This window comes from Erythrolamprus reginae, chromosome 1, assembly GCF_031021105.1.
Source record: "Erythrolamprus reginae isolate rEryReg1 chromosome 1, rEryReg1.hap1, whole genome shotgun sequence".
In the NCBI taxonomy this organism is placed as follows: Eukaryota; Metazoa; Chordata; class Lepidosauria; order Squamata; family Dipsadidae; genus Erythrolamprus; species Erythrolamprus reginae.
Genome location: NC_091950.1, coordinates 68,272,980 through 68,345,068, shown reverse-complemented (window position 1 = coordinate 68,345,068; position 72,089 = coordinate 68,272,980). Strand labels below are relative to the sequence as shown.

Genomic DNA, 72,089 nt, shown 5'->3' with positions numbered 1-72,089 from the left:
CTCAAAATGATGGGGGAAATGCCACAATGCCTCTAGGTGGGGGATGTCTTCCAGTCCCTGAGCGGGTGGCGAGGGAGAATCACACTGGAGGAGTCTGGAGAGCTCAAAGAGAAGGTTCTCCCAGTTCCTGAGGATCCCTAAATGACTCTCAAACTGCAAATTTCAGGCCTGAGCACAGATGAGTTGATGGGGGCTTTTCTCTGAGGAAAGGCTGCATAGTTTCTGGGGCCATTGTGACTCACACCAGGCACCCACACATGATGCTGGAAATGCCACAGCGCCCCCAACTTCAGAAGGTCATCCAGTCCCTGAGCGGGCGGTGTGGGTGAATCACACTGGAAGGGTCCAGAACGCTCAGAGACAAGACTCTCCCAGGTCCTGAGGATCCCTAAATGACTCCCAAACTGGAATGGAATCTTTTTGGGTCACCTCCCACATGGCCAGTGATGACCGTTCGCAGTGCAGTCTGTGAAACAAGTGAGTCAAAGGAGATGCACTACCCCTGATTCCATCTGTGCTCAAAGCAGACATCCACGCATGATGGTGGAAATGCCACAGCGCCTCCCGGTGGAGGAAGTCTTCCAATCCCTGAGTGGGCAGTTGAGGGCAAATCATACTGGAAGGGTCCAGAACGTTCAGAGTGAAGGCTCTCCCAGTCCCTGAGGATCCCCAAAGAGTCTCAAACTGGAATGGAATCCTTTTGGGTCGCCTCCCACATGGCCAGTGATGACCGTTTGCAATGCAGTCTGTGAAACAAGTGAGTCAAAGGAGATGTGCTACCCCTGATACCATCTGTGCTCAAAATGATGGGGGAAATGCCACAATGCCTCTAGGTGGGGGATGTCTTCCAGTCCCTGAGCGGGTGGCGAGGGAGAATCACACTGGAGGAGTCTGGAGAGCTCAAAGAGAAGGTTCTCCCAGTTCCTGAGGATCCCTAAATGATTCTCAAACTGGAAATTTCAGGCCTGAGCACAGATGAGTTGATGGGGGCTTTTCTCTGGGGAAAGGCTGCATAGTTTCTGGGGCCATTGTGACTCACACCAGGCACCCACACATGATGGTGGAAATGCCACAGCGCCTCCAACTTCAGAAAGTCATCCAGTCCCTGAGCGGGCGGTGTGGGTGAATCACACTGGAAGGGTCCAGAACGCTCAGAGACAAGACTCTCCCAGGCCCTGAGGATCTCTAAATGACTCTCAAACTGGAAGGGAATCCTTTTGGATCACCTCCCGCATGGCCAGTCATGACCATCTGCAGTGCAGTCTGTGAGTCGAAGGAGATGCGCTACTCCTGATTCCATCTGTGCTCAAAATGATGGTGGAAATGCCACGGCGCCTCCTGGTGGGAGGAGGTCTTCCAGTCCCTGAGCGGGCGGTGAGGGTGAATCACACTGGAAGAGCCCAGAGCGCCCAGATAGAAGGCTCTCCCAGTCCCTGAGGATCCCCAAAGAGTCTCAAACTGGAATCCTTTTGGCTCACCAGTCCTCCTGCCTACATTGAAGCGTGAGCGCAGATGAGTTGATGGGGGCGTTTCTCAGGGGAAAGGCTGCACTGTTTCCAAGGCCATCCATGTTCATAACAGACATCCATGCATCATGGTGGAAATGCCACGGCGCCTCCTGGTGAGAGGAGGTCTTCCAGTCCCTGAGCGGGCGGTGAGGGTGAATCACACTGGAAGAGCCCAGAGCGCCCAGATAGAAGGCTCTCCCAGTCCCTGAGGATCCCCAAAGAGTCTCAAACTGGAATCCTTTTGGCTCACCAGTCCTCCTGCCTACATTGATGCGTGAGCACAGATGAGTTGATGGGGGCGTATCTCAGGGGAAAGGCTGCACTGTTTCCAAGGCTATTGTGACTCACACCAGACATCCACGCATGATGGTGGAAATGCCACCACGCCTTCTGGTGGAGGAGGTTTTTTAGTTCCTGAGTAGATCCTCTGTAAGACTCACATTGGATGTCTCTCTGGAGTTCCATTGGGTGACCTTTCCAGTCCCTGAGCATGTGGTGAGGGCGAATCACACTGGAGGAGTCCAGAGCGCCCAGATAGAAGACTCTCCCAGTCCCTGAGGGTCCCCATTAAGCCTCAAACTGGAATGGAATCTTTTTGGCTCACCAGCCCTCCTTCCCATTCTTAGGAATAATGTTAGTAGCAGCCAGATGTTACAGTAGAACCAAAAGTAAATCTGGTGACGCACTTTAATACGAGCCATTGCCATTTCAATAAATTAATATCCCCACTTTTGCTAGGGTGAGACTTTAGGTCCTCGAAATAGAAAATCAATATGTGCCACCCTTTTTAATTCGAGATGTGGCCATTGAAATCCTGAGTAGATTTCTTGCCTGGGTCAATTTAGGCACTTTGTTGGTTCTTAGAACCAGAAAACAATGGCCCCTTTTAATGTTAAGTGTGCCGGTGATTTATAATAGATTTTATAGTTTTCTGCCTCCCTAGGCTCATAGAAAGGCTCTGAAGCCAGGGGAGAGTTAAAAACAGGTGTACCATTACATGCCGGGAGCAGGGGGGGGCATGAGTGCATGTGGGGGGGGGACATGGGTTTATTTATTTGTTTGTTTGTTTGTTTATTTGTTTGTTTATTTATTTATTTGGATTTGTATGCAGCCCCTCTCTGAGGACTTGGGGCAGCTCACAGCATATATACCATAGTAGACATAACGATACAACAAATACAAATACAATTAATACTATTTTTAAAAAATTAAAATTCTAAAACATTTTTAAAAACATTCATTAACATTCAACCAAAAATTGGAGGCTTGGGGATTTGGAATCCCCCGAAGTCGGATCCTCTCCTAGCGGCATGACGGGCAGCGAGACTGCATTCTTCTCCCCCATATGTTCGGCGGCCGGCTACGAGCCGCGCGGGGGGGAGACGCCGCTGTGAAGGGAAGCCTTCCATATGGTCTGCGGCCGGCGGCGAGCCGCTGGGGAAAGCCGCAGCCGCGTCAGCGAGGGAAAGTGAGAGGAAGCCTTCCATATGATCGGCGGCCGGCTGCAAGCCGCTGAGAGCCGCCTTAGCCGCTTAGCGCTGAGGGGAAGTGTCTTCTTCATCGGAATCTCCCTCGAACGTTGGCGAAGGCTAGGTAGCCGCAAATAACGCCAAGCTGTTGGTTTATACACATATGGCTGGCGGCCGCCTCTCCATAGAGGCTTGATATTAGCCACCATGACAAGCCGTTTGGCACCGCGCCCGCCATTTTTGGGCGGTTGGCGGGAAGAGCTCCCTCCCTTCCCCCCCGTTGTTAGCGCCATATAAAACGGGCGCGAAGGGGGGTCTATATGGCGGGGCGACGCATGCGCAGTCCTTGACAGCCACGGGAGCCATTTTATGTGTATTCCGAGTTTGACAGAAACTGTGGTCTTTGCCTTTTCTCGCTGTTCCCTGCTTTAAAATTCCTCTCAACTGTGAGTAAAATGGAATCGACTGTCGGAAGTGAGCAAGCTGCTCCTTCTACCCCAGTTGCCAAGTCTAAGGATAAGGGGAAGACAAAGCCCAAGTCTTCACAAGGCTCCTCTTCCTTAGCCCTCAAAGAGGCTGAGAGGAGAATCCAGGCCCTGGAACAAAAGCTAGAGGCAGTCATGTGTGCGACCCCCCCAATCCAAACAGGACCAGTACTAGACCATCCTGCTGGACCAGTGGTTCCAGGGATCCCTGGGGACACAAGATCTGAGAGGGTTTGGTCCCCAGATCGCCACATGCTACCTTTGTTGCCTACTGCCAGAAGTAGACCAGGCTCAGCAGCCCAGGAGAGGCCTGTGTGGGGTATTTCCCCTCAACCCAAGGTAGTTCCAACAGCTACCTTCACCCCTACAGCTGCTGGACTCAGGGCTCAGCCAGAAGCCTGGCAAGACATGTCACCAGCCCTTCAGGACTTAATAACAAACGCCTACTCACAGGGCATAGCAGTTGGGGTGCAACAGGGCACACAACAACCAAGGCAAACCACACACCGGGATCTTTGGTCTGCACCGCCCCTTTCAGGTCTGGAGTCCACAACAGAAGAGCCAGTAGTAATGGAGGACAGTGACAAGGAGTATGACCTGTCTGATGATGAGACTCCTCCAGAACAACCAGTAACGGCAGGTCTCTTCAAGCAATCTTCGTTTAGGACACTGCTGTATAAGGCTAAGCAGACAATGGAGCTGAAGGACCCTGCACAGCCTTCAAGAACTGTGACACCCAGATCCACCACTCTGTTAAAGGAACCCAAGCCTGAAACAGACCATGTCCCGGCATCAGAAATCTTTATCCAAAGCATAAAAAGACCAGGCAATACCCGGCGGCTGCCCAAGGTCCATTGGTGATAGAAAGGAAATTCTACACCTTTGACGACGAGGTAGAGGCTTTGCTTCAGTTCCCTCCTATAGACTCCCCAGTGGTTACACTGGTTTCCAATGCTCTGGTTCTGGCTCAGATGGGGGACAATTTAAAACCTGAGGACAAGAAGGCCGAAGTCCTTCTGCGGAAGTCACACATGATGTCCAGCTGGGGGTTTCACGCAGCGGCGGCTGCGTCTTTCTTTAATCGAGCCTCCATAGTTTGGATTGAGGATATGTTATCCCGCCTGGGACCAGAGGAAGGAAGACTGCGGCAGGATCTTAGTAAGTTGTTGGTGGCTGCGGAGTTTTCAGCTGATGCCACCTTACATGCCGCCAAATTTTCAGGAAGAGGGATGTCAGCCGCCCTGGCATCACGAAGGCTACTGTGGCTGCGCAGCTGGCAGGCAGACACTAAGTCGAAGTGGCGCCTGGCCTCTTCGCCTTTCCAGGGCTCTCAACTTTTTGGAGACATTTTGGAGAAAGTCCTCATAGAGGACAAGGACAAACGGAAAATACTTCCGAGATCCAAAAGGGGACAAGATCGTCGCCAGAACCCCTACAACCGGCGTCAGTCCTTTCGCTGGGACACTTCGCGGTCAAGCCAAGCATTTCGGCCCTTTTCTCAAGGCAATTTTTCCCAAAATGCCTATAGGGGCGACCGAGCGCCCTTTCAAGACCGCACGAGGGGATATCAACAAACTAGACGCCCATTTCGAGGTTCCAGCCAGAGGGGTTTTAAACGCCCCAAATGACTTTGTCATGTCGCAACCAGTAGGAGGGAAACTCCACCTGTACAGTACCTCCTGGCGTGCCACATCCTCAGACAAATGGGCACTATCTACAGTAACACAGGGACTGCGGTTGGAGTTCGTTCAGCCCCCACCCAGCCGTTTCCTGCATTGCCCAAGATCACGAACCCCTATCAAACGGAAGGAGCTACTCCAAGAAGTAAGTCATCTCCTGGAAATCCAGGCCATAGAGCCCGTGCCGAAACACGCAGAGGGCACGGGGTTTTACTCTATGGTGTTCATAGTCCCCAAGGCTTCAGGGGGGTGTCGCTTAATTCTAAATCTGAAGCAATTGAATCAATATTCTTTACCGGAGATTCAGAATGCACACCCTGCATACTATCCTAGCGGCAGTGCGCCCTCAGGACTTCCTTACCTCCTTAGACCTGAAGGAGGCTTATCTGCATGTGCCGATATTTCCACCACATCGCAAATATCTACGATTCTGTGTAGAGGGGACACATTATCAGTACAGGGCCATGCCATTCGGCCTCTCATCGGCCCCTCGGACTTTCACCAAATTACTGGATGTGTTAACAACACATCTGCGTGCGCACTCTGTCCGCCTGATGGCTTACTTGGACGATATAATTATTTTGTCCAAGTCCCAGGCAGGGGCGCACCAAGACCTCCACCTTACTATGAAGGTTCTGGAAGAACACGGCTTTACAATCAATGTTCCCAAGAGCCAACTGGAACCGTCTACAAGGCTCCTACATCTGGGCTCGATAATAGACACAACTACGAGCATAGTGTCACTTTCACCGGACAGGCAGGACAACATCATCGCCTTGATAACCTCCGTCCAGAGACAACAGAAAGTCTCCCTAGCCTCATTGTCCAGGCTGCTGGGGACCATGGTCTCGTGTATAGGGATAGTGCCGTGGGCCAGGCATCACATCCGCCCGTTGCAAGGATTTCTGCTTCCGGCACAGCGTGCAAAACTGGGCCAGTCGTGCAATCAAATCAGGCTCCCACAGAGAGTCAAGAAGTCCTTGGCCTGGTGGACTTCACCAGCCCTGTTTCAGGGGTGTTCGTTCCAGACTCACGACCAGGTCGTCATGACCACAGACACCAGTTTGTCGGGTTGGGGCGCGCACATAGACCTCCAGGTGGCACAAGGACTTTGGACCAAGGAGGACCTCAGCCCGGTAAACATCAACCTGCTGGAGCTCAGGGCTGTGTTCTTAGCGCTCCAACACTTTGTGGCTTTGGTTCAAGGGAAACACGTGTTAGTCTTAACGGACAATGTGGCAACGAAGGCCTACCTCAACCACCAGGGAGGCACGAGATCACCACGCCTCATGAGGGAGACCATGGGTCTCTTCAATTGGGCCGAATGCAACTTGGCCTCTCTATCAGCGGAGCACATAGCAGGCGTCAACAATGTCCAGGCCGACTGGCTAAGCCGCACCACCTTGGACCCCACGGAGTGGAGACTGGATCCACAGTTGTTCCACAAGATCACTCTTCGTTTCGGGACACCGCTGGTGGACTTGTTCGCCTCTCACACCAATGCACAGCTCCCCAGGTTCTATACTCGGTTCCATTCGCCCACGGCGGAGAGAACCAATGCCCTGAGGTCGAGCTGGCCACGCGGCCTCTTATACGCCTTCCCTCCAACAAATTTGATTCAGAAGGTGATAGACAAAATCCTACTGGAGGAAGCGGAAGTGTTGCTTGTCGCACCACATTGGCCACGGCGCCCGTGGTTCTCGGACTTAGTAGCTCTGTCGATCTCCCCACCTTGGAGGATACCGGACAAGATAATCTCACTCTGCCAAGGGTCAGTCTTCCACCCAGACCCGCAATGGTTTCAATTAGCCGTGTGGCATTTGAGAGGAACAAGCTGAGGGAGCAATGCTTACTGGACGATATCATTGCCACAATGCAGACGGCCCGCCGGCCATCCACGTCCAGGATTTATCAGGCAACGTGGTCGGCCTTTTGTAAGTTCTGCACCGAAAAGGGTATGGAACCGGAAAGGGCTCAAGTACGGTACTAGAATTTTTGCAATTGGGCCTCGAAAAAGGACTCACTCCAAACACCTTGAGGAGGCAGGTGGCGGCATTGGCAACTGTCATTCGGTTACCAGAATACCACTCTTTGGCTATTCACCCTTGGATACGGGACTTTCTCAGGGGTGCTATGAACAAGTACCCTCCACCACTGCATAGATTCCCAACGTGGGACTTATCCCTAGTGTTGAAGGCTCTGACTGGTCCACCCTTTGAGCCTTTGAGATCCATCCAGCTCAAGTTTCTTTCCATCAAGACGGCCTTTCTAGTAGCCATCACATCGGCCAGACGTGTATCGGATTTGTCGGCGTTATCCACCAGACCTGACCTTTGCATCTTTTATCCGGACCGGGTGGTCCTACGTTTGGACCCGACATTTCTTCCTAAGGTCAATTCGTTGTTCCACAGGAAGCAAGAGCTGATCTTGCCGGACTTTTGCTCGCACGGAAGCCACCCTACAGAACTTAGGTGGCACAAACTAGATGTTAGGCGAGCGGTCAAAATCTACCTTAGAAGAACCGAGTCCTTTAGGAAGTCTGAGTCGTTGTTTGTCTCATTTGCAGAACCGAAAATGGGCCTGGGCGTTTCTCCCAGTTCAATCAGTCGATGGATCCGGGACTGCATTGGGGAAGCGTATAAGGCTAGAGGTCAGAATCCCCCTCAAGGGGTCACAGCGCACTCTACGCGCAGTGCAGCCACGTCAGCAGCTTGGAGGACTCAAGCCTCTATCGAGGACATATGCCGGGCTGCTACTTGGACGGCACCTTCTACGTTCACTAGACATTATAGACTGGATGCCTATGCTTCAGCTGAGGAATCTTTTGAGAGAAGGGTATTACAGAGGGTGTGTTCCTCTCCAGCTGCCCTGACTTAACAATCTCCCTCCCATTTAAATTGGAACTTGGGTATATCCCATATTGGACTCTCCTTCCAGATGCAATGGAGAAGAACCGTTGTACCTACCTGAACGGTCTTCTCAGTGCACTGGAAGGAGAGTCCAAACCCACCCGGCATTGGATTGTTTCAGGGAAGCTGAGCCCACTGGGGGCAGGCAAGGGGCGGTGCCTAACATGTTAATTTTAAACTCAGTCTCGACCAATAGGATTGAGAATAACCCATATTGGACTCTCCTTCCAGTGCACTGAGAAGACCGTTCAGGTAGGTACAACGGTTCTTCTAGTGTATGTTGTATGAACTCGAACAATATTGAGATTTCTCTTTCATATTATTTTTCATGTTGTTTTCTGAAGTTGCCGGAAACAGATTTACTATCATGAAGTCGTAAGAATGTTCAAACCTCCCAAAGAAATTGTGTTCTTTTTCCTATGATTAAATCAAACATGCAGATGCATTAACTTATTCTGAAATGATTAATGTGTTTTCCAGAAAGGTATATTTCAGCAGAGCTTCCTTTTTCTTCTATGTTTGTACAGCCAATGACTCAGGAACCAAAAAGTGATATGTAATCCCCTTATCAATTATCTGATATGTAGCTGTTTTTCTTCAAGATACACTATTATATAAATGAAAGGTGGTATTACCAGTATTCTTTGTTCAAGCCTAATTATGTATCATTCAATTCCAAATGAATGTTATTGATGTGTTCTGTCGAGCTCTCTGGTAGAATCCTCCCAAAAAATGCTCAGATACAATTTCAGACACACACACGTTTGAAAATTCAAAACAATGTTCTTTATACCGAAAATGCAAATAAACAGAGCACTCTTTTGGTATAGCAAAGAGCACTTGTCTCCAAACAAACTGGTAATTTGTACAAGTCCCTTATCAGTTCTGAGATACTTAGCTTGCAGCTGTGAGGCAATTCACAGTCCTTCTTCTTTCACAAACTGAAACACACTTTGCTCTGAGTTAGTTTCCAAGCAGGGGAAAATCGGCACACAAAGATCAAAGTCAGTAAAGCAGTCACGAAACACAACGATCAGATAATCCTCCATAATGGCCAAACCCAAATAAATAGCAGCCTCACTAATTACCATAGCCCCACCCAACCACAGGTGGCCTCATTTTCTTTGATAATAATCTCTCAGTTGTTGCTGCCTATGCATCGCTCTCCTCACGCCTGGCTGTATCATTAACTCTTGTTCTGAATCCAAGGAGGAGCTAGATAATTGATCTCCTGAGCTTTCTGCCACACTCTCCTCCCTGTCACTCATGTCTTCTTGGTCAGAGGAGCCTTCATCAGCAGATTCCACCGGGGGCAAAACAGGCCTGCAGCATGTGGATGTATCCCCCACATCCACAGTCCTTGGGGCAGGAGCAGGGCCAGAGCTAACCACAACATTGACGTATGCTACTCATCTCGATCAGTGTTGTATAATTTATGTTCTTGATATAAGCAGTCTTCAATTAATAATGATCATTGGGATTGAAGTTTTCCACTACTAAGCAATGTGGTTGCAGAGCATGGTGTAATGCAATATTTCTTAGTAATGGCATCCCATCAGAGGTGGGCTGCTAAGATGGAATGGTGACGTGTGCTCGACCCCGTGGCTCTGAGTGCTAGCGGAGTCCAGGGCAATTCTGCTACTGCACCTGGGCAGGTAGCGAAATCGCACATGGACATGCAGTGGCGCCATGGTGCGATTTCACTACCTGCCCAGGTGCAATAGCAGAATTGCCCTGGACTCCGCTAGCACTCAGAGCTACGGGGTCGAACACACGTCACCATTCCACCTTAGCAGCCCACCTCTGCATCCCATACTCCCTGTTGCTGTATAACAAGGATCACATGTTGTAGTAAGTCCCAGGCAGCTTGCCGGCAAGTTGCTGCTGCTGAGCAGGAGAAGATACACAGGTGGCTGGCATAGGAAAGCAAGACTCTGGGTGGTGGCTCCTGAGCAGAAGTGGGGGTGTCTGTTGCTGGGGTGTGGGACGTAACCTGCATGGTGCAGTATGAGCACATCAGGGAAAGAGAGCTGCTGCTGGATGAGGGAGAGTGCAAGTGACTTACTAGATGACATACGGTGAAGGGCTACCAAAACTTTTACCACCACACTCTGGGTGTGGCTTATGCAGGATGCCCTGCATTTTCTTTCAACATCTTTCAGTGCAAATTGAGAGCTCTGGGGTGGAGCTCCATTTTCGCTACCCCACTGCGTTCCCCCACTCCCCGGTCCGGCCAGCAGCCCACCCCTGATGACTTATGAAGCCAGTGAAAATCACAAATTGCAATCAGACTAACATAGGGTTGCTGGGATGGCTGGAATTTGAGGACCTGTTGTAAATACCATTGAGTTAGCCTTGTCATAAATTCAAAGTCATCGCAGCATGAATGGTTGTTAAATGAGCGCAATCTGTAATCATAATGACAAGTTAAAGGACTAAAAGGTCTAATCAACATAATACACACAGAAAAATGATTGGTTTTGAAGTGCTGTAAGATGTTCATATCTTACAGTAGAATTCCTAAAAAGCAACGCAGTACCCATTACTGAAAATATTTTTTTAAAAACCGCAGTAGCAGGAGGAAGATAGCCACTAACTCTGAAAACGTGGACCATGTCTGATCCTGATAAATGTAGAATCAAGCAACCTCAAACATGTTTCCCTTCAATTTCTATTATTATTATTATTATTATTATTATTATTATTATTATTATTATTATTATTAATTAGATTTGTATGCCGCCCCTCTCCGAAGACTCGGGGCGGCTCACAACAGTAATAAGAAACAGTGTAACAATGGGACAAATCTAATAATAAAAACATATAAAAACCCCAACAATTAAAAACCATACAGCACATACATACCAAACATGAAATATAAGAAAGCCTGGGGGAGATGTCTTAATTCCCCATGCCTGGCGATACAGGTGGGTCTTGAGTAACTTGTGAAAGACAAGGAGGGTGGGGGCTGTTCTAATCTCCAGAGGGAGTTGGTTCCAGAGGGCCGGGGCCGCCACAGAGAAGGCTCTTCCCTTGGGGCCCACCAAACGACATCGTTTGGTCGACGGGACCCGGAGAAGGCCAACTCTGTGGGACCTTATCAGCCACTGGGATTCGTGCGGTAGAAGGCGGTTCCGGAGGTATTCTGGTCCAATGCCATGTAGGGCTTTAAAGGTCATTACCAACACTTTGAATTGTGACAGGAAACTGATCGGTAGCCAGTGCAGACCACGGAGTGTTGTAGAAATGAGGGCAAATCTGGGAAGCCCCACGATAGCTCTCGCAGATCAAATTAGAATTAGAAACAATTGAGTGTCAAAATTTATTTAAACAGAAAACATCAAACCATTCCACTACTGCATTTTAGAAAAACAGATTACAACAAAACGTTGAATTTCAATATAATAGTTCGACAGCAATGCTAGTCAGTAACCATCATCTAAAAACTAGCATTGCTGAAAAAGGGAGAACGGAAATGGACTTCTCAAAGGCACTTTGACTTTTCCCTTCATCCTTTAAATGGGACAAAATCTTTGCTTTGGTTGCATAGCAGGGCTGGGGCATATATCTGGATCTGTAATAGGCACAACCTGGACAGTGTTATGTTTAAAGGCATACATGTATTGATGAGTGACCACCACTCAGTACATTGAGTAAGTACTCCATTCAATTGTACAGCACTGAAAAATAAAAACTGCTCTGCAAAATAGTGATTCTCATCTGCTCCATGATTTTTTAAACTAGATTTAGCCCCGACATAATTGTTTTTTTTAATAAAAAAGACAACCTCTGTTGATGAAACAGTATTTTCATATGTGATGAAAAAAACCTTCAGTAATCTTTGGAGGACAAGAATTCAACCAAATGACACAATGATCTATTAAATATTTTAACAGACCAAATTTTGGTTTAACACTCTTCCCCTTCTCTTTTTCTCAGTCTGGTAAAATTACAGAACACGTTAGAGATGTTGTTGGAGATATATGAGAAGTTGGGATTAAAATCAATGGTCTACCAAATAAAATGGACACAAGCATACAAAGGAACGTATTCTAAAAGTTATAGCTACGCTGTAATAAAACCCCATACTACTTTAAAGAGAAGTGCAGAAATAGTTCTTAGAAATTATGTCTATGACAAAGGAGTAAGATAAAGTAATCCAATTAACAAAAATATCAATTTCATTTTTAAATGTGAAAAATAAAGCAACATACCTTCAAAAAAATTCCATGCATAGTAATACTTTAGTAATACTAAAGAAGTTCTGAAGTGATGTATGATAATTGTGACCACTATATTTGATGCACATACTTCGTTAAAAACAATATTTAAGTCCAGTTTCATTAGGTATTGAAAGGAAGCAAAAATACTGATTTAGAGATTTTCCATAGTTCTTATTGGAATTCAGGCCAATAACTGAATGAGTCAAGTCTGATTTCAAATTCCAATCACTATTTGCCTGACATCAAAAGCAATGCTTGTTGAGTTCTAGAGATTTAGAGTATCTGAAAGAGTTCAGCCAATTATTTTGTGTTTGAACAATGTTGAATGGCAATGAAAAAAAAGGGGTGCTTGATGTCCTTCTCCAACATCCCTAAAACTATAAATAAGTTATCTGCAGAATCATGTATATATGTTTAGAATTGAATATAAATAGCAACTTTGCTTTTTCTGTTGGGATGCTTTCATCCACTTTTTAAAAATATTTTCGCCTTCTTCAAACTTCATTTTTAGAAGCTAAGATGCTTCTCCTTTAACTTTATCAGCTAAAAGTAACTCAGAGCATTCGATTTTACTGTCAATGTAGGCGTTTCCTGGCTTTCTCTTTTCAATAATTGTTCATCTTTGAATGACTTGAAGATGAAGTGAATATTGTTGCAGATTCAATGCTGTTCTTTGAAAGTTAGGAAATAAACGAAGTGCTGCTGCTGCTGGAACCATTCTTGGGAACGGTGTTACTGACTCAACAATAGACTGAGAGAACTCACCGTTGTCATACCTACACAGACTTGGTTTGAATTTTAAGTGTTCACACTCTCTCTAAATTCCCTCCTAGTTTCATATCTTAAGGCAGTGCTTCCTCTCTTGCATACATGGAGGATATGGAGACTTTTGACCATTGTTCACAAGGGACCTGAATCTAGGAACGCTGTTCTCTCATGCAGTTAATGTTGTGTGAAAATGAATAGGTTCCAGGATATAAAGACTACAGGCTAAAGCGGCATGAGTCAGTTCCAAGGAGACACCAGGACTCAGAATCCAAGTCAGGCTTTGGATCTGATTCCATCTCTTCTTTGGATGTTTGTGTAGCTGTGGAATGAGATTCCAGCTGTTCAGATTAAAAAGAAAACATATTCACAATTGAAACAAAATCCACAGGTAGTAGTACTCAACTGGATATTTTGTTTAATCACAATTGCTTTCTAATATCTTGTTATTCCATGTAAGTACTAAGGATAAATGGTCATGGAATGCCTAACAGCTGTTTGCTAAGACTGTCAAGGAAATACTGCTAAACTATGAACTTTTCATAAATGTCCCATAAAACTATTCAGCTGGAACTTATTTATGAACTAGTTTGTCTCTTGACATTGGCTACAGTATCTATTTCTTAAGGGTCTAAAAAGTGTGGGGGAAAGCCAAGGTGTTTTCTTCAGGTAGCATCCTATCAGTATGCTGGTTGTTTCAGCAGGGAAATATAAATTTATTTATTTATTTATTTATTTATTTATTTATTAGATTTGTATGCCGCTTGCTTCCAATTAGGCTGAATAAGCACCAAATGCTTGTTTAAAATAACCGGGGTGATTCAGGGAAGAGCTGGTTCAACCAATTACTTGCAAAGTCTTTGTAACAAATATGTCAGCAGGCACTTATCAGATAAATTAACTCAATATTTGTTCTAGGTTGAACTCCAACTTTGAAGTAGGTCCTATGAAGGTGGTGAACCCAGCTTAATTGCTGTTATCTGGGTGGAATTTGATCCTCTTAGTCCTGATGAAGGTTCTAAGGTTCTAGGGACTACTAGTTTAGCCACCTGTGTATTCAAATCCATGTCCCTATTGATTGGCTAAGGCTTTCCAAGGAATGGTTTTATTATCCTTTAAAGAAGCCATTCTAAAGACAATAGTGCTGAACAATTTTTGAACTACCACAAACAGCACCAGTGTGCAATTTGGAGGGCCTTCTTGAATCTTGTTTGAGGAATAAGCCACCAAGGCTAAGGCCAGTTTTGCACAACTTCGTGTTGTGCGTCAATCTGTTCCTAGTCATGCACACGTTAATCACCTCCTGAACTGGGGTAATGCTTTACATGGGGCTGTCCTTGAAGTGTATTCAGAACATGCACTTAATTAGGATGACTGAGGCCCCATCAGATTTGCTTGGAGATGTAGGTATTGTTGAGCCTAGAATGTAATAGTTAGGTTTTCCGAGTAAAAAAAAATTACCTGGTGTATTCCTTGTCTCCTAAAGAGAACTTGCAGCTGGGCATTAAGACGGGCAGTTTCTTGTTGTAATTTTTCTTGATCTGCCAAGCACTTTGATACTAAGCCACTCAGACGTTCCACTTCAGCCTGCAGAAAACTGCATTTACATTCAGATGATGCCACAGGCAATTTCCCTCTATCACAGGATTCTGTGGAATCCAAAACTAGCTGCTGTAAAAAGAAAATTGAGTACATTCATGAATAAATGTCACAGAAAATTGAAAATCAATGTTTTTTTCAAATCAATATAGGTAATATGGGAGATTACAATTACTAAAAACCTAACAGATCAAAATACAAAATAATTCTAGAATAATTAGCTAATCTCTGAATGTTCTAGCTATAAACCTGAAATATATATTCCTTTGGAAATGAGGAAGATTTCATCATTTTTGTAAATCTTTCTGCTTCTGCCATTTTCCTATTTTTGTCTTCCTAGTTTTATTCATTTATAAAATTTATGGGCTACTTACCGTGTTTCCGTGAAAATATGACCGGATCTTTTCAGGGAAACACAATATCTTACCTCAAGGTAACTCTGGGCAGCTTATAATCATAAAAGATAAAATCAGATTTTGTGAAACTATGATAAGGATAGAATGAAATGTTCTTTACTAGCAATGGCCTCACACAATTCTTAAAAATCTCTATTTTAAGTTTGAGGGAAACAGTATCTGTCACCCAACCTTAAAAGCTCACATGCTCATACACCAGTTTGAATTATATTTCTTTCTCAGTTTATGAAAATCCTTTTAGCCTAATAATTTCTCTTAGATGGACATTTTTAAAGCTTTTCATTTTGCACCTTATTCCTTCCTCCAACCCAGATCCCAAACTACAGAAATCATTTCCATATATTTATAGATGTTTACATTACCCAAGATTCTGATTTGGATTTGTTATTGTCAACTGGTGTGGACGAAGGCATATGGAGTCCTTTTAGTTCATTATAGGGAAAAGTTTCTTTATCAGATCTGGAAGAGGCTAAACTGTCCAGAGAAGGGGTTTGGGGCATTGGGATGAACTCAGCATTCTCCAGCTCCTATTTCACAAAGAGAACAAGCAAATAAGAATATAAAGATATAAGACATACATGCATACATACTACACAAAAGAAATAAGAATTAGAAACCAATTAATTATTTTAAAAGTAAACATCTTCTTTTAGCTCTGTCTAATATGTTGAAGGTGGTGAATGGTAATTGCTGATGATGCATCAGATATATTAGCACACCGAGGACATACATATTCTGAATGAAATGGAATTCAATATCCCATTCCTATCAAAAGAAATACTGCTTGCAATGAATAATTGTTTCAACTATTGAAGAGAAACTAACTGCTTTTCAGGATTATAAATTCATCTAATCTACGTAAAGAAATACTGCATACAATAATATTAACTTGTTTCAGCTTTTTCTCAAATTATTATTTTTTAAATGTTTGTATCTCCTTCAATATTAATTTTTAAGGATCATTTTAAAGTACATGTTTTGGAAAAAGCCATTCATTCCAAGGTACCTATTAGAAAACCTTTTATTTTTCTTTTACCTTGCGCAGCCAACTAGGACAGGAGCTGCTAGCAGCGCTGCTATCTACAGCTACTTCTGTGGTGCTGATTTGATCTCCCATTCCGCAATCCGCTTCCATAGTTCTCCGGAAGCCTCTGCTATTGTCAGGGCTCTCAGAATCCTGTTCAGTTTCTTCTTCCTCATTTGATTCAGCTGTAGAACCCTGGGCCACTAACAGAAAAGTGTAGGGAATTAAAAATCTTAAATATTGCTCATTGCAAGGAAATTTTATTTTATTTTTTCTAAGGAGAAGGGCGGCATAAAAAATGAATAAATAAATTTCATTTTTGCTATATCTGTGTTTCAATTATCACAGCATTGTAGTCACACATTTCTTGTATTCCACCAAAATCTAATACTCTTGTGTGCTAACATTACACCAGCTGATTTTCCACCCACAGATAAAATAGAAGCTTAGTGAATTCATTGAAAGTTGTTGAAATCTGTAGAAAAACTGTAGGAATATGGGAAAAACAAATTCATAAGATGATCCTGATTGGAACAATACTAATAATTTATTAATAGAGACAATTTCTCTATTTCATTCAATAAGCACAGTGATAATAGAGAAGGCTAAAGAATATTTATCCTAGAATCTCTTTATTTCACATTTGAAATTTAAAACCACACTTACTTAGAAAATAATGGGATAACAGTGGGACAAAACACAATCAGCCCAGAAACCTCCTCTCTACAGTACAGTTAAATCTCTTTCATTGCTATTTTGCTTAGCTTCCTAATCACCATTATCTACCTCAATATACAGCTGAATTGAGAAGAGAGACTGAACTCTCTGGCAATGTTATAATGAACAATGCCACTGCACTTAGTACCAGGTGGCAGGCCTATATTTGCATATAGAAAATCACCCACCTTTAAGTAGATCAGTTTAGTTACCTTATACATCTGAATTTCATAAAAGCGTATGGCTTTAATAATATTTGTTACTTAGAAAAAGAGCTACCAAACTCCTGATAAATTCTGTCTTGTAAATAAGGCCTGTAGTCTATTTAGCAGTTATATCTTGGCTGATTACTGTCTACACCATGATAATTGTGACTTGCATAATTGTGAATTGAGACTCTCAAAGCAACAACTTACTCAGTTGTCTATGCAAGGGATTGAACTTGATAATTTTTATGTAGATACGTGCTATTCTTCTGAATTATTCTTATAATATTTTGTATTCCAAGAGATAACTTTGTATTACTTACCAGTCCCAATGGACAGGCCACTGCTACTGGAGCGAAGGATGGTTTTAGAATTTATAACTTTTTCTGTAGAGAAAAAAGAACATCTTCTCAGCTCAAGATTTAAAGAATATGGGAAATCTGATGTATACGTAGTTATGGCCAAGTCTTACATATGAATGCAAGTAATGGGTTGTATTTTACAATTAGAGGATAAAAATGAAGTAATGATGTACCTTAAGAATCCAGTATTTTTATACTTACCAACAATTATTATGGTATGCCATCCACGGCAAGATAAATCTGGAACATAATGCAAGGAGCCAAAAATGGGCCGAGGCCATGATGTGCAAATATCAGAACTGTGAGCTCTCTCTGTTGGTGTCATTGCTAAACGGCCATTCCCTCCATTACCCCATGCAAATATATGGTTATCTGGAAAATAAAAAGTTTCTCATCTTAAAATCAAGAACACCACTCTAGGGTTGAAGGATTCCCAAAATGATTATATTTAATTCTATTTAAGGATATAATAACAACCCACCCACCCACACTTTGAGCCCTATTGGAATATGGTGATTTGTGAAGTTTTACTTAATATTAAAATTTAAAACAATTAGCCCCTTTTAATTGTTTAAACAATATAGCTAAAAGATGAACAGAGGTAGATGCAAGCATTTTGTAGACTCATCCATACTTACATTACAATTTGAGGCGGATTTTAACTGTGTTATTGTAATGAAGGTACTGATGAGTCAATATGAAATGCTTGCATCTAATAATAATTAATAATAATAATAATAATAATAATAATAATAATAATAATAATATATTAGATTTGTATGCCACCCCTCTCCGGAGACTCGGAGTGGCTCACAACATTACATAAACAATGTAATAAATCCAATATTTAAAAAGACATTTAAAACCCATATCATTAAAATAATCAAACAACCCAGTCATACCATACATAAAACATATTAGCCAGGGGATACCTCAATTACCCCATGCCTGGCGAGATAGGTGGGTTTTGAGTAACTTACGAAAGGCAAGGAGGGTGGGGGCCGTTCTAATCTCCGGGGGGAGATGATTCCAGAGGACCGGGGCCGCCACAGAGAAGTTTTAGTTGACGGGACCCGGAGAAGGCCAACTCTGTGGGACCTTACCGGCCGCTGGGATTCGTGTGGCAGAAGATGGTCCCAAAGGTATTCTGGTCCGATGCCATGTAGGGCTTTATAGGTCATTACCAACACTTTGAATTGTGACCGGAAACTGATCGGCAACCAGTGCAGGCCGCGGAGTGTTGACGAGACGTGGGCAAATCTAGGAAGCCCCACAATTGCTCTCACGGCTGCATTCTGCACGATCTGAAGTTTCCGAACACTCTTCAGAGATAGCCCCATGTAGAGAGCGTTGCAGTAGTCGAATCTTGAGGTGATGAGGGCATGAGCGACTGTGAGTAATGAGTCCCTGTCCAAATAGGTTCGCAACTGGTGCTCCAGGTGGACCTGTGCAAATGCCCTCCTCGCCACAGCTGAAAGATGGTGCTCTAATGTTAGCTGTGGGTTGAGGAGGATGCCCAAGTTGCGCACTCTCTCCGAGGGGGTCAATAATTCCCCCCCCCAGGGTAATTGACGGACAGATGGGATTGTCCTCAGGAGGCAAAACCCACAGCCACTCCATCTTGTCAGGGTTGCGTTTGAGTCTGTTGACACCCATCCAGACCCTAACAACTTCCAGGCACCGGCACATCACTTCCAGGGTGAAGATGTATAACTGGGTATCATTGGCATATTGATGATACCTCACCCCATGCCCTTGGATGATCTCACCCAGAGGCTTCATGTAGATGTTAAATAGCAGGGGGGACAGGACTGACCCGAGGCACCCCACAAGGGAGAGACCTAGAGGTCGACCTCTGATCCCCAACCAACACAGACTGCAACCGACCGGAGATATAGGAGAACCACTGCAGAACAGTGCCTCCCACTCCCAACTCCTCCAGCTGGTGCAAAAGGATACCATGGTCGATGGTATTGAAAGCCGCTGAGAGGTCAAGAAGCATCAGGACAGAGGATAAACCCCTGTCCTGGGCCTGCCAGAGATCATTCATCTACCTCTTTTGGACGTATTGTTTATATGAAAACCAAGAAAGTACTTTATGACTTGAAATATATTGCATGTATTTTATGCCTTCCAGTCAGTTTTGATTTAAAAAAAAATATCTCTAAGCAAACCATTTTGATTCTTTACAGACTCGATTTAAAGAAATTCACATCAACCTACCAATGCTTATACTTACCATCAGTAGCAGCTATGGTGAACTCATCACCGCAGGAAACTCTGATGACTTGTTTTCCCCCAAGGGGCCCTCCTAGTAAATTAATGCCTAAGTGCTTCTTATAATCCCCAACACCCAATTGTCCACACTTATTGGAGCCAAAAGTAAGCAGACGACCCCGCTCTGAAATAAAAACAATTATGTCATTAGGAACTAATAATGCAAAAAGCAGAGAAACACTGTCAAGTAGGCATACAGTAGGCATACGTTGTGAGCTGTAAGATATCATTTAGAATTCTTCATTATTTGTTCTAAGATTATAGATTTACTTTCCATGGTAGCATGATAAGCATTTCTAATAGGTAATAGGTATCATTTCATCATATCTTTTCCAACATGCATGTGTTTCTATTAGTGTTGATTATACTCAAGACACAGGCCCATCTGGAATTTTGACAAAGTGGCTCTACTCTATTGACAGTGTAGGGATAATTAAGTCAGAAGTCTCCAAGGTTAGAAGACAATCTTACAAAAGAGAATCCTGAGGCATTCTACCATTTTATAATGTTACATACAATTTCAGATTATCTCTTTCCCTGATCATTTCCAGACAAGAACAGATCCCCAATCACTTCTATTTTTCTGGTAAAAGAATGCCTATATGGCCCACGTGCATTCACACACATGAACACAAACAAACATATTTACTTATTCCAGGAGAATTATTCTAATAACGATCAGACTACAGCTTTTTCCTTTATTCATGTAAATGGTGTAATTGTAGAGTTAATGTAAATTAATTTAATTTAGTGCTGTTTCCCCTTCCCGCCCCTGAGGTTCCGTAAACCGTCCCTTCCTAGTCCTCTGGAGGCTGGATTAATGAGTTTCACCATCAGCTGCTACAGAGCAATCAGCACAGTCAATCTGGCAGAAAGTTGTAAGTTGCTCCTGGTCCTACTGCTTTATTGACCTGAGTCATTCTGTTTCTTTGTATAGATAAGGAAATAGCTCTGAAACTATTACCCAAAGGGTCCCAGGTTGTCTAACTGGTGTACCTAACCACAGAAATGGTAGGTTTATATTATCTCATTCAATTCCCCACTGCTAGGAATTTCAGAGTTGAAGATGTTATTTTCAATGCAATAAACTAATTTCCCCTGCTGACTGTGATGGTGTGAAATAGTTTATGGAGCTACTATAACAGATTTACTATGTTTCAGATAGAGGTAGATAGTTAAAAAGTCAAATATACAGTAGGTATGTTTAGTTGGAAAAGGGGGGACTTGCCTAATAGCTATCTTAAGTATCTGAAAAACATCCAAGTAGGAGATAGGACTGAATTGTTCGTGTTAATTCAGAAAACAAGACAGCAAACAAAAAGTTTAAATTACAAAGAATTAAGTTTTAATTTGGCATCTGGAAAATATTGCTAAAGGATGTTTAATACAGCAGATTGCCTTGGAGAGTAATGGTTTCTCCTTTGGTAGAAGTATTTAAAAAAAATAGATGGCCATCATTCACAGATGCTCCACTAGATGCTACTAGATTATCTCTAAGGTCCTTTCTAATCTTTAAGTGTTATCATTTTATAATTCTAGTGCATCAGTGCAGCGAGCTGTCAAGGCTACTGGGATGGTTTGCATTACCTCCTTCCAATATTTTGTTTTATTCTATAACTTCCCAGTTTATTTAATAGCTTTAAGATGCCCAGGCTGTCATTTATATAAGTGAGTAATAATCCAAAACTGACATTGCTAAGTACTGAAGTTGTAGGTTAGGTTAGTTTTATCTAGAAGTAAAACATCACAAGATAATAATTTGATCTTACCGTCGATGGCAGCAGTATGTGTCTTTCCTGGGGCAATAGTGCGAATCTTGTAGAAAGAGAGTTTCTTAGCCAAAGTGAAAGTCGTAGCATATGGGATTTCTTGATAAGCCTATGAGAAGACATCAATTTTATAAAACCAGTGTCATGATTCTGTACATGCTCACACTTTAATCAAGAGCGATGCATGCAAAGTTTGAGAATGTCTTAATATCACAAGTACTCTGTAAGAAAAGCAGTATTTATTGGTTCTTGTATAGGCTTTCCAAACATACATACAAATTATTTCTAGAAATTGTAAGCCATATTCATTTGCTCTGCTTTGGTTTTTTTTAATCTGTTAACAAATATGTATTATAAATTTTAAAAACTATATTCATAAGTATGTATCATGAAAACATTATTTCCCTATTTTCATACAAGGCCACTCACATCATGATTAATGATCCCTGAAGTGCATTGGTTCAGGCCTAGCTTGTTGAATTCATTCAGACCACAGGCCAACACCTTGCCAGCTTGTGTGAGGAGAAAGGTCCCATCACTGCTACACTGGACTGAGACAATATGGGAAGTCTTTTGAATTTCTACCTAAAAAGAGAGATATGTAAGATACCTCAACAACTAAACACGGTTGCTGCAGAGTCCCAACGAACAGAGACTCAGCGGGTTTTTTATATAGAAGATCCTAGTTTCATGACACCTGGAGTGGGAAAACAACAGTTGTATCAAAGCCTTTCCTTCCAATCTGCTACATGACAGAGAAAAAGCTTTAGTGACAAGATGTCACTATTCAGAATGCAATAAGGATTTACAAAATAAAGACAAACCGTTGTCCACTGCAATAATTTGAAATATAACAATTATACACTTAATCCTCAACTTAAAACCATAATTGAGTCTAGAATAAGTTGCTGCAGTTGTAGGTTAAGGCATCACATGACTGGTTCAGATTTTTTGCGGCAGTTAATAAATGAATGCCACAGACATTAAGCAAACAGTGTGGTCATTAAGCAAGTCAATTTTCCCCAATGGGTGTTTTCACCAGAAATTGAAATTAACAATGGAAACTGGCAGAAAAGTCAAAAATCAGTCAGGTTACCTAGCAAGTGACCATTAAAGTGAGTTGACTACCAACTGTCCAAATGTGATCACATGCCTGCTGAATGTAAACATATATATATATATATATATATATATATATATATATATATATATATGGCCATTAAAACTTTGAAAACAAGGCATTAAGTAGCTTTTTTGGGGGGGGGGACATTATAACTATGAACAGTTGTTAAGCAACTGGTCAGAAATCAAGGGCTACTTATATACAGTGTATTAAATGAAAAAGAACAAACACTTTTTACAAGTAACACTTGGAACATATATAAGGAAAACCTCGTATCAATTTGACAAATTAGTATTTGCAATTTAAAAGAAAAGCAAGGATAGGATAAATCTTTATGTAGAACCATGGAGATAATCAGAGCAGATGTGACTGGCTAGTTATGTAAAGCAATAATTATTCTATCTATTATCTGTTTCATATAGCAGAAAGTAAAATACTCATATGGAAATATGATGTATTCAGAATGTAGTTCTCTTTCAATTTAAAACATTTATATATCCACCCATATTCCATTAAAAAAATAATTTTATTATCATGATATAAAGTACAAAGAAAATTAAAATTGGGAAAAATGGGGAAGGAAAAGGCAAAAGAAATAAATATGACTTCTGACTCTTTGGACGCAATAGAATAAAATAGTAACATTACAACCTCAACTTTTTACTTTTACATACTAATATGTACTAGCCATTCCTATAACAATGAATGTATCGAATTAGCAAAATCCGGAGTTAGTTTCATTTTTTCCATCTCAAGTATAAAAAATTTGCTCATCTTCAATCTAACTCTGCATGGCTTCCAATCAAAAATTATTTTCCCTTATCTGTAATAATTTGCAGAACCTTAATAGACATTTGTTCTTAATATGCTGAATTGGAAAGAAAATGACAGAAGACAGAATTATTCTAGAAACCCAGAAAATACAGTCAAATTCAATCTGTTTTACCTTTTGTGGGATGGAGTGATCCTCTTCTGAATCCAAACCCAGGCGGCCTATGTTTGGGGAGAAACAATAACGATGAGTACAGGTAATAATGTTCAGATTCAAAGAAAGCTTTCCATCAACCATCTACCTTTCCAGAAGTAGAAATCCTCATTTAATCTGGTCTATTGTGATAGTGGCTCCAAGGAAATATAGTTCTATCAGTCATTTAATCTTTGCCAAAGATTAAAAACTGCCTGTAGAGTAACCTACCATATTCTCCACAGCCCCATGTGTAGACCTCACGATTTCGTGTCAGCACTGCCACATGATTATCTCCACAGGAAACCTGTTCCACTGGGTTACTGGAAAAAAAATTGATCTGCTGGGGCTCCAGCACCTCAGACCCAAAAGCCTTGTCAATGCCAATGCAGCCATAATAATCTGAACCAAAGGCAAAGGCTTGACCTTCATCTGCATGAAAACAAGGGATACATGAATAACATTAATAACTTAAAAATCCAATGGTTATCTTCCTCTTTAATACAGGGAGAATTTAACTACAGTGTAATTTAATTGCTTTGATCTATCCACATCCCCTATGGCTTAATTTACTACAGTCTGGCCTATATTTGAATTATATAAAGGCTGCCACTTATAATCTATGTATTTTTAATCTTTGCTTCTGTTTCATTTTAATGATTTTATACACTCAATCACAAAATGTAATATAAAAGCCAATGTACTGGCATTTCAAAGAACACAAAACCAATATAAGTTGGTTTTTTGAAGTTGCCCTAGTTCCAACAGCTGCAGATTTGTCTGCCTTCCAGATTTATCAGTACCTGAGAAATCCAATTAATCATTACATATTCTCTTTTAGTTACTACACTTTTTCAGTTCTTCCATATTTTTGATACATTTGAAGGGCTACAGTGTTTTCTATGTCTCTCACCTGTAATGCAGATTGTAAAGTCATCACCACATGATACTTGACGAATAGCTTTGCCCTGCAATTTTTCCACATGCTTAGGTTGCCGATACGAAGCTTTATCTCCATGTCCCAGTTGGCCATGCAGTTTAGTGCCTCCCTGCATGTTCTATTTAAAAAAATACATTTTATAAAGTGGCTCAAGAGCCAAGGAATATTGTTAATGAAAAGAAACTAAAATAAAGAATGTAGACTATCTAGGAACCAGAAAGACTTCTATATTCTTCTGTGTTTCCACAGGATGAAGTGGCCTATTTTTCCTTCAGCATCTAAATAATGATGTGTGTGTGTGTGTGTGTTTGTGTTTGTGTGTGTGTTTGTAGATATCCTATGAATATTGCTTTTGGGAAGATGTGGGAGGTGAAGAAAGAGAAAACCTCTTGATTGTTAGAACCTAGCTTATAGTAGGCAAACTCACCGAATGTGGGAATACCAGTATGTTTATGTTTATTTAGATTTGTATGCCGCCCCTCTCCGCAGACTCGGGGAGGCTCACAACAAAGTAACAATCTATGTATTTTTAATCTTTACTTCTGTTTCATTTAAATGATTTTATACACTCAATCACAAAATGTAATATAAAAGCCAATGTACTGGCATTAGGTACCCATAGATGGAGTGAAACCAGACATGTGTATTTTCTGCTTATGTAATTGTATCGGATATTAGTGCAGGACCCTCCCCATGGAACGACTTGTCCCATGAAGTTGAATTAACCCCCAATTTTTAGCCTTAAGTAAGTTGTTCAAAGAAGTCTGCTTTTGTATCTTGGTTAAGATGTTAAATGAAGATAACAAGAATTACCATTTAGGATTATAGTGATGTTTGTGACTTAATAAATATTACACTTATTAAGCCATCTACAGCTGCCTGAAATAGGGGGCATATTAATCACTTGAAATAAATAAAATATTAATCTCTAGAAACACTTAATTCCTTCCAGGTGATTGGAGAGTCCAATGTGAACTGTCATGATTTCCTAGCAGTACAAGATGCAAATTCCTAGTAGCACTTGATCGCTTTGTTGATGGCAGATGCCAAAGAGAGTTTTGTAGAATTCCCCCTCCCCCACCTTCCCAAATTCTTTTGACACTTACCACCCAAGTATAGAGCTCTTTCTCCACCGTTACCACTGCAAAGTGAGTGTTTCCTGCACAGACCTGCCGTGCACTGCAGCCATTTTTAATAACATCCAGCTTCTGAGGAGTGGACTTTCCACCTCCCCATACATATACTTCACTAGTGCGTGAAGTCACCACTGCAATAGGTGCTTCATTCATAGTACTTGTTCTGTAAATCACAAGAGATCTGTATGGATACACTGTTTACCATGAGCTGCTTTTCTAAGCCTCTAAAGAGAAGATAGATGGGAAAATTTTAATTTCCAGATTCCATGCAAAAACACTTTATATAAGTGCTAAGAGTTTTCCATATATTATATATACACACACATACACTTCAGCATGCATTAGGTTCATAGGCTAGACAGACAGCATGGAAACGTGGAAGAAAGCAGCATGTTGTAAGACAAATAAAAATCAGAAATCAATTTGAAGACACATATACACAACTTTTGAATTTTTAAAGGCAGTGACATAAATAAATGTATGAGAAGGGTATCCAAATACATTGACAAATTAAACCATTGGCATTTTTAGCGGTATATGTAAATTTACATATACAAAAAACAAAATGGCGCCACCTATGGTGCAGCTGAGAGATGGTTCAGGGGCATGTCCAGTCAGCCATCACTGCCAGTTCGGGGAGCGGGGAGAAATTCCCACTATCGGTTCTACAGAACCAGTCTGAACTGGCAGGAACCCACCTCTGGTAGGGACTGATGTAAAGTAAGTGGAAATCTAAAGTAAATGACGGGTATGGTTAACAATGAAGTCAAATTAAATATAACTTAGAATAGTTTAACTCTTGCATATTTTACAATTAAAATGTCTTAAAGATAACATTGATTTATAGTACCGTAATTATCTACCAAGAAAAGTTATGCAAAAGGTACCGTGAGGAATGGTCACTTGCGGGTGATCTATGCTTAGACCAAAAGACATGCCTGTGGTCTGTGCTCAAACCAAAACACCTGGACCTCCAGCGTGTATATTTGGCTTGGGCATGAAGCCAGAACACACACACATCTGGGCATAAGTATTCCAGCGTGGGAGACAATGGAGAAAATGCAAAGCCATTGTTAGTGGCACCAAAAGGGATAGAAATGTGCTAGGAAAATAGGGCTGACAGCTGGTTGGATTACACCATTCCTGATGGCAACATTTGATGGCAAAACGTAACAGGAAATAAAAGGAGACCCTGGGAAAAGACAGCTGTTTGCGTGAGTTATGCGGCACTTGAACTGAAGATGTAGCAATGGAATTCAAGCATGGGAACAGCTAAGAGAGGTAAGGACAAGTATGATGCTGGCTTGTCAGAGGCCCTGAAAAGGAGGAGGCAGAGAGAAAGAAGGCAGACGTATCTGCTTTGCTTACCCTCCCTGCAAGACCTCTTCAAATAATTACTATTTTATTATCTAGATTGCCCCCGTCTACTGTATAAACATATATACACACAGACAGCTTAGGATAGTATTTGGAGCAGCGGAAGAAGCCTTCCAAAGGACACAGCTGTTTTAACACTTTTGCTCATGCTAAGATACTTGCAGAGACCAACTATTTTCTTCTGTTCTATTCTTCAACACATATTCCTTTACCTTGGCCGTTTGTTTGGGCCATTAAGAAGTGCAACTTTTTCCTCCATATCCCTGCCAGGAAAAATAAACAGAATGGTGCATCATTACAGCTTTTTCAACAAGAATCATTATATGATTTAATGATACTGCAAATAACCCTTTCATAAAATTGTACTGCAAGCTACAGACAGTGTCTGTCTGTAGTAAATATTGAAGTTTCTACATAATAAGCACTGTTACTCAATGCTTGAAATGCACAATATCCATAACACACATAGCTTAATCTAGCCTCTATAAATATATTTTTACACTATTTTAGTGTATTTTAGAAGCTTGGGATAAAGCCAAGTAAAACTGAAAGAATTTGTATAACCCTATGTATAGCTCAGTTTCCAAGTTAAATAATCTGTTTTCAATATTATTATTTTTAACTCAGTGCTGCGAAAAACTTAAGATTGTCATGTAATCTTTTAAAAAGCAGTTAGCTCTAAGTGCACATGAAGCGCCAGTATGATCAGGCAGTACAAGGTTGTATGATATCTTCTAAGATGTACTCCAAACATCCACATACAATCTGTTTAATATTTACCTCCTGTGCTTCTTGATAAATGGACTCTCAAGTAGCTCATCAGCAGTAGGCCTCTTCTCTGGATCCTAAAAGAGGTGAGTGACAGATCACTCCCTAAGGAGAGGGATCATTTTTCAAATTTTTAAGTCTAAGGCAATGAACAAGTTACATATTTTGGTTTCTTTTCATTTCCCCAAACGCAGCAAATCAAAAGGGCCATAAAATGAGCTCAGATAGGTTAACAGTGCTTATGTTATTGCAGTATCCAAGGACATTTGACCATGAAGCTAAATGACTCAAAAGTAGAATAGATGCAAGGAGCCAACTATATCTCTTTTGCTGCTCTTCTCTTAGTTTTCCAAACAATGCATGGCAACTTTTTAGTGTTTAAATGAAGCATTTTATTTTAGTATTTAAATAAAAATTACTCTCACTGAATTTGTAACTAATGTGTGCTATCACACTTTTCTGCTGAGAGAAAAAGAGAGAAAAAGAGTCCACTGTAACAACACTGCCAAAAAGGCACTAAGAGTTGTTAATCTAATTTTGCATAATGTCTTCTCTGGCAACATTACAATGGTAACCAGAGCATACAAAACATTCACCAGATCACTTCTCAAATACAGCTCACCTGTCTGGAACCCGGACTTCGTATCAGACATTAATATAATATTTCTGGACTGTCTCATTTCACAAAAAGAGTCCTCCATTCTTCTGCTTGCAACAAAATACCTTATTCCACCAGAATTGAAATTTTGGGCTTAAACAATTTAAAACTACATCACCTTCGGTATTACCTAAGCGTAGTTCATAAAACTTTCTGCAACAATGTCCTACCCGTCAATGACTACTTCAGCTTCAACCGCAACAATACACAAGCATATAAACTTAATGTAAACCGCTCCAATCTCAATTGCAGAAAACACAACTTGAATAACAGAGTGATCAATGCCTGAACTGCTCTACCTGACTCTGTGGTTTCATCCCCAAACTCCAAAAACTTGAAACTCAGATTGTCAACCTTATCCCATTCCTAAGTGGTGTGTAAAAGGCATGCATAAGTGCACCCTGGTGCCTACCATTCCTGTCTTATTGTCCTCATTTTTTTGTTTGTTTGTTTGTTTATTGGATTTGTATGCCGCCCCTCTCCATAGACATGTGGCGGCTAACAACAGTGATAAAAACAGCTCTCTACATGGGGCTACCTTTGAAAAGTGTTCGGAAACTTCAGATCGTGCAGAATGCAGCTGCGAGAGCAGTCATGGGCTTACCTAGGTATGCCCATGTTTCACCATCACTCCGCAGTCTGCATTGGCTGCCGATCAATTTCCGGTCACAATTCAAAGTGTTGGTTATGACCTTTAAAGCCCTTCATGGCATCGGACCAGAATATCTCCGAGACCGCCTCCTGCCGCACGAATCCCAGCGACCGATTAGGTCCCACAGAGTGGGCCTTCTCCGGGTCCCATCAACTAAGCAATGTCGGTTGGCGGGCCCCAGGGGAAGAGCCTTCTCTGTGGTGGCACCGGCTCTCTGGAACCAACTCCCCCCGGAGATTAGAACTGCCCCTACTCTTCCTGCCTTCCGTAAACTCCTTAAAACCCACCTTTGCCGTCAGGCATGGGGAAATTAAACATCTCCCCCTGGGCACGTTTAATTTATACATGGTATGCTTGTGTGTGTGTCTGTTAGTATATGGGTTTTTTAAAAATCTTTAAATATTTTAATTAATTGGATTATTATGATTTGTTTCACTTGTTGTGAGCCGCCCCGAGTCTTCGGAGAGGGGCGGCATACAAATCCAAATAATAAATAATAAATAAATAAATGTGACAATCCAATATTAAAACAGCTAAAAACCCTTGTTATAAAACCAATCATACATACAGACATACCATGCATAAATTGTAGAAGCCTAGGGGGAAAGAATATCTCAGTTCCCCCGTGCCTGACGGCAGAAGTGGGTTTTAAGGAGCTTACAAAAGGCAAGGAGGGTGGGGGCTATTCTAATCTCTGGGGGGAGTTGGTTCCAGAGGGTCGGGGCCGCCACAGAGAAGGCTCTTCCCCTGGGCCCCGCCAAACGACATTGTTTAGTTGACGGGACCCGGAGAAGGCCCCGAAAGTACAAATGGTGTACTTACTTTGTATATGTTTATATTTATACATATACCTCCTATCTTTTACATGTTTGACAAACAAAATAAATAAAATATAACTTCTACATTTTCTCCAATCCCTTCCAACCCATTCCTCCAAAATATTTTTGGGCCAACCCAATTTGCCAAGAATAGCAAGGCCTCATACTGACTTCAAAGTTAACACCAATGCCATTCTCAACAACTATCGACCAGTCTCCAACCTTCCCTTTATGGGGAAGGTTGTTGAGAAGGTGGTGGCGCTCCAGCGGTCCTTGGAAGAAGCCGATTATCTAGGTCCTCAGCAGTCAGGATTCAGGCCCGGCTACAGCACGGAAACTGCTTTGGTCGCGCTGATGGATGATCTCTGGCGGGCCCGGGACAGGGGTTTATCCTCTGTCCTGGTGCTTCTTGACCTCTCAGCGGCTTTCGATACCATCGACCATGGTATCCTTCTGCACCGGCTGGAGGGGCTGGGAGTGGGAGGCACTGTCCTTCAGTGGTTCTCTTCCTACCTCTCTGGCCGGTCGCAGTCGGTGTTAGTGGGGGGTCAGAGGTCGACCTCTAGGTTACTCCCTTGTGGGGTGCCTCAGGGGTCGGTCCTCTCCCCCCTACTATTTAATATCTACATGAAACCGCTGGGTGAGATCATCCAAGGGCATGGGGTGAGGTATCATCAGTATGCAGATGATACCCAGCTTTACATCTCCACCCCTTGTCCAGTCGGCGAAGCAGTGGAAGTGATGTGCCGGTGCTTGGAGGCTGTTGGGGTCTGGATGGGTGTCAACAGACTCAAACTCAACCCGGATAAGACGGAGTGGCTGTGGGTTTTGCCTCCCAAGGACAATTCCATCTGTCCATCCATCACCCTGGGGGGGGAGTCACTAACCCCCTCAGAGAGGGTCCGCAACTTGGGCGTCCTCCTCGATCCACAGCTCACATTAGAGAAACATCTTTCAGCTGTGGCGAGGGGGGCGTTTGCCCAGGTTCGCCTGGTGCACCAGTTGCGGCCCTATTTGGACCAGGAGTCACTGCTCACAGTCACTCATGCCCTCATCACCTCGAGGCTCGACTACTGTAACGCTCTCTACATGGGGCTACCTTTGAAAAGTGTTCGGAAACTTCAGATCGTGCAGAATGCAGCTGCGAGAGCTATCATGGGCTTTCCTAAATTTGCCCATGTCACACCAACACTCCGCAGTCTGCATTGGTTGCCGATCAGTTTCCGGTCACAATTCAAAGTGTTGGTTATGACCTATAAAGCCCTTCATGGCACCGGACCAGAATATCTCCGGGACTGCCTTCTGCCGCACGAATCCCAGCGACCAGTTAGGTCCCACAGAGTTGGCCTTCTCCGGGTCCCGTCAACTAAACAATGTCGTTTGGCGGGACCCAGGGGAAGAGCCTTCTCTGTGGCGGCCCCGACCCTTTGGAATCAACTCCCCCCAGATATCAGAGTTGGCCCCACCCTCCTAGCCTTTCGTAAGCTCCTTAAAACCCACCTCTGTCGTCAGGCATGGGGGAATTGACATGTTCCTTCCCCCTAGGCTTATAAAATTTATGTATGGTATGCTAGTGTGTATGACTGGTTTTTAACTTGTGGTGTTCTTAAAATTAATTTAATATTGGATTTGTCTTGTATTGCTGTTGCTGTGAGCCGCCCCGAGTCTGCGGAGAGGGGCGGCATACAAATCTGATTAAACTGAAACTGAAACTGAAACTGGGGGCTAGGTTTGTCAGCATGTGTGGGGAGAAATAACCTCAGGATTTGACTTATCTGCCAGAAAATATACAATAGAATGGCTTTGCTAATTTACTGTAGCAATTTTCCTTTTGCTGTTTTACCATGGAAATTTGACTCAGAAAATGAAAGTAGATCTCTATAGGAAAAAAACAGACTATTGTGTCTCACTGTACAACTAATCTGCGAAGAAAATCCAGCCCCTCAGACTCAACTCAGCTCATAATATTTGAGGAATTCAGAGACAGACTCCTGTTCAAAAGCTGAAAGCTGAAAATAAAAAAGAGGACATCTTTAAACTGAAATTGAACTTCTGTGTGTGAAGTTAAACTTAAGTCTTACTTTATTCATTTTTTAATATCTTCTGAATTTTTTAAAAATACATTTTCCTCCCATTTAAAATAAAGGTTTTTCAAGGTCAACCTTGATTCTGGGCTACTTCATAATTTTCATACTGGAAGATAGTGGGCCTAAAAGATGAAAGGGGAAAAAAAACATCATGATGGGGGAGATTGCTAAAAGCCAGTAGTTTTTATATGTCTTTGGGGTGGGAAGTTACATTTCATTTTTATTTCTGGAAAGAATTATATATTTTGCTTTCTTTATGGTTAAAAAAGAACCAATGAATGTGGGACAACAAAAAAAGGAAGATAAACATTATCTGATTTCTGTCTTTATAGCATATGATTTTTAAATGTAGTTAAAAGAGAGGAAAATGGGAAACAATAGTACACCATTGAATCTAAAAAAAATGGAAAAATATTCAACCTTGAAAATAGATCTGAAAAGCCACACTATTAGTTATTTTAATTTTCTACTCTAGAAAAAGCAAGCGGACTTGATAAAGGAGTTTTTAGTATCTGACAGCTGTTAAAAAGTTTCAAAGGCTCTTTCTCTACTCTCTCTCAAACCAACACCCCCCCCCCCCCCATCATAGAATGAAGGTAATGCACCAACCTGATGAAGGCAGGAATGCACCATTTGGATGAGATCCACAGAGTATATGCTGGAATCAACCTCCATTGCCCGGTTTCCTTGCACAATCTTCACACAGAGGTTCAAGGGGTTCTAAGAAAGAAAATGTAAAATAATCTAAATCAGTCTTTCTCAAATTTGGCAACTTTGAAGATGTGTAGATTTCAATTCCCAGAATTCCCCAGCCAGCCATGGGCAAATTTCCTGCCGTGATGGTCTGTTAAACTGTACTTTTAATTGTCTCAGCCCCTGAAGAAGTTCCAATTTTATCTGCAAGATAGCAAGCAACTTCAGAAGTACAGTAGAAAGACAAAGGAATCTCTAAATGAGAATTTCATAGTTCACCTGGAACTTTCACTGTCGCATGGTACCTAAAATTGGAGTCACCCTCTCTTAATCACTCACCATAGGACAATATAATATAAAAAAAGTGATACAGTATTAAGCCCGAGCATAATACATAATAGTTCCACAGAGTGACTTACTGTTGCATCAAAAGTTCTCTTCAAGGTAAGGAGTTCAAAAGCAACACAGCCAACTGCCCATATGTCAGACTTGAAATTATATTTTACTCCCTGGCAGAGCTCTGGAGACATGTAGTATGGAGTTCCTACCAACTACAAAACAAAAATATTAAGAGTTACTAGGTCAGTTATTCCATATCAAGCAGACACAATGCAACTGAGTTCTAATTTGTTGTCCTTTAATCCTTTTCCCTCCCAAATGCTCAGACTTGCTTTAGCATATTTGTAGAAAAGTAATCATTGAATCTTATTTATTTATAACTGTAGCATCTACTTTTTCTTAATATAAAGTTTGAATCTTTAAGAGAGCAAACTGAAGCAAATAGTCAAACAAAGACAGCAAACAATTCCACAGTTATACTGAAAAAAACAGACAGAGAAAAAGATTTGCCAACATAAACATTCTATACATGTATCATTTCATCAGTTTGTTATTTCTTTCAAACCAAGTCTTGGGAATACAGTATGTATTTATTTAGACACCCAACTAAAACAATGTAACTCTAAGCAGCATACAAAAGTTACAACAACAAACACAAAATAGAGAGGAAATAGCACAGAGCATTAAAAACAACTAATATAATAATACAGTGACTAAAACTCCTAGATATCACTCATTCAATGGGGACTCTGCTAATCCTGATCCAAATGCCTTGAGAAAGAGCCAGGCTTTAAATGCCTTCCTAAAGGCCTATGCGGGACATGGTGGCTAAGTGGGTAAGATGCTGAGCTTGTCAATCAAAAGGTTTAGCGGTTCAAATCCCTACTGCCATGTAATGGAGTGAGCTCCCATTACTTATCCCAGCTTCTGCCAACCTAGCAGTTTGAAAGCATGTAAAAATGCAAGTAGAAAAAATAGGGACCTTTGGCGGGAAGATAACACCGTTCTGTGTACCTTAGGCATTTAGTCATGCCAATCACATGACCACGGAGACGACTTTTAACAGTACAGTGCTAGCTTTTTGCCTTTGAAACTGAGATGAGCACTGCCCCCTAGTGTCAGAAATGACTAGCACATATGTGCAAATGGAACCTTTACCTTTTAAAGGCTTATAAGGAGAGCAGCCATATGCAAGGCTCACACAAAAAGTGATGCACCACATTTTTTTCTCAGCCTACAGTAATGGTACAAATAAAAAACTCTAGATATACATTATTTGTATTGTCAGGAGTGCCTGTGTAAATTTTGTGTTTCTTCAGACAGATAGCATAGCTGTAGCAGTGTTTCGAAATGGCGTCTGTAAGTGATGTACGTTACAAGCAGCGTGTCGTCATTGAATTTCTCACTGCGGAGAAAGAAACTGTTGGGAACATTCACAAACGTTTGTGTACAGTTTATGGAGAATCTGCAGTTGACAGAAGTATAGTTAGTCGCTGGGCACAGAGGGTGAGGCCATTAGAGGTGATTCACACAGTGCAGAAATGTCTTCATGACCAGTGCTGACAGGGCATATGCGCCCTGTTGTCTCGCTTGAGGAAGGCCATAGAACGGGACGGAGATTACGTAGAAAAATAGGGAGTGTAGAAGAAACATCATTCTTTCTTGTGTGCAATTTGTTCAATTGTTGAAGCAAAAAAATGTGTGGATTATTTTCTGGCCGACCCTCGTATTTATTTTTTAAAATCAACTGAAAAACATCTAGATGTGAATTCAAAAAATTCAAATATCTGAATTGCAAATTTATATATTTTTGTTAGAAATAATTCAGAAGAGGAAAAAGGAAGAAATAAAACAGTCGATTTCATTATTTGAAGTGCATAAAGTCCCAAACAGCTGAATCATCATTATCGGCATAATCACATTTGTCCTGCAGCCACTTACAGTTTCAGCCATGGAATACTCAGAGTTCAGTTTTTTTGCCAGGCCATAATCCCCCAGTTTTATGAGGTTTGCTTTGGTGAGGAAGATATTCAAGGTCTTTATATCTCTAGGAAAGAAACATTGAGCTATAAATATTGGTATCAACAGAAACAGAACGTTTTTAAAACCCCCAACATATTCACTTTGTTAACACAGGTAGTTCTTGACTTACAACAATTCATTTAGTGACCGTTAAAAGTTACAATGGCATGAAAAAAGTGACTTATGATCATTTTTCATACTTATGACTGTGGCAGCATCCCTATAATCACGTGATCCTCTTTTGTAACCTTCTTACAAGCAAAGTCAATGTGGAAGCCAGATTCACTTAACAACTGTGGCACAAAAAGTCATAAAATAGGGAGAAATTAACTTAACAAAAATGTCTCACTTAGCAACAAATTTTTGTTCTTTGTATCATTTTTATTCCCAAAAAACTCATTTTTTTTCTACATTAGAAAACACTTGAGGGTATTATCACCAAAGAAATTCAGAAAAGGAGGAGACAATCGGAATGAAAATAAAGTCAATTTCAGAATGGGATAACTTGTCATTGTGAATAATGTTTAATGTTGTTTTGGTCCAGTGGTTAAAAAGTTAATATGAAGCAAAATTATACAATGTCAAACAACAATAACAGGAAATAATATGCCAATCTAAATAGTTTGCTTTAGTTATAATATTTATGTATTTCATTTATATGATGCTTTTTCTACAAAGAGCTCAAGGTAATTCACACAGTTTCTTCCCAAGCCATTTTAACCTCACATCAGCCTTGTGATGATACTTAGGCAAAGATGATTGGCCCAAATTCATCCAATGAGCTTTACTGCAGAATTTAAACCTATTAGAACTCTCTATATACATTAGGTTTTATGTCATATGGAAACCATGTGTTGTAATTCAGTTAATATTATGAAAATGTTTGTCAAATGCTTGATGCTGCAGAATATGGTCTTTCATATATTTTGTTGTATGCAATTTGAGGAACTCTCATTTAACGAGACTGCCTTCTGCCACACGAATCCCATCAACCGGAGTTGGCCTTCTCCGGGTCCCGTCGACGAAACAATGTCATCTGGCGGGACCCAGGGGAAGAGCCTTCTCTGTGGCGGCCTCGACTCTCTGGAATCAACTCGCCCCGGAGATTAGGATTGTCCCCACTCTCCTTGCCTTTCGCAAACTTCTTAAAATCCACCTCTGCAGTCAGGCATGAGGAAATTGATTCCCCTGGGCCGTTCCCGCTTTATGTATGGTCTGTATGAGTAGTACGATTGTGTTTTATATCAAGTGTTTTAACATGCCTTAACTATTGGATTTGTACTGTTTTATTGTTGTGAGCCGCTCCGAGTCTCCGGACAGGGGCGGCATACAAATCTAATTAATAATAATAATAATAGTAATAATAATAATAATAACAACAACAACAACAACAACTATATAGTAATATTTATCTGCTTTTCCTTTAGGAGAAATTTGTCAGAGTCAACAGACAGAATTTTTGCCTTCTTTTGCACCTAAGTTAAAGTACCTGTGAAGAATTCCTTCTCTGTGGATGCAACTCACTGCTGATGCAATTTGAAAGAGGTACCACACTACCATCTGCAAAAAACCAAAAGTTCACATAGAGAAAAAATATGTTTTTTTAGAGACAAGCACAGGAAATATTCTAATTGAACCTTTTTTTAGAAAATGGATTTGAGCACTTTTCTACCTTTCTGGAATTATGAGTAGGTAGTTTTCAAATGGGATGATGGATGCTAAAGAAATGTATAACTTAATAACAAAAATAACTAAGAGTATGAACTGAGGTTTCCAGCTGTTGTAAAAGAAATTCATGGTGGTCTTTACACCCCTTCATTTGAAGTTTCAGCCATTATACCACCACTCTATATTTTAAACATTTCTTTAAACAAAATATCTGTATTCTCTCATTGTCTCCCTTTTACAGATATGTGAAATATTGGACAACCATTGAATATAATCTGGGTCTTTATCATGAAGACCAAGAACATCTTATTTTAATAAAATTGCCTTTTAAAAATAAGATGGCTTTAAAGTGCTAAAGTTGCAATTAAAAAAAAAATTTGGAAGATAAAATACGCCTCATTGGACACAGAGAACTCACCATATATGTAAACACATTTTAAGTTGATATAATAATAGCCGAACAATTATATATATAAAAACAAACACATGAATCTTTCTGCTTAGCAATTAATTTTAGAAGTGCTAAAAATATTGTTCCATTCTTTTAAATATGAAATGTAGAAGAAAAGTATTCTAAGATAAATCAGATGCATAAATCCCTTAGGAAGCCATACCAAATGTAGAATCTATACATAAATATATATACAAATATATAAAATGTACATAATACAAATATTCTTGTTACATATACTTTCCTACAGGTCTCAGTGCAAGGCAATAGCATAGGCAAGGTGCCCTCCATATAATCAAATTGGAGTTTTCCATTTCACTACATAACTTGCTAACGCTACAGAAGTTGCTGAAGAGTGACACAACAATGCCTACGTAATATACTAACAAGCCTCTTCATGGCATTTGGAGAATCCCTAAATTATTTTTTTAAATCCCTGATATTATCAAATCTCACAAGACCTCAATATGAAAAAAACTTTTCCCCAAAACTCCTATGAATTCAAATTTCTACACAAGTAAACACAAGACATCAGTATTCACAAAACTCATAAACTGTGATAATTTGATGGTGTCTGGGCTATTTTAACTTTTTTTATTGTAGAGATTATTTGCTCCCTGCAGGGTTGAACCCTTCTGAAAGTATTGGACTATAGTTTCCATAATTCTTATTCTGTCTGGAAATTATGACATCTGTGGTTCCACATGCCTTGTTGAAGTTGAGGAAGACTATTTTAAAACCAAATTAAAGGCCGATCAAGTGAGTAAAAGAGAATCAGACTGCCCTTTGTCTCCTAACACGTTCATTACCTCTTCTTCAAACAATGTGTCTTTTTGTCGTAGGATCTTATCATAGAGATTTCCACCTGTTAAGTAAGAAAGAAAAATACTAAGTTATAAATTTTACACATTATCTCTCTGTGTATTAAAAATCCCCCAGGGAATGTTAATGTTTTCCGATTTTTTTCTATGGAAAAAAGGATTCTCATTTCTGTTCTTTTCTTTGCTGCTGTTTCCACCTTAATCCAAACCTCAAAATATGATATACAAAGTTCAATAAACTTGGGAAAATAATGAAATTTAACTTTAAATACATAAATGATTCCTCTGATGCTAATAATCTGCAAAATTAATTAGAAAATAAAACTACAGAGTTTTGCAACGAAGGAAAAATGTAATCCAAAATATTTAATACAGGAGAAAGGAGTATCATGTATGGCTAAAAATAAAGATTATTTGCCATTGTATTTTTAATTTTCTTTACTCTATTCTGCAAATTTCCTCAAATTGGTTTTATATTTAGTACCACAACTTTCTTTTAGGTAGTTCTGATTCTAAATGTCTCTTATTCAGTAACCAGAGTATATACAGTATATCCCTGAAACATAAATGGCAGTCCTACAAGGTAAATTTGGTTTGCATTTGTCAATCTGTAGCTAATATTTATAAACAAAGCACAGATTCTCTCTGTTCCACCTCTCCTTGCAGAATTCAAGATAGACGATAACTTTGCTCTTTACAAGACATTATTCTCACCATTACAGTACTCCAGTTCAATCAGCAAAGTGGTATTATCCATGAAATGATTGTAATAAGCAATTATATTATCATGTTGCAACAGAGCAAGAATAACGATCTCATTCAAAGCATCACGCCGTTCTTTTTCTGACAATCTGGTAAGATCCACTTCTTTCCATACTACGAGTGAATCGTCCTGCAATTTAAAAGGCCTGCTTGATTAAAAGTATACTCCAGATAATTTACAAACATCTTAAAAGTAACATTTATTTCTTCAGTCATCCAAATATTAAATATGGGATTGAAATGCTCATTCCTTATTTCTGATTCCAAGAACTTAACATTTTTCCCTTTTCAGTAATAATTGAATATTGTCAGCTTTTCAGGCATATAATCTATAGTTCAAAACAAGATGGCTAGTGAATAGGAGTTACCTGTTACTCCAACCTCAGCTTTAAACAGTAAGAAAAATCTGTTTGATTAGGTATACTGTATTGCTATTTGGTACCAATATCAAATTCTTGTGATAAGATTCTATGTCATTTTATTCAGTTATTTTATTAATTCTGGTAACCACTGAAGCTATGTTAAGAATTTTTATCTTGTCTTTAATGAACAATTAAAAATTATTTTAGATGTGGCATTCAAAAATTATCCACTCTTAGAAAATACAATTGTTAATGATGTTAAATAATTAATAGACTGTAGCTGCGTTATGATAGAAACCAAAGACCTGCTTGAACGGTTTGAGTTGAAATCCCACACTGTAAAAAATATTTCCGCCTTCACACATATTTAAGTAACTGATTATATCTCGCATCTTTTTTCTCAGAAAACCAAAGAGAATATCTTGGTAGACAAATCCATATAGCCCAAATTTATCAGATTTCACTCTCTTTACTCAGATCAGAATTTATAAATTGATCTGCCTCTATCACGTGGATTCTTTAATAATCTTATTTAAAATGCCTTGCTTAAATGCTGTGTTTGCTTTGTAGTTTAGCCCTTGACTTTGCTAAAATGTAATGCAGCACTACAGGGTTTTTTTCCTTCTATACTGTTATTTTTTTTTTGCCAGGGAAAGGAAACAGCTGGAAAGGAAGCAACTTTTCTACATCTTCCATTTAAATATTTTTTTTAAAATGCCCACTTCTTTAGTTTTCTAAAAACAAAGTTAAATAATAAATAAATAAATAAATAAAATAAAAAGATTATGCTAGTAATGATCTTTCTTTCCTAGACTAAATGGCTGTTTGGGAAACAATTTAGCCAGGCAACACAGCTTAAGAGCAAAATTTATTTCTCCATTATCTGAATTCCTCATGCAGCAACTACTTTCAACTGGAATAAAAATATCATTTCCATAATTCCAACTCCATGGAGCGAGATGTTATTTTTGCCCTTTATCACTGAATATCAATTCAGTCACACCAACTTCAAAGGAAGTTAATCCAGCTAAAATTTTGGAAGCCTTATATGCAAAAGCATCCTAAACCCATTCCAATTTTAATATTATAACTGACATAATAAGTCCTCGGAGAGGGGAGGCATAGAAATCTAATTAATAAGTAATAAACATACATGAATTGTCAAAATATTTCACTGAGTTTTGTTTCTTCTGTTGCAATCAAGAGTGATCTCTGCTACATTATCTGCATAGTTATGAAGTGTCATGTGATACAACTTTTATATGAGAATGCATATTCCTTGGTTTGAGGGAATCTAGACTTTATTTATGCATCCCAAACAGCATATAGTGTATGATCAAACAAATAAAAGAAAAGCAGACAGAAATGTTTGCAGTATAAGATAATGGGATACATATTGTGGAATAGCCAGTAGAGTTCTACCAGATCAGACCAAAGGACAATATAACCACCAATACCCATTGCTGTATAATCTATAAATTATTTCCAACTACTGCCTTCAACATAAAGCCATCACTATCTACTGATAGTTTTATCTTATATGAATTTGCCTAATTAGTAATCGCCACTTCAAATTATGTATTCCCTGTGACATTCCATGGAAGTGAAAATTGGACTTCAAAGAAGCAGGACAAGGAAGAGCATTGATATTTTTGAACTTTGGAGTAGACTCCTAAAAATCCCAGGGATAGCCACAGGAAACAAATAAGTGGATCATTTATTGAAATCAACCCAAATTCTCACTAGAAGAACAAATGACCATGCTCAAGTTATCCTACTTCAGACATATGATGTGAAGACCAAGCTCCCTGGAGAAGGTCCTAATCCTAAAATAAGTCAACAGAAAAAGAAGATGAAGACTAGAAGCAACGTTGATTGACTAAGTAATAGTAGCAATGGGTCCAGAACTGCTGCCAATGGGTGAAGACCTGAAGGACCAAGTTAGAGACAAATTGTCATGGAAAAAAATCTATATGATCTCAGAGTTGATGTTGACTTGATGGCACATAATCAAACACTAAAGTTTAGCTATAAACTATGTATTTAAGCTATGGGCTATAGGTTAATATAAGTAACCTTAAGAAGTGCTTCCTTTTATCTGTTGTGGATATCCCAACTCTTAATGCAATAAGTATAGAATCGGTGAATTATTAATTTTTGAAATGGAAGAGTTTCTCTATACTTCAACTTTGCACTGTTTGTCATGTTTATATTTTCCTATTTTCTAAGTTAAAAAATATCAAGCATTTGTATTGCAAAAGGGAGTGGCTTCAGTCTCCTAATTATTCTGTTGCCCTCCGGCTTTACAATATACAAGGATTCCAAATGTGGTCAAGCTTTAGGTTTGAACAGCAAACACTATAAAATTGACACCACCCCCCCTTTTGCAATTTGAACTTGGAATGTGTGCCTTTTGCAGCAATTGAGGGATGATTTTCTGTTGAAATCCTTTTCTATACAGTTGCCAGCAGCTGAAATCCCATTTTTGTGTGTGTTAGTACAGATTTGTGTCGCATGCATCTCTTTATACCCAACTTACTAATAATAATGGATTGCACTTATTATTGTAAATAGTCATTCTACCACTTTGTTGAAATTCTTCAGGCGTTTTGTAATACTTAAAACTAATACTTAAAATGTATCATTTTTGAAAAACTGAGGGAACTGGAGCCACAAAAGAAATTATCTATGTAACTATGTATGTTGTTTGTAATACTGGAAGGTATATACTGTACATGTTAATTTGTATGTGAGAAAGTGGAGAAAAATAATAAAAAAAACAGAAAAAAAAAAAAAGATCTTCCTGCATAGATTTCAAGCATAATAATAATTGAGTCTGTCATCTGCACCTCTATAACTGTCTGGTTTGGTTCTGCGACCCAACAAGACCGGCACAAACTTCAGAGGATAATCAGAACTGCAGAAAAAACAATTGCTGCCAACCTGCCTTCCATTGAGGACCTGTATACTGCAAGAATCAAAAAGAGGGCAGTGAAAATATTTACTGACCCCTCACATCCTGGACATAAACGGTTTCAACTCCTATCCTCAAAACGTCACTATTCTATTCTCCTGTCCTCAAAACTGCACACCAAGACAACTAGACACAAGAACAACTTTTTCTCAAACACCATCACTCTGCTAAACAAATAATTCCCTCAACATTGTCAAACTATTTACTAATCTTGCACTATTACTGCTAGTTTTTTCCTCATCATTCTTAGGATACAAGCAACAAGTTACAGTCATACCATCCTAAGTGGGAGGAAATGGGTGATAGGAATGATGAGAAAAAACTAGTAGAAATAGAAGTGCAGACTTAGTAAAAAGTTTGACAGTGTTGAGGGAATTATTTATTTAGTAGAGTGATGGCGTTCGGGGGGAAACTGTTCTTGTGTCTAGTTGTCTTGGTGTGCAGTGCTCTGCAGCAACGTTTTGAGGGTAGGAGTTGAAACAGTTTGTGTCCAGGATGCAATAATAAATTACAATAATAAAAAAGTCAAACATCAACAGTAAATTAAAAGCCCATTATAAGCATAACGAACCCATCATAAAAACCCAAAAAATCAATCTAACAAACATACATAGAAACATAGATTGACGGCAGGAAAAGACATCAGGAAAAGACCTCATGGTCCCTCTAAACACGGCCTAATACTATTTCCTGTATTTTATCTTAGGATGGATATATGTTTATCCCAGGCATGTTTAAATTCAGTCCTTCCTGATAAGTTTTATGCTTAAGACCTCCCACCATTTTTGCAGCCTGTCTTTGGACCCGTTCAATTTTATGAATATCTTTTTGTACATACATACATACCATACATATGTATATTTTCTTTTACCTACACTGAGAGCCTGTGCACCAAAAAAACAATTCCTTGTATGTCCAATCACACTTGGCCAATAAAGAATAATACAGTTTACTGTATTATATAATATTACTATATATATAGATTATATATATATATATATAATATATGTTAATATTATATATATATATATATTTGTGTCAAAATGTGACATATGTACATATATATACATATATGTGACATATATATATATAAAATGTTCAACCCCTCCTCCCACCAAAATTGAAACTTCCAAAGTGTAAGATAATGCTCCACCACCACCTCAAAGAAATGAGGAATTTTTAAGTCGAGCGAAGAGGCAAATAAAAAGAAAACAAGCGAGGGACGGATTAGAGGGAAATTCGGGGCCTCGATTTAGGCAAGGGAGAAAAAAGAAGAGTCCTACGAGGGCAACGACGTACCTCAGTGCGGCGGTAAAGGGTGGCTTCGCCGAACGCCCCCCGACCCAAAACCCGTATAGGGGCATAATGCAATTCCTCCTGCTCGCCCCCCAAGCCCGAACCGGGACGGGGGCTGCTCCTACTGGACGACTCGCTCCCGAAATCGGAGTTGATGGAGTTGTAATGCCTCTCGTATTGGTTCAGAGACATGGCTGCCCCGCTGCCGCTTCCCGGGGAGCTAAAGAAAGGGGACCGAGGATCGCGGCCCCCTCACGCGAGGATGGCGAGCGGCTCTTCCTGCTATTATTGCCACCGCCGCCGCCAATGCACCAGCGCCGCGGCTCTGCGCAAGCGCGTACGCCCCTTTCCCCGGCCTCAAGCTGGGAGAGCCACCAGAGATTCCCCCCCCGCCCCACCACCCTCCCGGCCTGCCCCTTTCCGCCGGCTTCTCCGAAGCTCCGCCACGCCCCCACGCCCCGAGCGCGCGGCAGGTCGGCTACCGCTTTCGCTGACCCGGATCCATTTCTGCCTCTCCGAGAGGGAAGGTCTCTTCGTTAGAGGCCTTCGCAGCGCGATGGAGAAATTAGGGCAGCGCGAAGAAAGACGGGTGGAGAGGCGAGGCAAGAGGACTCCTTGGGACGGAGATCTTCAAACTTGGCCGCTTTAAGACTTTTGTGGACTTCAACTCCCAGAATTCTCCAACGAACATAGCATAGCATTCTCCAGCATAGCTGGCTGGAGAATTCTGGGAGTTGAAGTCCACAAAAGTCTTAAAGGCGCCAAGTTTGAAGACCTCTGCCCTTGGGGAGAACGAGCCGGGACCTCCGCCCGCCTAGCACGCCGTGAACGAAAACTAGAAGAGATTTGGGGGCTCGTTCTGCGGCAGGAAGGTGTCCCTGAAACATACGTTTCAGGAGGCAGACGAGTAAAGGCGAACTAAAGGAAGCGACTCAATTTACAGCTCTCGTGTTAACTAATGATTTTAACTTCGAGCTGCCCGTTTTTAGGATTAGGAAAAATAAAGAGTTCATACTCTGGCAGTGTTTCCCAACCTTGGCAACTTGAAGATAGCTGGACTTCAACTCCCAGAATTCCCCAGCCAGCGAATGCTGGCTGGGGGATTCTGGGAGTTGAAGTCCAACTATCTTCAAGTTGCCAAGGTTGGGAAACACTGCTCTATGGAATGGAGGAGGGGAATTTGGAGCATATATTCCTTACTTGAATAGTTACTACCGATATTAGATATTAGAATGATAACGGGGCTGGAAACCAAGACATACAAAGACAGGTTGCTGGAACTGGGCATGGATAGTTTAGCAAAAAGGAGGGCCAGAGGGGACATGATAGCAGTATACAGATATTTGAGGGGTTGCCAGAGAGGAGGGGGTCACACTAATTTCCAGGGCACCAGAGGGCCAGACCAGGAGCAATGGATGGAAACTGTCCAAGGAGACATTCAACCTGGAAATAAGGAAGAGAACGGTCAACCAATGGAACAGCTTTCCAGCAGAGGTTGTGAAACAGGCCATCACTTGACACATTCAAAAGAAAATTGGATTGCCATCTGGTTGGGGTGGTGTAGGGTTTTCTGCTTGAGCAGGGGGTTGGACTTGATGACTTGCAAGGTCCTTTTCAACTCTAATAATAAATAAATAAAGTTCTCCTTTTTATTATTTGCTGTTTCCTTTTCACCCTCTCCGAATCTTAAGTGCTATGAATGTTGGAATTTGTAATACAGTATATATCTCAGACTTAAGAATTCCTTCAGAAACTTTTTCTAAACTGTTCATGCATGGAAGTACATAATTTGTTAAAGTAATTACAAATGTCTATGTACTACAGGTAGTCCTCGAGTTACAATTCATTTAGTGCCAGTTCGAAGACAATAGAACTGAAAAAGCTTACAACATTTAGAAGCATTGCAACATCCCCATGTAATCAAAATTAGGATGGTTGGCAACTGGCTTGTATTTATAACAACTGTAGTGATCACCTTTTGTGATTTTCTGATAAAGTCAATGGGAAGCCAGATTCAATTACCAACTGTGTTACTAACTTAAAAACTGCAGCAATTCACTTAACAACTGTGGCAAGAAAGGTCATAAATTGGGGCAAAATTCCCTCAACAACTGTTTTGCTTAGCAATAGAAATTTTGGGCTTAATACAGGTTGAGGACTGCTTGTATTAAGAGTTATATAAATAGGGAGATTGGAAAACTGATAGAACATATTTTAGTGAAACAAATATAAACCATACTTAAACATACAATGGTGTATCCACATATAAATCAAACTCTGCCTTGATTACTTCCTGCATTTCCACAGAAGAAACCTCACATGGAACATTGATTCAAATAAATATCAAACATGATAAATTTTGCAACAGCTTACACGCGGAATCTTCTTACATTGCAGCTTTAAGGTATTTTAGCTGAATCTACCTTCCCAGATGGATACAGAAATACTGATCTTCACCACTTGCTACCTTTAACAATAACATATGTTCAGCACATGTATACAATTTTTAACAAATATCTCCCAAGTCTTAAAAGTACTGTCAAAACACTATGACTCGAAAAGCTACTTAATAGAAATCTAATTTCAATAGAAATCGAATAAATAAATAAATAATATATCTATGTAGCACTTAGTTTACAGCTTGTATAATGTTGATTTAGTTGTAGTTTATACAGGTTCAATTTACTGGTAAACTGTATTCTGTGTTCATGAGACTACTATAGAAGAGACCCAAAATGTAGTAGATGTAAAAAAATTAAAATAAATTATTCGGTTCAGAATGAAATAGTCAGTTAAATAAAATGTAAAAGTTTGATCAATTTAGAGACACACTACCTCAAAGAATAATTTCCCCAAAAATATTTTATTGACAATGTCAAAAATCCCAAACTATTTTAGATAAAAAATGTATTTACTTGTATACCATACCAGTTAGGAGCAAAGATACTAATGACATGAAGGCAAAACTATTGTCTATATCATGTTACTTACTTAAAGATGCTAATCCTGATTTGCTAAAAAGTGATAAAAGAATGAGTAAGAGGATACTACTTCCCAAACAATTTATTTTTCTTTAAATGTTAGGGTTAAAGTCCACGTGAAGTACTGTAAGTCATCTTTTAAAACATATTTGCCTTCGCATCTCAGGTTTAATTTCTTCCAAATATTTACAGAGAGATTGCCAGAGAAGTGTCTAAAATAATCCATAAAAGCTTACAAGCAAAACTCACAACATAAGAACAAATCCAAGAAGAAAATTATGACAAGTATTAAGACCATTTCATAGCTGTGTGATATCCTACATTTAATATAGTTTTCCCTGAGAGGACTGACTTTTGCACTATATTTTGAATGCTTAAACAAGAAGTTACCTTTCCTTTATTGTCAAAATAAGATTTTGAGACAAGAGTGGCAAACTATTTTTCTGTTAATGGAGTCAAACTATTTGACATAATTATTGAGAAGTCTATGGTATTTGTCAATTTGGTTACCGTAACTATATTTTCTAAAACAGTAGGGCTGGGATTTAGGTAGTTAGACCAGAAAAAGACTTCGTGACTTCAGCCAAATAAGCTGGAGAGGGGTGGCATACAAATCAAATCAAATAAATAAATAAATTTTCTGCATAGAAACCAGAAACTGCATATTAATTTAGGTTTAGTCCCCTCGTCCATTTTTTTAAAATGAAGGAGGGACTGAACAGGTGTGCTGGCCATATAGAATCAACAAGTGTGATTTAGAACTATTGTATCAAAATATATTTTTGTCACTGATGTAAATCTTGTAAAGCGTTAGAAAAATACAAACACTTTGAAAAAGTAGATTATGTTTTATCATGCAAATTAATTGTTCTACACATTCTGTCCCAATACTGTACATGGAAGAAAGGCTATAAACATCTAACTATAAGCAGAATTAAATCTGTCCAATACAGGTCTGATACAGATTAAGTAGTATTTTTTATTGTTGAAAGCAGGAAGTAAAGAAAAAGTTAAGAAAATGAAAAGAAAAAGCATGCATTTCAAGTATATGTTAGGGAAAAGCTTCTTATGATTAAATAAACAAGGTACTCAAGGTGCTTTTTCAAGAGCTGTTTTGAAATTTTTCCAAAGCTGCTGTTCAAAAGGCATCTGTACTTTGTTGGTAAGTCTAGTTGCCTTTTGAACAATACCTTTGGGACAACAATGAACTGGATGACTGATAATCTTCATAGACATTTAACAGAAATTATATTAGATATGGGATAGAAATTTGAAGAAGCTATACCTCAAGTCCTACTGTAATTTAAACAATGACATCATTTGTCTTAGGCCATAGGAAGGAACATAACAATATAAATATCAAATATTTTCATAGAAAGCTGTCGCTGGTCATTCCTTCCCACTTCCTGAAATGTGGCTTCTGATCATTTGCAATCTGTTTCTGTGAAATTCTGCTCCAAGTACAGATAGTCTTCAATTTACAACCACAATTAAGCCCAACATTTGTTAAGTGAGACATTTGTAAATGGGTTTGTCCCATTTTATGATCTTCCTTGCCTCAGTTATTAAGTGAATCCTTGTAGTTGATAAGTTAATAACCCAGTTGTTAAGTGAACCTGACTTCCCCATTGACTTTGCTTGTCAGAAAGTCGCAAAAGATGATCACGTTGTTGGGACACTGTAACCATCTGAACTTTGATAACATGATCATGGGGATGTTGCAAAGGTCGTAACTCTGAAAAATGGTTATTAGCCCACCTTTTTCAGTTCAGCTCTGAACGGTCACTAAAAGAACTGTTGTAAGTTGAGGACCACCTGCAGTTCTTGCCATTCCCTCATTCAACTCCATGTAATAATACCATGTAATATATCATCGTTCTGTGTATTGAAGTGACAGATACAAGCATGTAACATGTAAGCATGGGACATGTAAGATAACATCATTTAACCGTTTATGTAAACAAACAAAAAAGATAGGTTTGAGACAATTTTATTTATTTGTGTCCAAAAATTCGCAAAATCAAACTACCACCTCTTCCAAATGTATTCAATAGTCCTGACCTTCTTCCTCAGTTTTTCTGCCAGTATTCCCCTCCCTCCATCCCTTTTGTCGGTAATTGTAGAAAAAGTTCATTTTTGCAGGTCAACTCCAAGATGGCTCTCAATAGTCATTGCTGGGTCTCTGTGTTTGAAACACCCTGGGGTGTCAAAACAAGGGAAAATTAACCCTTCTTGCTACTCAATCAATTTCTTAGCTTTGAAGAAATGCCGCAGATAAAAGACTTGCCAAGTTGCCAGTCCAATGAGGCAGAACATTGAGAAAATGCTGAAGTACAGCACTCGAATATTGGTAGATTCTGAAAGAAAAAAAACCCCATTGTTAGGAAAAAAATGACAAGAAATTTGAATCCCAGAGTCTATTAGGTCTTTACTTAAAGTGCTAATATTTTCAATAAAAAGCTGTTTGGGCTCAGTAGACAAGATATAATTTTTAAAGGTTCTGTTTTTATTTAACAATTCAAATTAGAAAAAACAAATGCACAGGTATAGAATAAGTGGCATGTGATGCAACATCAGTAACTATGAGAGGGATTTAGGAGTCCTAGTGGGCAGTCAGTTATGCAGCCGCCAAAAGGCCAGAAAGTCCTAGGCTGCATCAACAGAAGGACAGTATCAAGAGCACACAAAGTGTTAGTTAAGAACACAAGAAGAGCCATGCTGAATCAGGCCAAAGCCCATCGAGTCCAGCATTCTGTGTCACACATTGACCCATAATTGTCCATGGTCATCTTTTATTTATTTATTTTATTTATTTATTATTTGGATTTGTATGCCGCCCCTCTCCGAAGACTCTTGAGCAGAAAGAGAAGGCAAGACCCTCCCTTTCCCCTGACCCCCAACAAATAGTACTCAAGGGAATCCTGCCTGCCTTAACCAACATAGAGTCTGCAGAGAGGGGCGGCATACAAATCCAATAAATAAATAAATAAATAATTAGAGGTGGCACTTGGACATCTGTTTCAATAACCACCGATACACTTGGCATCCATGAATTTGTCTAATTCTGCCTTGAAGCTATCAAGGCTGACAGCTGCCACGACCTCTTCTGGAAGTGAATTCCATAAACCAACGACCCTCTGGGTGAAGAAATATTTCCCTTTATTTGTCTTCGCTTTCTTACCTATGAGCTTTAGGGAGTGCCCCTTGTCCTAGTATTGTGTGATAGAGAAAAGAATTTTTCTCTATCCACCTTTTCTATCCCATGCATGATTTTATACACTTTGATTAAGTCACCCCTTAAATGCCGTCTTTCAAAGCTGAAGAGACCAAGGCGTTGCAATCTGGTTTCATAAGGGAGGTGCTCCATTTCCTTGCTCATACTTGTTGCCCTTTCATGCACCTTTTCCTGTTCCATTATATTCTTCTTGAGGTGTGGTGACCAGAATTGTACACAGTACTTCAAGTGTGGTCCCACCATTGATTTGTACAGAGACAATACAACACTTAATGACTTAGTTTCGCTTTCTATGGCATTAGTGAGACTACACTTGGAATACTGTATCCAGTTTTGGTCCCCTTGATACAAAAAAGATAGAGACTTTAGAGAGAATGCAGAGGAGAGCAACAAAGATTATTAGACAAATGGAGGCTAAATTGTACAATGAACTGTTGCAGAAACTGAGAATGTCTTAGAGATTTCTTCACTTAGTTCTTCCCTAAATGACTGTCAGGTGTTTATATTTTCTTTTCCAGTTCCCCTTTTTGGTATGTTTTTGATTTGATATTAATTTATTGTTTTTATCCTTATTTTATTATAAACTTTGAAATGCAACGGTATGGGAAGTTATATTCTTATTAAACAATTAAACCGAATAATGAATAGAATAGAATAATGGAATATTTAATTATCATGTTTTGTATTAAAATAACCCACTATTCATATTCTCTAGGCAGAGAAACATAACAATGATACTCTGAAGCCTACAAGTACATACCGTTAGTATCCCGCATCTCTTCTTCTCGCTTTTTCATGTATGCAAAATCATTAACAATAGATTCTGAAAGATCTTCCAGCCGTCGCAGCTCCAGCTCCAATGGTTTTAGCTTTTCCACTTTAGCAATCTGATAAAAGAGGACATTATATATCAATGATCCAGAAGGTATCAACCCATTCCTGTTTAAATGTGAACCTCTACCGGAACACAAGGAGATGCTTTTCATTAACGTATTTTTTGTGAATACAGATAGTCCTCATTTATTGACTGCAACTTTGACTGGCAATTGTGTCACTAAGCGATGCAGTCATAAAGCCACATGACCACACCTGAAATTTGCCACTTTGTCAATTCTGGCTATAATTATTAAACAATGTATGGTTGGTTTCTTAAATTGGGGTTTTTTAAATTAACTTAAATATTAGATTTGTTTACATTGTATTATTATTGTTGTTAGCCGCCCCGAGTCTACGGAGAGGGGCGTCATACAAATCTGATTAATAAATAAATAAAATAAATAATAAAATCACTGCAAGTTAAGTAACATGTTATGTGTGCATGGCTTTCAACTTCCTGCTGGCTTCCCCATTGACTTTGCTTATCAGACAACTGTAAAGGTTACAGATGGCAATCACTTGAACACAGGACATTGTGACCATGATAAATGCATATCTATTGCCAAAAACCTGAATTGCAATCACTTAAGTATGGAGATGCTACTCTGGTTTTAAGTCTCTTTTTTTCAGGACCATTGTAACTTCACTGAACAGTCACTGAACAGTCAGCAAATGAGGACTGCCTTTCTACATCTCTTTCAGCAGATTGCTAGAACAATAAGGGTGGCTGAGAATTATTACATGTTTATTTATGAAGATATGATACCAGCATTTCCTCCATCTATTGAGTACCAAATTAATTTCAGATTATTTTTCAGCATTTTTGTACTAATCGAATCTACCGCTTCATCAGTAATATGAAAATTTCTGATCTCAAAATGCAGGTTTTTTTTAAAAAAAAAAACCTTAGACAAAACTGCCCTAATTGAAAGCAGACAATAGATACATCTGGATCAGCACTGTCTACCCTGAGCAGACATGTGTCTCCACATCCTGCCACTTGAGATCCTTTTAATGCCAGGAAACTAACAGCCAATACTCCATTCTTTTGCCACAATAAACACTCCAATTATTGCTTGGCTATCATGAGATTATAAAGAACGTACCCAGAATAAAAAGGGCAGATTTTCAACATCCCCAAAATCCTATTTCCTATCCTTCATCACCAGGCACAAATGTTCAAAGGCATAAAATTGGCACAAGTAGTAGTTCTAATATCTGGAAGTAATTCTATTGCTAAGCAACCAATTATTTCCTGAAGCCAAAACCACTTTCTTTTTCCTGTATAAAACAGTATACAATTCTGGTTGAACACTGCAGGATGGCAGATAATCGGACAAGGGACAGAAAACTAACTACCTGAAACCACAAAACATATTTACTATCCAATATAAATTTGTTTGGTATAAGCTACTTATTGTTTCCTTTTTAATTAGAAGTGTAATATTTCAGTCAATTGGGATAGATACACCTTAATTTTCTGCTCATTCTGTGTAGATAGCAAGGGTTACTCTCTGCAGAGCTATCACCTTGCTGGAATCATGGTAAAATTCAGGATCACTCCATCTAATAATCCTTCACAAATGGTGATCTGACCATGACAACAGGATTCTGCAACATCAGGGATGCTGTATTATGTACATGAGGATTAAACATGGACTCCAACCTTGAAAAGGGAACAATTTTCTATCCATTTCCCTCAACTTCACCTACTTAATAGCAATTAATAGCACAAATAGCACTTAATTAGCAAGGTAAATGTCCATAATTTCCTTCTTTGACAGTAATATTAAAAATGTTCCAGCTGCCATGATTCCCATAATTTTCCTAAACAGAAGAAAATCTGACTTCTTTCAGGTACAAATCAAACCTTTAATTTTTCTATACTGATGATAGTTTAGTGAGTTCTAGTTGATTTTACCAAACATCTAAATAATTGTTAATAATGTTAATAATGGTTGTCTCTCAAATGGAAATGAAATCTCATGTGATTAGAAATACCACATGGAAGAAGTGGCTTTTAGAATTTTATGTTTAATTGCAAGAAGATTTTGACTGTACAGTAATCCTAAGAACTTCCTACTGAACATTCTCTTTGAGTTACTTTGCTATCCAAGCATTATAATATAGATGAGCACAGAATACACAATAGATTTAAACTACTATCAACAGTTTATTGAATGGCCACAAGAGGGCAATAAAACACTGGTGTTTGCAAATATTATAGCAGCTTTTTATAGAAATTCACCTAGAGCAAAAAACAGGCTTAGAATTATAGGATTATATTATAGGATTCTAGACAGGTATGACTGTTGCAAAACTAGCCCTACACATGATGGTAGCCTTCATCTACATTAAAATGAAAAAATAAATAAATAAAATGTTCTGCTTTATAGGCCATGATAAAAATCAAGAAAATGTGTAATTATTAAATAAACCTGGGAATCTCCATTCATAACATTCATAGGAACCATACTTTATTCAACCACCTTTAGGTATGCTTTATCATTTTTTTCCTCTTTCTGAAAGCCTTGTGGAAAAATATTTATGAAGGATCATAAACTGCAGAATTTAGGCCTAAATTATAGAACATTGTGCACATTTACTTTAAAGTAAATCCTACTGAATTCAATAGGGTAGTTTTTAAATGTCTTTGGAATAATAGCCTTAAATAGCCTTCACAAATTATGGTGAAATAACTCAGGAACTTATTTTAAAGTAAGATTTAATGTAGTTTACAACAACATCAACAATAATATAATGTACAATGGTACCTCTACCTAAGAACACCTCTACTTACAAACTTTTCTAGATAAGAACCGGGTGTTCCAAGATTTTTTTGCCTCTTCTCAAGAACCATTTTCCACTTACAAGCCCAAGCCTCCGAAACTGTAACAGGAAAAGGCAGGGAGAAGCTTCCGTGGGGCCTTTCTAGGAATCTCCTGGGAGGAAACAGGGCCGGAAAAGGCGGGGAGAAGCCTCCGTGGAGCCTTTCTAGGAATCTCCTGGGAGGAAACAGGGCCTCCACCCTCCCTATGGTTTCCCCAATTGCACGCATTATTTGCTTTTACATTGATTCCTATGGGAAAAATTGCTTCTTCTTACAAACTTTTCTACTTAAGAACCTAGTCACGGAACGAATTAAGTAGAGGTACCACTGTATTATAATAAAACTTTTTAAATAAATGAATAAATGATTTCTAACCAAGTACACTTTAAAGATAATTATCCAATTTTACCTCAGCAAATTTTTAAAAAAACTTCAGTATGTACAAGCAATAATCAGTAAAGTTAGATGGGTGAGCACAACATCAAAGTACCCTGTTTATCCCAGGGTTCAGGGTGGGGAATTTGTAGTGGGTGGGACATTTATTCTATTTTTAATTCTATTTTTAAATTTATCTATTCTGATTTTGTGTATGGTGGGACTGGTCTCTGGGTGTCACACGACTTTCGTTGCCAATGACAATTCGTTGTTTTTGACAATGACAATAAAATTATTATTATTATTATTATTATTATTATTATTATTATTATCATCATCATCATCATCATCATCATCATCATCATCATCCCTTGATAATAAGCCCAATCGGGATTTTGAGTGCATGGCAATAAGGCCAAGCACTTATTTCAGGGTACAAAAAATATAGGACAGGATCTTATATTCAGAGAAACACAATACAGTGATACCTCATCTTACAAACGCCTCGTCATACAAACTTTTCGAGATACAAACCCAGGGTTTAAGAATTTTTTGCCTCTTCTTACAAACTATTTTCACCTTACAAACCCACTGCCGCCACTGGGATGCCCCGCCTCCAGACTTCCGTTGCCAGCGAAGCGCCCATTTTTGCACTGCTGGGATTCCCCTGAGGTTCCCCTCCATGGGAAACCCCACCTCTGGACTTCCATGTTTTTGTGATGCTGCAGGGGAATCCCAGCAGGGAAATCCCAGTAGCGCAAAAACAGGCGCTTCGCTGGCAACGGAAGTCCAGAGGTGTGGTTTCCCAGAGAGGGGAGCCTCAGTGAAATCGCAGCATTGCAAAAACACAAAGGTCCGGAGGTGGGGTTTCGAGGACTTCGGTGTTTTTGCGATGTTGTGATTTCACTGAGGCTCCCTTCGCTGGGAAACCCCACCTCCGGACTTCCGTTGCCAGCAAAGTGCTCATTTTTGCGATGCTGGGATTCCCCTGCAGCATCGCAAAAACACAGAAGTCCGGAGGTGGGGTTTCCCATGGAGGGGAGCCTCAGGGGAATCCCAGCAGCGCAAAAACGGGCGCTTTGGCTGGCAAAAGGGGTGAGTTTTGGGCTTGCACGCATTAATCGCTTTTCCATTGATTCCTATGGGAAACATTGTTTCATCTTACAAACTTTTCACCTTAAGAACCTCGTCCCGGAACCAATTAAGTTTGTAAGACAAAGTATCACTGTAGTTCAAAAAGAAGCATAAAGCATAAACTTTTGAGCCCAAGTCATCAACAGCATCACATGAGTGCTAGAAAGAAAGCAGAGACAAAGGCAGAAAAAGCAGAGGCATACCTCCTCATAGTTTTTTGCTTCCACTCCGTGCTTCATATTCAAGGTCACAAGCTGGTCTGGCATCCGCCCTGTTCCTGGAAATGCAATGAAAGGACTCATTGTATGCAGTACTTTGCCTGCCAGGAAATTCCCAGCTCTGCTCCCTTCCCTATTATAAAGGGATTTATAGCTCACTCTCCAGAAATATCTGAACTGTTAAAGAGGCAGCCAAATTATTATTATAACCATAGAAAAGTCGACAGGCTCCTCCTGAAGGAAGAACTCCCAAAAATAATATAAGAAACTGTTGCAAATATGCATGCGGAGACACTCCGATTTCCTGGCCTTCAGTCCACCCACAAAGAGTAAGAAAATATATAAGTACAATTTAATAACGCCAGATTAGCTAGCTGGAACTAACAGGCCAATTCTTTCCAAATGGAAACTGTAGAAAACCAAAGGGTATATTAAATGGAACAGATGAAATTACTTTGAAAAGCAGACCACCTAGCCAACTTCTAAATCATCTGGGAAATTGCTAAAAATACTAGCTTGCTCTATCTTTTTTTTCCCCTTCCCAATTCAAGCTTTACCATTACCATCATAAATAAACCTTAAGTAAGTAGGTTGGCAAAGATAGCTTTGCCATTAATCCTTGGTGAATGTTGCAAATATACACTCATAGGTTTTTTTTTTAAGTACATTTCAACTGCAAACAATAAAAACCACATCCTAAGGCTTTAACCTTTTACATATAAAGCTTTCTATTTTGTTGTACACAGTACAGGCAAAACTGTTCTATCACTAAAATACAGGTAGTCCTCAATTTACAACTGGCCGTGTAGGGACCAACATTCCCTTTAAACTGTGCGTGTGCGCGGCTGTGCATGTAATGAAAGAACGGTGCACAGCAGGTTCCAATTGCTGTGCACCATTTTCTAATATCAGAGGCTGTGCGACTGCATACCCGTGCACATGATTAGAGAACGGTATGCAGCAGTTTCCAATTGCCGCGCGCCGTATTCTAGCATTAGAGGGATCACTGGTAGGGACCAGTGTTCCCTCTAATTTTTTGGGGGGGTGGGCGGAAAAGTATAGTGTCTGAGCGGCAGTCCCTTCGGGACTGGGCGGCACAAAAATAATAAATAAATAAATAAACAAACAAACAAAAAACCCACCCTGTTTTGCCTCAGAGAATTTCAAAATAAAATACTGTACTGTGTGTCTATAACAGTGAGCTCATAATAGGGCAACTCTATCAATATCAAAATGCCACTTAAATAGTTGAGCTAGTTTCAAACTAGATTTTGATTTTCTTTCTCTCTTCCTTACTCCCATTCTTTTTCTTTCTCTTTTCCTTCCTCTCTTTTTTCTATCTGTTTCTCTCTCTTCCTCTCTCTCTCTCCTTCCCTCTCACTCTTTCCCTCTCGGCTTCTGGGCAGGTTTGGAAAACTCTGAGTTGATGATGATTTTTAAGTGAGCGATTGCTCACTGCTCAGCTTAGAGGGAACTATGGTAGGGACTGTTCAAAATTTGAACAGATCCACCTGAGGTATATTTAATTTGAAATTCCAACAGTTGGGTGTCCCTTCAGTCACAAAACCATATATGAGTGCTTAGCAACCATGCCTATTTAGAGTTGCTTGCTGTGACTACATTTTATGACAATTTTGCTGAAAACCATTATTTATTTCCAGCTTTCAGCAAAACCACGTTCATAATAAACCACTGGTTTGCTTAACCACCAGAGAGTTCTTTAACAGCCATGGCAGAATAGTCAAGAGGATGATTTTAGGACTGTCACAAGTTAAACCATGATGGGCAGGCTCCATTATGACTCTATTCAATGACTATCTGTAACATTGATTTATCTGCAAAAATAAAGCCTTATATTCCGTTCATTTCTCCATCTTAAAGTGATGATATGATTGCCTTTCTGATACTGCAAGGAAATGATATCCTGTCTTAAAATAACCAAGGGGGGTGGGGGTGGGAATTAAATTTGTTATGATAATTCATGTATTGAGTTCTGTGAAAAGGATGGTAGATTAGGAAAGGGTTAGGTCCCACAGAGTTGGCCTTCTCCAGGTCCCGTCGACTAAACAATGTTGTTTGGCGGGACCCAGGAGAAGAGCCTTCTCTGTGGCGGCCCCGACCCTCTGGAACCAGCTCCCCCCGGAGATTAGAACTGCCCCCACCCTCCTTGCCTTTCGTAAAGTTCTTAAGACTTATCTCTGCCGTCAGGCATGGGGGAACTGAGACATCTCCCCCGGGCCTATACAGTTTATACATGGTATGTTTGTGTGTGTTTGCTTTTATTAATGGGGTTTTTAGCGTTTTTTAAATTATTAGATTTGTTCTTACATTGTTCTTGTTATTGTTGTGAGCCGCCCCGAATCTACGGAGAGGGGCAGCATACAAATCTAACAAATAATAAAATAATAATAATAATAATAATAATAATAATAATAATAATGGGGGAGAAATGGAAAATCTATCTATCTTCAGTTGAAATCTGACCAGTACTTTGAATGTAAAGTATGGCATGTTTACTTAAATCCCATAGAGTTAATAGAGCTAATTTTTATTAAACATAAATATGTATCCAGAAGAAAGACCTTCTGGAAAAAAGAAATGTTCTATTTCTAGAAAATCATGTATACATCAATTTAGACAACATCAGTTAGTTTGCAAAGGAAATTATTTTGGTTTTGGTTTTTAATTTGTGGGGAAAGAAAGAATATTTTCTGCCTTATTCGGATTTCAAATTATCTGTTTTTAATGTCCATTATTTCTAAGAACATGTTTAGTTTTTAAGTGGGAAATGTAAGAAATGAAGCTTGCAAAATGGAAGTTATATGGAAGAATAACTAAGGCTATGTTAAGTCAGACATATTATTATTGAAAAGAATCTTGAAAATGGGACACAAGAAGGCGCCATCACAGGAGATCCTACAATCATCCAGTTGTTCGGTTTAGCATCTTAGAGAACAGATTTTTAATGGAAAAATACATGAGTTTTATTTTTATGCTTACAAATAAAGGATTTGGTATTCTGAACTCTTTGCACAGAAAAATAAATTTCACGTTTATGGGGAAATAGATTCACGCCCTGCTCTGTCTTTATTTCTGGAAAGAAATCTTGGCTAGACACATGCATATATGTTCCCCAACGAGAAGGAATCAGCATTTGCAATGTACCATAATACAGCAATAGCAATTTCTGGAACACCTGGAAAACAGTGGTAGCCAAAGGCTTTCCTGCCATGACTGTGGTTTTCCTGCCATGAATGTAGTTTTGCTATAAAGCCCTACATGGCATTGGACCAGAATACCTACGGGACCGCCTTCTGCCACACGAACCCCAGCGGCCGATTAAGTCCCACAGAGTCGGCCTTCTCCGGGTCCCGTTGACTAAACAATGTCGTTTGGCAGGACCTAGGGGAAGAGTCTTCTCTGCGGCCCAGCCCTCTGGAAACAATTCCCTCCGGAGATTCGAATTGCCCCCACCCTCCCCGTCTTCTGCAAGATGTTAAAGACTCACCAATGCCGCCAGGCATGGGGGGATTAACTCCCCCCTCTCTTCTGACTACAGCACTTGAGAATGGTATGACTGTGTCGCATTGATTTTGTTTTTAATATTAAGGGGTTTTAATTCTACTATTATTAATTGGATTTGTATTATTGTTTACGGTATTTATTGTTGTTGTGAGCCATCCTGAGTCTTCGGAGAGGGGCGGCATAAAATCTAATAAATTAAATTAAATTAAATTAAATGAAGCCTGATATATTTCATTTCATTTATTAGATTTGTATGCCACCCCTCTCTGTAGACTTGGGGTAGCTCACAGCAATAATAAAAACAATGTACAATAACAAATCTAATATTTAAAAATATCTAAAATATTATATAAATATCTATATTATAATGCGAAGCAAGCAAACAAGCAGAACAATACGCAGAAGAAGCTTCATATACATCTGGGAGAGCCACAAAGTTAGCTGCTATGGATTTAAGTGAAGGAAGCAAGGGCGTTTTACCTCTCTGGCATGTCTCCTTTGCCTATAATAAATTCATAAAAGAGTTTCATATGATGTAGTTGTTTCACAGAATGTATGCCAACATTTCTGTTTCAAGTTGGAAAAATATTGTATGTTTTCACTCTATTTCACAAATAGATGGCAGCACAATACAGTAAGAAATATTTTGTGTGGATAACAGAAAGAAATTCCTTCCTTCAGTTGATGGAAATGGTGCTGCTGCCCATAATAATTTCTAATATACCAAAATGTAGCTTTCAGAGTAGTTGAGGGTTTTGTTTTTTTTAAAAAGGCTCCCCAATTTCTATCTCACAATTGCTACCTGTTTCTCTGAAAATGAATTCTTGATTATCACCACGTAATCAATTTGGATCCATTTAAAAAACAATTCTTACAATTGCATTCAAATATATAGTCAATAAGCATGATTGAAATCAGCCAAATTTCAGGTTGAATTTATATACAAATAATTGCATTACAGTATATAGACTACAAAAATTTTAGCAACCTTTCTGTTCTTAGATTACAACAGAAGAAATGCACAAGAATAGATCTGGAAACTATTAGGACAAATAATTAAATAGTGGGAAGCAGCAGGATAATGAATACCTACAGTACTTTCAACACCCTTAAGGATAAATATAAAAATATTTAGAATTTTAAAAAATGTTGGACTTCCAAAAATAGAAATGCACACTGCTGATGAGAAGTTTACAAAATATCCTTTACAAATCCTTTTATAATTTTATGTTACTTCATTTAACTTAAAAATAGTATTCAAAATAAAAGTAAAAATAAGAAAGTACAATATATTTGATGGGTAAAATTACAGCATAAAGAAATAATTCTTTCTACTTTAAGCAAACCAGAATGTCCAATAACTTGTTTTGACAAGTTTTTTGTCATCACAAAAAGAACTACCAGAAGGCAGGATCCATGAGAAAAATTGTTTGCCAAATATTTTTGCCACAAATCTTTTCTTAATCCATATGGAATTGATGAGTCCCATAAAAATCAAAATGAGATCATTGCATCATTTACTGGTAGACCATGGGTAGAATTAATTGCCACTTATTCCCCTGTAAATCACAGAAGGATTAAGAGCATTTTCAAGTCTCAGCAAATACACTTAACCTTGCTAAGTACAGATATTGCTTTCAAAAAGCACACATAACATTTTCAGATATAGTATACAACTGAATTATATTCAGTGCCACTCTTATCCCTTTTCTTTTCAATTGGCACTAATTGCCACTGGAATTTATATAGACAAAGATTGGGCAGAGGTGAATGTTCCTTCCTAAGGCATACAGAGTACAACAGTCCTAGAGTGTGCAGTACTGAAGAGTCTTGTTTCAATTTCCTTTCCCCTTCTATCTTTTTATCCGAGACTTCCTCTTCACCTATCAGGAGCTCCGACTCCAATATCCTGGTAGCCTGAGAAAAGACAGCATGCCTTCAAACTACTAGCCTAGATCCAGAAGAAAGAATTACTCTGAAACCTTTCAGAAAATTTGAATAGAAAAACAAGATTAAAGAGTGAAGAACAATAACAAAAATCTCAGATCTGACTAAATAATGAATGTCTGTGTAAGGGTTATTTTTAAAGGAATCCTTGAGTGAAGGACACAGAAATGCATATAATAGTAAAGTTAATCCGATAGAGGTGACTAGTACATACGTCTTTATTCTCATATGGTAGAAATATGAGGAAAATATGCAAAAATGGGAGCAATTTTGCAGCTTGAACAGCATAGTAAATGACGCAAGAAAAAAATATTGTGTTAGAAATTCTGCACATACTGTGGGATCTTATTAGTCTTACAGGCCACCTCTTCCCTCTATGGGATATTTCTACAAAAAAAATTGTCTTTCACTTCCTCTTCCCCATTTTTGTGGCTACAGGCTTGAGAAATCCCAATTGCTCAAACTCCACCTGGCTCAACAGCTCAAATAACTGTTATCTTAGTTTTAACTTCCTTCAGCAAACATAATTATACTGGTCCCTAAACTGCCAAAGAATGTCCATCTATTTTATGAACAGCATGTTAAAAACATATTGATTAATAACCTATTGTACTGAAATCATATCAAGTATCTGGTATTACTTATTATACAGACTTTGCCCAGGTTGTTGTGTTGATACAGAACTTGACACTTGTCAAGTAAGCAGCTCTACATACCTTTTTTTGTAAGGTACAGGCAATTCAGCAACATCCTTCAAAAAAAATTGAAATACGCTAGCAAGAATTCAATAAAATCTCAGTTTCCCTCAGTGCTGGGTGCATAGCATTTATAAGTGCAGAATGTAGTATAGGAAACACAATACTTAGAAAATTCATCTATAACAGTGAGCACAAAACTTCCTCAAGTGCAATGCAAATCTTCTTCAAGGGCTATCTATCCCTGATCAGCTGTATGAAAATGACAGGATTATGCAATACTTCTGCTGAACTCTGATTGTATAATTTGCCAGAAAGATGGATAAATGCGTCACTTCTCAAGGAACCAGTAGCTCTAAGACTTGTTGGGCAACTGTCCATCAGTTCTGGGTACACAACCAATGTCTTTTACACTGTTCCCTCCACGTGAAACAAAACAAAGCTTTAATGCAACAGATCCTCAACCTTTCGCACTACATATCATGTACATATCAATGATAGGTCTACCTGCCTGGCCCAAGGATATTAGCAGATATACAGTAAACAGATCAAATTCCATCACCAAGGATTGTAAAGTGCTCTAGTATCATCAAATCCAATCTAATATCCATACTGAATTCCTACAAAGCAAAGACAGAAAAAATAAAAAAGCAGGCAGAAACTTTCAACACCTCTTATATGATAAAATATGTAAAGCAAGACGAGAGAACAAAAATGTTTCTTCATGAAGAAGTTAGAACTGAGGTCTCAAATTCCTGGTCTATGGACCAGCACTAATCTGTGGCAGGCCAGAAACTAGGCCACACAAACAAGTGAAACCACACACCCCTCTGCTCCACAGAAAAATCTCTCTCAATGGAGCCGGTTCCTAGTGCCCAAAAGACTGGGGGTGGGGTGGGCACAGAGTTAGAAAGCAGTAAATTCTTATTTATTGAATTTATGTAGCTACCCTTTCTAACACACATGTGACTCTGAACAATGTACAAAATTAAAGCTAAATATTCAATATAATTTATCTATTAAAACAATTAAAATAAATACCATCTCTGTCAGGGTCAATCTCCTTGTTCTCCTGCATTTTCTGGCTGGAAATATTAAAAATTATTGGTTGTGCCCATATTTTGTTAATTTTGAATGGGAATTTTTTTTATTGAATTTCTTGTTGAAATAATTTACTTGGATCACATAAAATACCATTTCTTAACATAAGTGAAAAACCATTATTGTTAAGCACAATCTACAAACCAGTCATAGCAGAGCTGAGCAAGATTTTATTTGTGTCACATACTTCTTTGATAACGGTGTACTTATATTTCATATATTAAATTGTTTTTCTATTCAGCATATTGTAATTGGATTATTGGTCAATTGCAAGCATCTCTAGAAGAAAAAAGATCTTCATCAATAATTTTAAAAAGACATGGTCAAATAACCTTAATCACTTCATTCCAAAAGATCAAAAACATTTGGCAACATGGATACCTCTGGTTCATACCCAAAGTTATCTTTTAAGTGAATTCTGCAAAGAAAGTAAAGAATAACTTGTCAAAAGCATCTAACAGTTCTTCATACTCACCCACAGGGAGTTTACTTTCAAAGCAAGCCTCAAACACGTCATAGTCCTCTGTAGTGAAAGCAAATTTGCCCTTAGTAGCATCTTCCTTGACATAAAGGATGTGTCCAGCTGTGTCAGTAATCTGTAAGAAAAAAATTAAAAATTAAAAAAGCAAGCAGGCAAATAGCTAAATATTGGGAGAGGTGGAATCTTCTAATATGCAGTTATTATTTTCCTATTGGTCTTCTTTATTGCTGAAAATTTAAATTTAATTGAATGGTGATTGTCAAAAAAGCCATGGGTTATTATCCACTATCATCTAAAGTAGTTTATATTATAACTGTTTGTAACTATTATTTATAATTTATTATTTATAACTATTAGTATAGTTTTATAACTATTATATTATAATAGTTTATATTAGTATAACAGTATCCTCTATGAAAAAAGCAGTGTCTCAAAAGAGGGCACAATATAATGGGAAACCTCATTCAATTATTTATTTATTTATTTATTTATTTGTTTGTTTGTTTATTGGATTTGTATGCCGCCCCTCTCCGCAGACTCGGGGCGGCTAACAACAATAATAAAACAGCATATAGTAATAATCCAATACTAAAAACAGTTAAAAACCTATTATTATAAAAACCAAACATACATACAGACATACCACGTATAAAATTGTAAAGGCCCAGGGGGAAAGAGTATCTCAATTCCCCCATGCCCGGCGGTAGAGGTGGGTTTTAAGAAGCTTACGAAAGGCAAGGAGGGTGGGGGCAATTCTAATCTCTGGGGGGAGTTGGTTCCAGAGGGTCAGGGCCGCCACAGAGAAGGCTCTTCCCCTGGGTCCCGCCAAGCGACATTGTTTAGTCGACGGGACCCGGAGAAGACCCACTCTGTGGGACCTAACTGGTCGCTGGGATTCATGCGTCAGAAGGCGGTCCCTGAGATACTCTGGTCCGGTGCCATGAAGGGCTTTAAAGGTCATAACTAACACTTTGAATTGTGACCGGAAACTGATCGGCAACCAACACAGACTGCGGAGTGTTGGTGTAACATGGGCATATTTGGGAAAGGCCATGATTGCTCTCGCAGCTGCATTCTGCACAATCTGAAGTTTCCAAACACTTTTCAAAGGTAGCCCCATGTAGAGAGCGTTACAGTAGTCAAGCCTCGAGGTGATGAGGGAATGAGTGACTGTGAGCAGTAACTCCCGGTCCAAATAGGGTCGCAACGCCCCCCTCGCCACAGCTGAAAGATGTTTCTCTAATGTGAAGTACTGTTAATTTAAAAGTAAATTAACAGTAGTTCTGGGAAAGGCGAATGATAGCTACATTTAGCTACACAATTAACTTGGACAAACTACATGAACACTTTTCCCCACTACCAAAATAGCAATATATCAAACACTAAAATAATGTTTATTAGTTTTTCCAAGTTTTAAAAACAACATTTCAATAATTTAATACAGATCTATGCCCGATTTCTTATGTTTGTTACATTTCTTATATCACCTCCTTATAGATACATATATTACACTGCATGTTTATATATTCCTTTTATTCTTAGAACATGTTAAAATACATTTAAAATCTCAATTAGTGCAGTAAAAACTTATAAGAATATTCCAATATGGTTCTTTTCGTACAAAATTAAATCACACATAATGCTCTGAACTAGATCTTCCCAATGTCTGGCTGCATCTACAATTCTATTAAGCTGGCAACAGATGATAGCTACTTAGGCATATTGCTTATAAAACTCTGAGCAAACTCCTTAAAGGTCAACCCACACAACTATGGGGATACAAAAAATGAAAGATGTTCCATAAATGCTTATGCAGTAACCACATCAGCTCCACTCCTTCCATATACAAACACAGTGCCATCCTGAACAATAGGTCCACACAGACAGTTGGGCAAAGAGGCTAAAGAACCTCTCTGTTACATTGGGTTAATTCCTCCAGAATCAAAGTATACGTTTATGTTGAGATGGCTTGGTAAATATGTAAACATAACAATCGATTAACCTGAAGAAAAATGACATAATGAAAAGCAACCATAGTAACCATCACCTCGAGATTCGACTACTGTAATGTTCTCTACATGGGGCTACCTTTGAAAAGTGTTCGGAAACTTCAGATCGTGCAGAATGCAGCTGCGAGGGCAACCATGGGCTTCCCTAAGTATGCCCATGTTACACCAACCCTCCGCAGTCTGCATTGGTTGCCGATCAATTTCCGGTCACAATTCAAAGTGTTGGTTATGACCTATAAAGCCCTTCATGGCATCGGACCAGAATATCTCCGGGACCGCCTTCTGCCGCACGAATCCCAGCGACCGGTTAGGTCCCACAGAGTTGGCCTTCTCCAGGTCCCGTCGACTAAACAATGTCGTTTGGCGGGACCCAGGAGAAGAGCCTTCTCTGTGGCGGCCCCGACCCTCTGGAACCAGCTCCCCCCAAAGATTAGAACTGCCTCCACCTTCCTTGCCTTTCGTATAGTTCTTAAGACCCATCTCTGCCGTCAGGCATGGGGGAACTGAGACATCTCCCCAGGCCTATACAGTTTATACATGGTATGTTTGTGTGTATGCTTGCTTTTAATAATGGGGTTTTTAGTGTTTTTTAAATTATTAGATTTGTTTTTACATTGTCTTTGTTATTGTTGTGAGCCGCCCCGAGTCTACGGAGAGGGGCGGCATACAAATCTAATTAACAACAACAACAACAATAATAATAATAATAATAATTAAAACGTTTCCTGCTCTTTACCTTTATTCTTCTATACAAAACTGTTCACTGTGCAATCTGAAAATTATTGTGTGGTCATTGGTAAATGGAAAGCAGCAATGACAAATAAACTGTTTATGCAATCAGCTGTGCTAAAGTTTTTTAAAAACCTATTCTGGATCATATGTTTTGAAACAATCTGGTGAACCACCAAAATCTGGTGAACCACCAAAATTGGGATATTAAAAACAAATTGCTGATACACAGAACCTCAGTGCACTATTGCAACCTTCTGGAGGAAAGCAAATAGCTAAAGCAGAACTTCAAACCAAGGTAAAATTTTTGGGATAGAATAGAAATTTACACTTTCTGAGAATTTATAACCATAGGACCTCTAATATTAGCCAAAAGAAAGGCGCTATACATAATCTTTTAGAATGCTTATTGACTTATTTTTCTTAAATATATGTTGTTAAAATATGTTAATACTGAACATTGAGAACTTATGAACCGAAGCCAAATTCCGTGTGAAACTGAATTGTGCACGAAATGTCGCAATGTGAACCAGTGGCGAAAGTAAGTGGAACCCACCCCTGGTGCCCCCTATGTTTTCTATGCGATGGCCAGTGCTCCATTGTTTTTAATTTGTTCACTTCTCTTCGACAAAATACGTAAACAAGAAATTATTCATATAAGAGATTTTAAGAAATTATTCATGTCATATAACTATGCATTCCACATAGTTAGGTAAGAGGATTTGGTTTCATTATGACATCTCAGTTAATGTACTCTAGATAGTTTACATATAGTACTATAAAGTTTATCTCACCCCACTTCTTATCTCCACTATTTAGCCTCTAAATGGTGTTAGAGCAGTGTTTCCCAACCTGGGCAACTTGAAGATATCTGGACTTCAACTCCCAGAATTCCTCAGCCAGCATTAGCTGGCTGGGGAATTCTGGGAGTTGAAGTCCAAATATCTTTAAATTGCCAAGGTTGGGAAACACTGTGTTAGAGCTTATACAGGTAGTCCTCAGCTTACAATTGAAGCCAGAATTTCCATTGCTAAGCAAGACAGTTAAGTCAGCTTTGCATCATTTTACAACCTTATGACGTTGTTCAATGAAGCGTCACAATTGATAAATTAGTAATACGGTTGTTAAGTGAATCTGGCTTCCCTATTAACTTTGGTTGTCAGATAGTCGCAAAAGGTGATCATATGACCCTGGGATATTGCAGATGTCATAAATATATCAGCTGCCAAGCATCCAAATTTTGATTATGTGACTACAGAGATGTCTCAATGGTCGTAAGATTGAAAAATGGTCATAAATCACTTTTTTCACTGCCATTTTAACTTTGAACAATGAAATGATTGGTTGTAAGTCAAGGACTACATGTGCAAGCTTCCAAGCAACAAACAAATTTGGTTGCATTTACACAGTTCCTTAGTCCCAAATGATTTATAACAAACATGGGTGTCAAACTCACATCCAGCAAAGAGGCCACCAGTTTGACACCCCTGCTTTAGTTTTCATGAATGTCGTCACAAAGGCATTTTCACACACTGGGGGAAGAATTTTACTTGGAGAAGAAATAATGTATTCATGATAAAAATAATATTCAACCAAATTTGTTCCAATTTACATAGCACTATAATCCGCCCATAATATGGGATAATGTAGGGATTACTTGACAGTCCTAACACTTTGGGTAAGAACACCAAATGGTATGAAACAAGCTTTAATATACCATTTTGGAATTTCACAATGCTTTGGTATTTTAAGGGCATGGACCTGGTCTTGGCTTCCTGGCACACTGCAGCCAATTTAAGACTACAAACTCCTGCACCTTCTCTCTCTCTCTCCTCTTTCTCTGTGAAGCAGGTTGTGGGGAGGAAAACCCTTCTAGTCTTTTGTTATTAAGAGTCACGTTGTGTCAAAGGTATCTTTTCTTTTATGTACACTAAGAACATATGCACCAAAGACAAATTCCTTTGTGTGTCCAATCACACTTGGGCAACAAAGAACTGAATTCTGTTCTGTTCTATTCTACAATTCTATTATTGTATTGTATTCTATTATTGTGTTGTATTATTGTATTCTATTATAGTATTGTATCCTATTCTTCAATTCTATTCTTGCATTCTATTTTATTATTCTATTCTATTCTTCAATTCTATTGTTGTATTCTATTCTATTATTGTGTTCTCAGATTGTGTTCTCAGATTGTATTCTATTCTATTATTCTATTCTATTATTGCATTCTATTCTATTCTTCAATTCTTTTCTTGCATTCTATTTTATTATTCTATTCTATTCTTCAATTCTATTGTTGTATTCTATTCTATTATTGTGTTCTCAGATTGTATTCTATTCTATTCTTCTATTCTATTCTTGCATTCTATTCTATTCTATTATTCTTTTCTATTCTATATTCATATTATATTATTCTATTCTATTCTTCTATTCTATTCCTATTTTATATTATTATGAAAAGCCAGGGAATAAATCCTTACAATACTGTGTTTTGGACTCCAAAACAACGGGATGGTTGTGACCCAAGAGAACAAGTTCAGCTTTAAAGTCAGGAATGAATCAGTTCCAAGTAGGTGAAAATAAGAACCCAACAAGGGAAGTAAAGCTAGATACTTTCACTTCTCGGACTACTGAGAGACCAAGGAACCGTTGTGAAGAAGGCCTATACGTGGTATTCTTCTTCCCAGCCAGTACACAGAAACGGGCCTTTCTCCTCCTTCCGTATTCAGCCTTCTTAGAAGGCGCAGAGCGCGCTGACGTGTCCCAAGAGGCGGAAGGGAACGGGAATGATACAAGCATGTGGTCGGATACACGCCGCCCTAAGGAGGTACCAGTAGGGAAGGTAAGCATCCCTTTAAGCAGGGGTCTTCCAACCTTGGCCCCTTTAAGACTTGTGGACTTTAACTCCCAGAATTCCTCAGCCAGTAAAGCTGGCTGAGGACTTCTGGGAGTTGAAGTCCACAAGTCTTAAAGGGGCCAAGGTTGGAAGACCCCTGCCTTGATAGACAACCTCGCAGCCTTTCTAAGGGCTACCTGCCCGGTCACCCCCACGCACGCCACCTCCCACTGCACCTTAAGGTTTGCTGACGGGCCGCTGGACGAGCCCGGCGGGGCAGCCACCTCGTACTCGCCGGTGACAAGCTTGTCGCGGTGAATCTCCTCCCGTAGGCATTTGCGGGCTTTGCCCGGCAATTGGAAAGAGATGGGCTGAGCGGGGCCCGGCAGCAGGACGAGGCAAAGGAGCGCGAGCAGAGACGTCAGCTTGTGCCGAAAGCGGCCACGGAGCAGCGAAAGCACCAGCATGGCGGCAGATCCGAGGGACGCCAAGGCCGGATTTCCACCACCACCCCGCCTTCACCTCGAGCACGTGACCGCGCCGCTCCGTTGCATGATGGGAAAAAAACCGAGGAGCCCACCGAGATCGAATTGTGCTAGAAGGGCCGGAAACGTTCAGCGGATTTGGTGGGAATGGCAGACGAGAGCGGGATTCAATGCCGGAGTGGACAGGAGTTATAGTTTAATGTTTGTGGAGATTCTCGCTCATTCACGTTATGGTTGTCCCAAAAGTGCTTTTCTTCAAAAGACATTTTTTTCATTTTGAAGACGTTTCGTTTCTCGTCCAAGAAGCTTCTTCAGTTCTGACTGAGACTCCTCCACTCGTAACAGAATACCCTACGTTATGTTCTGTCTGGGTCCCCCCCAGACGCCAACACCAACTAAAAAGAGTAGCCAGACACACTGGTACAAAGCAAAGGCAGTTTATATATTTGAAAGCAAACACAGGTAACAAAAACTGTTCTTACAGACAGGAACGTTATGAAGCTTCACAGAGGTTTCACGACGGCCAGGCAATAAAACAGGATTCTTGCTGGCAAAAACAACACTGGAGGTAATAAAACCCACACCTCCCCCAAGTCTTCAGCCTTCAAAGCCACAAGCCAGGATCAGAGACGCCAAGAATCGAAGCAAGGTCACAGGACTCCCAATTGATAACTCTCCACAATACAGTAAGGGCGGGCCTGCCTTTTCAATCCTGCTGAGGAGAACCAAACCCAGCTGTTACCAATTCAGGGATGGAAATACCTTGCTAATTGGCCCCTTCTTTGGGCTGCCCGTCTCTGCCTCATATCTATGATAGCCTGGGCGTCTTCATCTAATGAATCCAGGTTACTCGCTGGCGAGAGCCCCCTCCCCCGGGGGTCTCAGGCTGCTCTCCCTCCTCTTCCTCTTCTGCCTGGTCCTCCCCCTCCTGTTCATCGTCCTCCCCCTCTGAGCATGGATCCGGCAGAGTTCCAGCCGTTCCCTAAAGAGCCTCAGGCTGAATCACAACACCTTACTAGACTTACAATCCTAGGTTTAGAAAGCTTAGAACGAGGTCGTCTTAAGCACGACCTAAGCATAACCCATAAAATCATCTGCTACAACATCCTTCATGTCAACGACTACTTCAGCTTCAACCACAACAACACACGAGCACACAACAGATAGAAACTTAAAGTAAACCGCTCTAAACTCGACTGCAGCAAAAAATATCACTTTAGTAACCGAGTAGTTGATGCATGGAACTCACTACCAGACTCTGTAGTGCCATCACCTAACCCCCCAAAACTTTACCCTTAGACTATCTACTGTTGAACTCTCCCGATTCCTAAGAGATTAGTAAGTGGCATGCATATTTATTTATTTATTTATTTATTCGATTTTTATGTCATCCTTCTCCTTAGACTCAGGGCGGCTTACAACATGTTAGCAATAGCACTTTTTTAACAGAGCCAGCATATTGCCCCCATAATCCGGCTCCTCATTTTACCCACCTCAGAAGGATGGAAGGCTGAGTCAACCTTGAGCCGGTGATGAGATTTGAACCGCTGACCTACAGATCTACAGTCAGCTTCAGTGGCCTGCAGTACAGCACTCTACCTGCTGCACCACCCCTGCATAAGTGCACCAGAGCGCCTTCCGTCCCCTGTCCTAATGTTTCTCTTTTACTCGTATCATATTATATTATATTATAATATAAATATTATATCTTTGTATACCACCAATATGTACTTGACAAAACAAATAAAATAAATAAATAAATAAATAAAAGTGGTTAATGATCAAATGGCTGCAGGGAATATGAAATCTTTCCATGCCATCAGAACTGAAGAAGCTTCTTGAATGAGAAGTGAAACCTCGGTTGCCTTTTACATAAAAAACCCCACTTTTGGGACAGTCTGAGCTTAGCTGGAATGGACAGAATTTTCAGCTTCTTATTGGCATATAAATACAATCCCATTATCAAAGTGCTCTATGTTGCCTTATAGCCAAGTTCCTACTTTAAAAAAAAGAGAGAACTGAAATTTTTAAAAAAACATTAGTACCATATCATCTTGGTGAACTGTCAGTCAGAAGTGCTCCCACTGATTTCCAAGTTTGCCCTTGTAATATTCATATTGTATCATTTTGTCTGAAGCACTGAGATTTTTTTTTAAATCTTAAAGGATGTTTAAAACAAGAAAAATGAAGGGAAAAATATAAACGAGCATTATTAGTAAAAAAAAATTACGGAACATTTTAGACAAACATTTTCAAAGTACATCGATCATGGTATTACATTGATTTATTTTGTTTTTAATTTAACTGCTCTTTGGGGCGGAAATAAAATATTTCAAATAAAAAGGCAATGGGATGGGAATAGGAATAAGAATAGAACAGAATAGAATAGAATAACAGAGTTGGAAGGGACGTTAGAAGTCTTCTAGTCCAACCTTCTGCTTAGGCAGGAAACTCTATACCATTTCAGACAAATGGTTATCTAATTTCTTAAAACTTCCAGTGTTGGAGCATTCACAACTTCTGGAGGCAATATCAGAGCACTGTTATTGTGTCACCGCTAGTCCTTTTCAAAATACTAGACAGATCCATTTCCAGCAACCATTCTTTACATGTTTTATCATCGAGTCCCCTAATAATCTTTGCTGCTCTTTTCTGCACTCTTATATAAATAATAAGTCTAAATAATGCAAAGTAAATTTTCATAAGAAATGTGTAAGTAACAACTGAATTCTCATACTAAAGTATAACTACATTGACTAATATATGAAATGCCTGAGTCTCATAGTACATATATATGTGGCATAAATTTACATGCAACCCTTTGTTATATTCAGAATATCAGAAACCAGGAAAGGTAAATCCACTGTTAAAGTGAGATTTATATTTGGTGCTAAGTGCTAGTTAGCACTGACCGTAGTTAACTACAATTTGCTAGCCTTGTGCCACCAAATTTGGTAACTCATTAATCTAAACTACAAGTCTTTATCTAAACCAAAACCAAGTGATATTAATTCTAATAAATGCAGTATAAGAGCATTGGCCTATAACAGTGATGGCGAACTTATGGTACAGGTGCCACAGGTGGCACACGGAGCCATATCTGCTGGCACGCGAGCTGTTACCCCAGCTCAGTTTTAACATTCATGTGTGTGCCAGCCAGCTGATTTTTGGCTTGCAGAGGCTCTGAGGGCATTTTTGGCTTCCAAAGAGCCTCTGGGGGGATGGGGGAGGGTGCTTTTACCCTCCCTTATCCCCAGGGAAGACTTTGGAGCCTGGGGAGGGTGAAGCACAAGCCTACTGGGTCCACCAA

At 39.5% G+C, this 72,089-nt stretch overlaps 2 protein-coding genes across 2 annotated transcripts; both read right to left on the bottom strand.

The window, feature by feature from the left end:
• Positions 1-11,358: 11,358 nt before the first annotated feature.
• On the bottom strand, positions 11,359-43,650 carry NEK9 (NIMA related kinase 9). The gene is given in 23 exon segments (XM_070754643.1): positions 11,359-13,330; positions 13,332-13,379; positions 14,500-14,709; positions 15,416-15,580; positions 16,090-16,280; positions 17,324-17,386; positions 17,564-17,734; positions 19,602-19,763; positions 21,409-21,517; positions 21,838-21,993; positions 23,478-23,524; positions 23,727-23,927; positions 24,409-24,553; positions 25,542-25,734; positions 27,161-27,211; positions 27,729-27,793; positions 32,541-32,651; positions 33,044-33,175; positions 34,905-35,010; positions 36,475-36,545; positions 37,914-37,969; positions 38,640-38,817; positions 43,323-43,650. Coding segments are annotated over 23 exon segments (2,943 nt in total). The 5' UTR covers positions 43,512-43,650; the 3' UTR covers positions 11,359-13,207.
• Positions 43,651-48,274: 4,624 nt separating this feature from the next.
• TMED10 (transmembrane p24 trafficking protein 10) lies at positions 48,275-68,832 on the bottom strand. The gene is made up of 5 exons (XM_070754638.1): positions 68,531-68,832; positions 62,712-62,832; positions 54,954-55,027; positions 50,296-50,422; positions 48,275-48,657 (listed from the first exon to the last, which is right to left on the bottom strand). Exons 1-5 carry the CDS (start codon positions 68,759-68,761, stop codon positions 48,536-48,538), a joined length of 675 nt encoding a protein of 224 aa, XP_070610739.1. The 5' UTR covers positions 68,762-68,832; the 3' UTR covers positions 48,275-48,535.
• Positions 68,833-72,089: the final 3,257 nt, after the last annotated feature.

Excerpts from the sequence above, each read along its gene's own strand:
- TMED10 (XM_070754638.1), bottom strand. The coding sequence starts at position 68,761 with ATGCTGGTGCTTTCGCTGCTCCGTGGCCGCTTTCGGCACAAGCTGACG. Across the intron at positions 62,833-68,530 it reads GCCCGTCAGCAAACCTTAAG|ATTACTGACACAGCTGGACA; the intron begins GTGCAGTGGGAG and ends TTTTTCTTACAG. Across the intron at positions 55,028-62,711 it reads TGAAAGTAAACTCCCTGTGG|GAACAGGGCGGATGCCAGAC; the intron begins GTGAGTATGAAG and ends TTGCATTTCCAG.